The sequence below is a fragment of the Mus pahari genome, chromosome 18, assembly GCF_900095145.1.
Source record: "Mus pahari chromosome 18, PAHARI_EIJ_v1.1, whole genome shotgun sequence".
NCBI lineage: Eukaryota > Metazoa > Chordata > Mammalia > Rodentia > Muridae > Mus > Mus pahari.
The window spans coordinates 16286588-16358676 of record NC_034607.1 but is presented as its reverse complement, the minus strand read 5'-3'; positions in this window follow the sequence as shown (position 1 = coordinate 16358676).

Genomic DNA, 72089 nt, shown 5'->3' with positions numbered 1-72089 from the left:
TGTCCTCTGCGGTAAGGTGGGATAGAAAGCCTCAAGGTTCATGTCAAGTGTGGCAGTAGGGATTTAAGCTCAAAGATATGGAGCTTTAGCCTGTGTGGTGAGAGAGACAGAGACTGCCTCCTTCCCAAGTTATTGTGGCGGCGGCGGCGGCGGCGGCAGCGGCGGCGGCGGCGATACTACAGATTGTATCTTTCTTAATCTGTCTCCACCTTATTTTGTGGAACCAGGTCTCTCACTGAACAGATTCAGCTAGGATAGCTGAACAATGAGATCCCGACAGCGCTCTGCCTGGGGATTACAGATACCTCACCATACCTAGATTTACATGGGTGGTAGATATCCAAACCCAGGTCCCAATGCTTGCATGCCAAACATTTACTGAGTAAACCATCTCCCCAGCCTCCCAAGTTAGTCTTTTAGAGGGTCATTCTCTTGAGTTCTCCTCCCAGAAGCATCAAGGGCTGGTGGGCAAACTGGATAATTCATAGGACGTTTGTAATGGTCTAGGCAGTCCTTCCTTCATATTCCTTGTAGCATATGGGTAAGCCCAAGGAAACGGAAGGAGAGGTGAAATGCTGTCTTCATTTTACTTTTATTTCATATTAAGGAGACTGAGGCTCAGGGCGATAAATGACTTGACCTCAGGCTTATGTTCCTTAAAAAGTGAAGTTGAGAGAAAGGACCCAGGCATCTAGATTCCAAGACAGTGTCGTCCATAACATCTCACTGGGCCCTCCCAGGTGGGACACACATGACACTCAAGCTGTGTTCAGTGTCCAGCCACTCCCTCAAACACACCCCACCTACAAGTGTCAGGGATCCTTGGTCCTGTTGGTATCACTCTGGTCCATACACTGGCTCAAGTGTGCTTGCTCCAGGAATGGACATCTGCCCCACCCCCCACGAGGTGCCCTGCACTGTTTCTCTCATGTCCTTCACAGAATGCGCACAGAAAGGAGTGTGCTGAAATGACTCTCAGCAGAATCCTAGTCCTAGCAACAGTGGTTGATATGTATGGGCTCTTACTCCGTGACAGGCCCTGGACTCAGCAACTCTCTGAGCTCATTTTATCCTCCCAGAAACCCCATTAGCAGGGTGTCATTATCTTTGCTGTCGGGGTGCATAATGGGGAGCTCAGGCATACAGAGGTTAAGTAATTTTTCCACGGTTACATAGAGAGGAAGCTGCCAGGATGTGAGCATGACCACTGGGCTCTGAGCCCTCGCTCCTCGGCCCTACATGACACAGCCAGGCTTTTGGGTTTGTAAGGATTTAGCCTGCTGTGAATCAAAACTCCTAGGGGAAAGAGTCATGTCTGCACCGAACATGCATAGGCTTTTTCTTCATTATTCCCTAAATGGTCTGGGATGGCAGCAATTTGCAAAGCACTTACCTAGTATTAGGTGTTGTAGATATCAGATAATGTTGCAATGACTTAAAGTATTTGGGAATATGTGCATGAGCATCATGCAAATGCCACCATTGTGATTATTAGACTTAAGCACAAGAGGCTTACTGTTATCAATGGGGTTCCTAGAATCAGTCTCCTGGGGGTACAGCATATGAACCATAACTATACCCTTCTATCTAGACATCCACCTATTCATTCATTCATCCCCTGTGTGTGGGTGTGGGTGCATATCCATGGGTATGCGCACACAGGCATGCAGAAGCACGTGGAGGCCAGAGGTTTTGCAGTGTCTTCCTTAATTGCTTTCCACATTATTTTCTGAGACAGAGTCTCTCACTGAGCTGCGAGCTCACCAAGGAAGGCTGTGTTGGCTGCCTTCCTTAAGGTTTCTGTTGCTGTAACACAATGCCATGACCAAAAAGCAAGTTGGGAAGGAAAGGGTTTATGTCACCTTATACTTCCACATCACTGTTCATCATCAAAGGAAGTCAGGAAAGGTTCTCAAGCGAGGCAGAAGCTAATGCAGAGGCATAGAGGAGTACTGCCTATTGGCTTGCTCCTCCAGCTTGCTCAGCCTGCTTTGTTATAGAGCCCAGGACCACCAGTCCAAGGATGGCATAACCCACAATGGACTGGATGTTTTAATCACTAATTTAAAAAAATGCCTTACAGCTGGATCTTAAGGAGGCATTTTCTTAATTGAGGTTCCCTCAACTCCAGTTTGTGTGTCAAGGTGACTTAAGAGTAGCACACTGGCTAACTGGCAAACTCCATAGATCTACCCGTTTCTGCCTCCCAAGCGCTGGGATGACGGCTGCACACCACCACACCTAGCTTTTTATATAGGTGCTGGAATTAAACTTAAGTCCTCATGACTGTGTGACAAACGCCCTACAGACAGAGCAATCTCTTCCACTCAATCACTCTCAGGTTTTATAGTTCACACTGGAACGCCACTGTCTCCGTCTCTTTCCCTGGTGAGATGATAAAACACTCAAGAGAGGACAGGTTTATTTGGTTCACAGGTCCAGGCTACAGTCCATGGTAGTGGGAAAGTCAAGGCAGCAGGGACTTGCAGCAGCTGGTTAGAGCAGAGAATAATGGATAAACACGTGTCTGCTGGCTTGTACTCAGCTCACTCTTACACAAGTTCACCTTGCTAGGGAATGGTGCCTCCCAAAGTAGGTGAGTCTTTCCACATCACTGAACAAAGGCAATCCCCCACCAACAAGCCCACAGGCCAAACTAACTAGACAGTTCCATATTGAAACTCCCTTCTTAGGCGATTCTAGACTGTGTTAAGTTGACAGTTAAAACTAACCCCCCACACCAACTATGACTGGTGAACGAGTACCCAAGTGTGGAATTCTCCCACCTATTCAATCCCGACTTTTATTAAGCAAACTCAGATCAGCTTTGAGCACGAAGCAAAGTGATAACAGGAGCTGCTTACAGTAGATGTGGTGGTATTAGTGATGATGTTTGCCACCGATGGAGCCTTGGAAGGCAACTGGGTTATAAATGCTCTGACTTTGTCAATAGGTTAAGCCATAGTTAGACTTCCCGCACGGGCTTCAGTTTCTCCCTCTACGTTATGATAGGAACGAGTGTCTAATGACTAAGAACTCCAAATCCTGGGTGTCTTTACAGGTCCCAGGGGAGGAGCCAGAAACAGTTTATTTATATTCTTAGAGGACATCGTCCCTGAGTGTGCCATGATATGCCTGGCCTGGGTATGTGGTTGTTAGGGAATCAGGAGTTTAGATCCCATGTGATTATTTTTTTTGTCATTTGGACTGGAAACTAACATAGCCCACATAACACCATGGGCTCTAGGCAACCTACCTGTTCCTGCCTTCCCAGAACCTCATCTTTGTAGAACCGAGTGGCTGTGTCCCTGGTCCAGGGAAGCAGGGGACCCACAGATGCTCAGAGTCCTCCAGATGTTTAGAATTTTCACAAGGTTGTGAAGAGCCCAGTTTAATGTGATGTGGAGGCTTTAAGGGCCCACCTCCTTTGGGTTTTCTCTCCCTCCTCCCTCTCCCCAACCCCAGCCTGTTGCTTTAGAGAAACTGGACACCTGCCTTTTTATCTCTACCTCGAGTATTCCAAACTCTAATTAAGTTCATTTCAGCTTTCTGATTTGAGAGGCCTTATCAGGAACACTTAACCTATCTAAACAATATACTAAGTTGGCTAGTACTGGTCCTGCATGCTAATTGAACTTCATTCAAGGTCTCAGGCAGAGAGACTGGCAGTTCACCATGGTGTTCTCCAAAGGAAGGAGCAAGAATTCGAGAGGAACTTCTTGGGCCTTTCCTGATCCAAAGTTCCCGGTCACCTAGCAAGTGCAATGCTGAGCAGGTGAAGTTACAGAAGCAGGAGCTGTTTCAAAGACCGGTTCTGACCCCAGATATGTGACATTACCCTCTGGATCAGTGCATCTTTATGGCCTGCTCCGTGGACCCTTGGGGCCTGCCTGGTGCACAGGAGAGAAGACTCAGCCAAGAAGGACCAAAGCAGACAACCTTTCCTAAGAGATAAGCAAGAAGGAATGCTAAATTCTAGCCCTTCCTCTGCCAACCCAACTGAGTTACCTCCCTTAGTGGTATCAGTATTTACCAGCACCAGACCCAGCCAGAACTGTAACTCTATAACACAAGGACCCTTGATTCTTATGTATCAGGAATGTCAGATGTCAGGCAAAGTACTAATTCCCACTTTCCAAGAATGCTGCCATTGATGGTTAGTTGTTCGAATCCATGTAAAGATTTCACTTGTGAGAAACAGGATTCTGAAGGGTTGGAGATGTAGCTCAGTTGGTAGAGTGCTCATGTAACATACATGAAGCCTTGGCTTTTATCCCTAGCCAAGAACACATCGATACATGGCTCACATCCCACCACTTAGAAGGTAGAAGCAGGATGATGGAGGTCAGTCTTCCACTACATATCAAGTTGAAGGCCAGCCTGGGCTACAGATGAACAGGTTTTGTTTTTAATCCATAGCTAAAAATTGATACAAGGGTTGTGTGATATTTATACTTTTCCAATTCTAACAACTTTAGCTTCTAAATTCCTAAAAATGAAGCTAGAGAGATGGCTCAGGGTTAAGATTGCATCCGAGATGGGCAGATCACAACACCCTGTAACTCCAGTTCCTGGTGATCTTAGTACCTATGGCCTACACAGGTAACTATACTCATGTGTACAGACATGCACAGTCTAAAAATTAATAAAAATAAATCTTTTTAAAAATCATGTAAATAAGACCCTGGTTCAATGAACTCTCTTGGTCCCCAGAATCAGGAACTTATAAATATATTACATTTTACTTCTCTGGCTTGTTCCTGAATTCAGGGAAGATGATTCTATGGAGTAGTAGGTGTTCTCACTGGCCATGTGCATCTTCCACAGATGCTGGGACAGCCGGGATAGCTGTGTGTGGGGAGCTGCGGGAGGACAGTCTAATGAGTCTTTTCCTGAGGGGAAGTGATCACAGCCCAGGAGGCCTAAGACCCACACTTAAAATCCAGACCCAGGAACAATTTGAGCCTGTAACGAACATGGTCCTGTGGGACAGAAAGGAGGACATGGCAAGGGTGGACTTCCTGGAAGAGAAAGCCAAGCCTGAGAAATCAGGAGTGAGCTGCGGCAACATCCTTAAATGACAGAATCTAGGATTCTAGACTCCTCCGAGCAAGGCGAACCTGGTACAAAAGAGGAAGAATTCCGATATTTCATTTTCAAAGGTGCCTCAAAGCAGCTTAGAGCCAGCTACTGTCAAACAGAAGACAGCAGAGTGCTGCTAATGCTAGCTAGGCAATTCTTCCCTCCCTCCCCCAAACCGGGACACTGATCACCTAAGCTAAAAGCTTAGCACCGAAAATTACTAACAGCTAAACTTGCCTATGAAGTCATGTGCCCAGTAAACTTTAAAATAAGCAGTATGTGAAACAGCGAGATGGATCCACACATGTTTTGTTGAGGGGAAAAAAAAAAAAAAAAGCAAGTAACAAAAGGAAAAGATAACACCTGGAGAGTGGGCAAGATTGTCCCGCCTGATTCCTCAATAGACAGAGAGAAAGGGGGCCACTTACATTCGAGTTTAAAATCTGTTCTCTGCACTAAGTTAGCATGCCTGCCATTCTAGGCTGATACCCAGCCTTGCAAAGTTATAAAGTAACTCTCAGTTTTTGCTAGCATCTCTGGCGCTCTTATTATGAAATGAAGATCTCTCTTTGCCATCCTGGCACACCTGAGAGGAGTAGATTCTTCCCCATCTTTAAGCAGGTGGTCTCACCCACCTTCGAAATCTGAAGCAGGCTCTACCCTTTGGGATTCAGCATGGCCTTTGTCTCCATAGGAATCAGAACAAGGAGGAAAACCTGTCTAAACCAGGCTTACTCTGCCAAACTGGTTCTCCTCTACCAAGAACCTATGGGATGAGAGAAGCTGTGAAGATGGAAGGAAAGAGGAGACTTAGCTGGCCTGGCTGAGAAGGTTGAAAAGAGAAGGCCTAGGCAGTCAGGAAAGACTGGGGCCCAAGCTTGATTGGCATCGCAACTCTTCCAATGTAAAACCGGACCACGGCCATGAGAAAGCAAGAGAAGCAGACTGTGGGGTGAGAATGTCATCTACTGGACCCTCCATCGCTGCCTCTTGCTGCCAGTATAATCCAACAGGACCTCTATACTCCCCAACGCAGTGTTCCCCTGGCTTCTGGGGGAGCTAATGCTTCAGGGAGCAGGATAAGGCTGTAAAATGCTTCTAATTTGAGGCTCAAAGGAGATACCAAAGCAGACTGTCCTTTTGGGATAAGAGAATTTTTTTAAAAGGGCCATCAACACCTTTTGGGTAACAAAACTTTTCCTGGGGAGGTACGACACCCATGTTGACTCACCCCAAAGAGGGAACACACAACAGACCAAAGTGTGAACATCACCAGAGTTTGACTTGGCGAAGCAATGAGTTTTATTGTGGTTACTTATAGGAGTACGGGCGAGGGGTTACTTATAGGAGCAAACGACTCAGAAACCGCTGCATCACCAAAGCCTGTCTGGGACCCTGGAGCACATTGCAGGTGGTTCAACAGGTTGGAGACTCTCCTTTCCAGGTGCCTCAGCTGATGCTAATCTTTTTGAGGTAGCTTGGCCTGTCTCTACTTCCAGGCAGTTTGTCTGGTCTGAGAGTCTTCCTTGTAGCTCAGCTTGTCTGAGAGTCTTTGAAGCTTAGTTCTGCTCTTCTGAGAGAGACACTGGTGGGAAGAGGCCTTGTGAATCTGGTCGGTTTCAGGGACTTCCTGAAGCTATTTTGATTTATTTACCTCTGTGCCTAAAGAACTTCCTTGCAGGATAGAATGTTTCAGTCTTGGAGGAAACTGCTACAAAACAGTGCCAGGTAGACAAACAGGCAGGCTGTAGCATGGTAGGGTCTCTGAGGAGAGATCAGGCCCGTGTGGCACAGTGAGAGACCCTTCTTAAAGGTCTCAGAGGAATGGGGTTGGTTCCCCACCTTGTCACTGATGGCTAGTCCTTAACACTTGCTTGTAGTCAGGCTGTCGCTGAATCATCTCTGAGGATGGGGAAGGCAAGAATGTCCAAAACCAAGTCACTAATTTAGTTCTAGAAACCAAATGGCAAGCTAAAGACTATCACAGTACAACAAAATGGCAGAACTTTACAGAGTTGTGTGGCCTTGGCTAACAAAGTGGGCCCTCCCACCCTTGGGGATCTTCTCTGGGGAGGCTCTCTCAAGCTTCCCTAGACAATCCCCTCCTTGGCTTTTCACGCCCAAGTGTAGGAATGGCTCTGAATACAGAATCATCTTCTACAATTTCTCTGCTTTCCCCTTTTAGTGGGCTTTTTTTTTTTTTTTTTTTTTTTTTTTTTTTTTTTTTTTTTTATAAAACTCTAACCAATTCCCCACTTTGTATGTGGAGTGTGTCTTGTGACCCATGATTTGAGCAGTCTGTGCTTCAGCCCCCGGGCTGACAGTACCTGGGGCACCATGTCCAGTCACATCCTTGTCCTGGTTCCACCCCGAGTTGATGTGCCTTTCCATCTCTCCCAGGCATTATTTTCCCCAATCCAGATGCTATTCTTTGAAGCGCGATCCCCGGCAGTGAGTCTTTGTGTACCTGTCCCTCTCATTGCAGGCACGAACCCAGTTGGCTCACATTAATGAACAAACACAATGCGAGCGCTTAAGTCTGACAACACAGCTTTTATCCTGAATTTCTTAGGTGCCTGGATGTTTTGAGCAGAACCAAGTTGATCAAGGAATTAAGGAAGGATTAAGCAAGCTGGAAGGCGCCTGCTAATCCGGCAATCAGACAAACCTGCGAGAATCCATCCCACCTCCTTTCTTAAGCTGTGATCATAAAATAATGGAGTGACTGGCTCTTTTGTTAATTAGAAGATCAGCAAAAAGCAGGTCAGTCGGGTTTCCCATCAGGGTGGAGGGAGGGGAAAAGAAGGAGGTAGATAGTCCATAGAGGTAGATCCATTCCCGGGGGAACCAAGTGTCTCAAAGCTTGTCAGGATAACCTTTCAACATTAGGACATTGTACATGCATGTATATCAATATGTATATGTACATGTATATGTATATGTATGATGTGTATATATGCATAGTATATATATATTATATATGTGTATGATATATGTATATATGCATATGTAATACATACGTAATTATGTTTATACTTTTATTTATTTGTGTATAGAAATTTGGAAAGGGTGGGTTCGTTCATGACATGGTGTAGGTGCGGAGGTCAGAGGACAGCTACAGGAAGGAGTCCGTTCCCTCCTTCTGCTGTGTGAGTCCCTGTGATAGAATTCAGGTCACGATGCTTGGCAACAAGTTACCTGCGGAGCCATCTCGTCGGCCCTCAGCATCTAAATCTAGTCTTACCCGCAAGCCTTCCTGGCAGCCTGAATATCAAGCTGTTCCCACAGCTGTTCTCTTTGGTAATTGGGAAGTCAGTGTCGAAGGCCAGTGTTATCCTCTTCTCCCAAACCCAATGCATGCCTCTTAGCATACACGAAAATATGGTGGTGCTGGGGAGGTGGCTCAGCTGTTAAAAGCACTTGCTACTCTTGCACGGGACCTGGGTGTGGTTCCTGGCACCTACAGGGCTGCTTATAACCATCACCCTCTCCAGTTTCAGGGAATCCAGTGCCCTCTTCTGGCCTTTGAGGGCACGATGTATGTATACAATGCACTTACATACATGCAAGCAAAATACCCATGCACATAAAAACAAAAAAACAAAAACAACCCCCCCCCCAAAGAAAAAAAACCCAGCTAGGGGGTTGGGGAGAGAGAGAGATCTCAGGAGCTGGGGAGTTGAAGCAAGGGAAGGACTCTCAGTTTTCCACTGAATGATGAAGGAGCTCAATTAAGCCACCCTTTCTTTTTGTATGTGTGTATACATGTTTGTGTGTGGCCATGTACACACGTGTGTGGAGGCTGAAGGTTGGGACTGGGTGTCTCCCTGTGCTGTACTCTATCATTCAAACAGGAGCCTGACCCTCTGTGACAGGGGTGCCCCTAAGGAGCCAGATTCCGCAGCCTGAAGTTATCACTCCAATCCTCAGGCTGCTGTCTCCTTGGGACATAGAGTTAGGACTGGTGTGGATTTATAATCTTAACCAGTACCTGACTGACTCCTCCACATTCTTTGTCATCCATGCTGTGTTGAACTAAATCATGTCACATGGAACATACCACCAGCATCTCAAAAGGTATAGAAACATTAGCGTGTCTGCTGATGTCACATACGTTAGCATGTCTGCTGATGTTGCATACGTTAGCGTGTCTGCTGATGTCATATACATCAGCGTGTCTGCTGATGTCACATACGTTAGCATGTCTGCTGATGTCACATACGTTAGCTTGTCTGCTGATCTTGCATAGTCAGCGTGTCTGCTGATCTTGCAAACGTTAGCATGTCTGCTGATGTCATATACATTAGCGTGTCTGCTGATGTCANGATCTTGCATAGTCAGCGTGTCTGCTGATCTTGCAAACGTTAGCATGTCTGCTGATGTCATATACATTAGCGTGTCTGCTGATGTCACATACGTTAGCGTGTTTGCTGATGTCACATACGTTAGCGTGTCTGCTGATCTTGCATACGTTAGCATGTCTGCTGATGTCACATACGTTAGCATGTCTGCTGATGTCGCATACGTTAGCGTGTCTGCTGATGTCACATACGTTAGCATGTCTGCTGATGTCGCATACGTTAGCGTGTCTGCTGATGTTGCATAGGGTTCAAGTCATAAACGATCCGAGTCTTCCTCTGCTGGCTAACTCCTTCCTTTTGTTAACCCTGATCCTTCTTTCTCCATGGCCACACAGGTAATGGCATTCCTGAGACTAGATTTTTCCCTATCCAGGCAATTGTACTAGCTTCTGCATGAGGTGTCCCCTTCTGACCCTCCTTGGTCACACTGCTTCAGCTGTTTCCTGGTAACAGAATCCTCCCAATCCTCCCATGCTCTCTTTAGGGGAGCACTCCCTAGATCCATATGTCCCCACAGCCAGCCCGAGACCCAGAAAGAGTTTACTCCCTTCTCGGAGGTCACTCCACAGCAACCGTCAGCCATGTCCCCAGAAACATGTCCTAGAAACAGGAAGCCTAGACAAAGATTGAAGTCCCCAGCATACAAATTCAAGTCTCACCAGAGCCTTCTCTGTTTCTATGAGTTCCCTACCCAGCAATTTCTGTCATGCCCTGTGCCTTAGCTTCTGAGATTCCAAGCAGAAGTCTCTTGCTCGGCATGATACTTAAGTTTAACTGTTACTCTACATAATCTGCTACATGGCAAGAGAGTTTTAATAAGAAATTATCTAGACTGAGCTGGTCAGTGATCTTTTCTGTGAGGAATCCAGCACACCGCAGGTGACACCATTCCCTAGGCTAGGTTCTGACCAGTATAAGCAAGTGAGAGTCTTGTGTGTTTCTTTTCTCTCCACTCTTGACTGTGACTATGATACTTTAGGTTCTTGCCTTGACTTCCCTACAGTAACAGACTCATACCTGAAATTCTGAGCTAAATGACCCTTTCTTTCCCTAATTTTATTCTCTGTCATAGAGTCTACCATAGCAACAGAAACAAAATGACAGCTCTTGATGTCCTAGTTAGTGTCTCTGCTGCTGTTAAATAGCACAGACTGACCAAACGCTACTTAACCAAAGTGTGGGATTGGGAGGAGTATTTCAAGGGACACCAGAGCAAGAACTCAAGGTAGGAACCTGGAGGATAAAATGAAGGAAAAGCTGAAGGAACACAGCATACTGGCTTGCTCCCTACCCCTTGCTCAGCCTACTTCTTCTATACATACCACAGGACCACTTAACCAAGGATGACAACACCCATAGTGAGCTGGGCCCTGCCACCTCAAACACTAAACAACAAAATATCCCCACAGACTTTTCCTCAAGCCAATCTGACAGATGCAATTCCTTCATGGAGGCTTCCTTCTTTCCTGGTGACCCTAGTTTGGGTCAAGTTGACAAAAAGCTATGCACGCGTGTGCTACAACACTCTGACTCACATCCATCTTTCATGTTTCCAAAAAGGTGGAGTCTACCATCTCTGACCCAACTGGCATCATAAAGTGCCCAAGCCCTGCCTCTGTGCTCAAGAGAAATAGCAGGTTGTCCTTTGGGTCTTCCCGCCTCTGGGCCTGGGCCATTTGACTGTCCAGCTTCCTTCTGCCCATACTTCCGACTGCTTCTGGCCTTGGGGTCCCACTTCTGTCTCCATCTGCTAAAACACTTCTTAGACTTTGCAGCTCGTTTGGGGAACCCCGATGAAGCCTTCCCCGACCCAAGTGCACTCTTGGAAGGGACTTTCCAACAGGTTATGATTGGTCATTGGTTAACGTCACTGTTGTATTGACCTGACTCCTTCAGCCAACTGGAAGCTTAACGAGGACCAGAACCACGACCACAGCCCACTTCCCTTTCTGTGTCACCTCTGCTTGGAACTGTGCTTAGCAATGCTCGGTGAAGGAATGAGAAATTGGATTTTCTTCATTCACAAAACTCCCCTTTCTGGATGCCTTCCGGTCCCAGTCCCCACCCAAGACTATAGTGCCTTCTTGAGTCACTTACCCTACCAAATCCATTCTTTTTGCTTTCTTACAACCACTTGCTCAGAAACCTCCCATCACTCACTGCAGTTACTTCTACGGTCTCTGGCCATCCCTGCTGCTTGCCATCCCCACGAAAAAGCCCTTCGCCACCTTCAAGCCACCCCACTGCCTCTCCTGCTTGGAGGCTCTTCCAACCTTCACAGGCGCCCATCCCACCCCAGCTACAAATCTCTGAGCAGAACCCCTATCTCTGGCCAGCTTCCCTCATTAAACTCCCTGGGCAGCAAGGTCCCTGTTTCAGTTCTTCTAGGAACCCACTGACTGTATTTAAGCTCAGACCTTGCTTCCAGACACTCCATAATCACTCCAACTCCTCACAGGTCACCAAACCCTTTCATATGCGTTATTTGATTTGATCCTAAAATCCTTTCAGGGAAGCCTGGGCAAAATCTTTAGCAAATACCCACACTGCAGAGGGAGCTTCGGAAGAAGGGAGCTAGCCTAAGGACACTGGCAAAAAGTGTATCTCCCAGGCTCACAGTGGGCTGGTCTCGAACTCAGAAATCCGCCTGCCTCTGCCTCCCGAGTGCTGGGATTAATGGCGTGCGCCACCACGCCCAGCATGATCTCTCTTCTCTCTATCTCTGCTTCTTGTCTCCTCTCTGCAGATTGGCTTCCCCTGCATCGACTTAACTGAGTCCCTGTGGTGCCACTTCTGACCCAATCTGACTGAGCTTCACACTCCAGGTCCACACTGACTTGATTCTCAAAGTCTCGCCTCTCTGTTCCAGTTTTCAAGAGAAACTCTGATTGGTTGCTAGGCAGCCAGGCCAGGGACTGCTCTGATTGGTTGCTCTGAGTCAGGCGCTTACAGCTGATACAGACAGCTGAAGGAAAAAAAATAGTCACCCTGTCCACTTCCTATTCAGGAAGACAGAGGACTGTGAACTGGACAAACAAGGGTTCAGTGTGTCATGGATACAAAGGCCAGTGTTTGAGTGCAGTCTGTACGTAAATGTGGGGTATGGTGATTATTAACCACAACCTAGAAACCAGAAACCAGTTCTCTGGGCTTCAGTTTCCTCTTGTTGATGATAAGGATAACAGGTACACTGGCTCTTCAGGGTTGTGTGGCCATGCGATGATGTCCCTGTAAATCGCAGGGCACAAAGCCGGTCACGTGGTAAGGGCTCCGTCGGATTGGCCACTTAACGTTTGCTGTAAGACGTACCTTGTAAGTTTCCATTGTGATCGAAGTCACTAGGCTCCACCAGAAACCCAGGGCTGGTACACAGGAATTCATATTTGGAAACCATTCCCTCAGGGGATTCTACATGCCTGGTCCAATTCAACTCCCCCACTTTCAGGTAAGAAGCAGAGGCTTCGATCAGCCTGCGCCATAGGATGACTCCCCAAGGCAGGAGCTGAGGATGTGGTTTCCAGGGGTGGCCATGTACCCTCAGCCTCATTGCAGATGTGCTTCTGGTGAGGCCTCTGGGTTCAGTGTGTCCCAACTTCGACTTCTTAGCTATGTGGCATCTGGGGAGTCAAGCCTTACGTTTCAGCTCCTTGTGCAGAACACTGGGCTGGTACCCCACTCACCAACTGGCTAAAAAGATCAAGGGATGTTGAGAGATGAAGTCTTTAGAATAGCGCTTGCCACAAATTTGTGACTATCAGCTTTTTTTTTTTTATTAGTAAATATATACTTTCCTATCTCACTTTGACCATTAACTGCTAGAGAGACAGGAATTAAAAAAAAAAAAAAAGTCCTCTTGACACAGCATAAAATCACCAATACGAAAGACATAGTAAACACGGAAGACAAGTTTGTGATCCAGCCTCCACACAAAGAGTCTAGTGAGACGGTGACTAACTGTGTCCACTCGGATGGCCGCCTTTCACCAAAAATAGCCGAAACCCTAAAAACCTCTGAATTTAGAGACAATCACAAATACCCATTCATTTCACAAGGAACCGTCTCTAGACTTGGGCAGGCCTCCTTTCAAGCTGGGGATCCCTAAGGACAAACTGTATCTTCTTTCAGACTGGGGAATCCCTGAGAACTAGCCATATCTCCTTCAGACTATGGCTTCCAGACGACAGGTTTGTCTTCTTCTTAGATCTGAAGACCCCAGTGGCAGATCACTTTTCCTCACCAAACTTAGAAGCCTCTAGACGCTCACTTCCCAACCACTCCTGGTGTCAATGGCCAGGGCAAGGCCCCATCTGGCAAACTGGCCTCTTTCCAGTCTCAATCAGTACAAGTGGCAGAGCTTCTGCACGCCACTTCCTGCAGCTTGGATTGCTCCACACTACATCTTCACGTCTTAATCAGCATTTTAAATTTTACAAGAGCATCTCAAGGCACCCTGGCAACAATCCCACCTTTGGGACTTGCAATAAATAAATAAATTCTTCCAAGGACGATGGCAACCAACAACTTTGAGATAAGTGGTGTAAACTCATCATTCTGCCCACCCTTCTGTCACCCAAGGGGGGGACACTTGTTCCTACAGCAAATCTTGCCTCTGGAGGTGCCCCACCCTTCTCAGAGTGGCAGCCATGATGTTCATGGTGTTGTCCCCCACCTTTTCCCCCTAGGCTGGCCTCAACTTTGTGATCCTTCTGTCCCAACCTCTCTGGTGCTGGCAAGATGTGGCACTGCCACCACACCTTGCTCCCCCTCCCCATCCCCACTCCCCAGGTACTTCATCATCCCCATGCTCTGGACGTACTGTGCCTTCAAATGTGTGCAAAGCAGTGTCCTTATGACCAGAAACGTATGCAAATGAAGAGCCCTGCCTTCTGCAGTCTGGGTGGGATCATGGCATTACTATTGTTTTGTTGCTTCCCGGGTGTTCTTATTTGGAAGCCAGATGAAGAATCACTTCTGTAGGAGCTCAGAGCCTAGTCAGTAATACTCGTGAGTTCTGCCGTGGCTCAGACATGGGACTCTGGGTTCTATAGGTACAGTGATCCCATCTGTCCCACTCAGCATTCTAAGAAAGCAGTGCATCCTGCCACATGCACCCTAGGTGCCTTGGTAAACATTAGGTATCCAGAGAGTGAACCTGAGCCAACCCCTTTTTGTAGAAGCCCTGGATGTCCCACAATTCCACCGTAGCTCATTCTACTCATTAGCAGTGGTTCTGAGCACGTCAGCTCATCTCCTGCATCTTTAACAGGAAGACAAAGTCTGTACCTCCCTGAGCAGCTGTGTGGATTAAGAGATGTGATGATGGTGGGACTAGAGATACGGGCTCAACAGTGAAAAGACTTGAACTCAGCTCCCAGCATCTTCTTCAAGGTACATTCACAGCTCCCAGTAACTCAGCTCTGAGAGACAGCTGCTGTCTTCAGGACTTTTTTTTTCCCATCTGAAGGAGTGCATACACATGTGTGTATATACAACATACACGCACACGCACACACACACACACACACACACACACACACACACAGACACACACCTCATGCAGACTCAATCTTAGAGAAATGCGATGGTTTGGACTAGGGATCTGGCTCAGTGGGTAAAGTGCTTCCTGCACAGGCTTGAAGATCTGGGTTCAGATCCCCAGCTCCTCCATAAGAGCTGTTTGTGAGAACTGTGTGCCTCCGATGCTAATGCTGGAGTGGAGATGAGGGGATTCCCCGGGTCTTGCCTGCCAGTCAGTTATAACCCAAGCAGTAACCTTCAGGTTCGGTGACAGACCCTGTTTGAAAGCAGATAACGTCTGGTGAGATGGCTCAGCAGGTAAAGGACCTCTGACATCCACATGTATATAGTGGCATGTCCCTCAATAAATAAATAAATTTAATTTTAAAAAGCATTTTAAAATGATAAGGCACAGAACACTGTCAACCTGTGGCCTCCGGCACACCATCTTCTACGTCCCCCTTTCTTGCCAATGCATATACCAAACAAAAATATTTTAATGGGGGTGTGATTGTTAATCTTGACCCAATTCAGAATCGCCCAGGAAGCAACCCTCTGGTGGTGTTTGAGGATGAGAAAGGTTTAACGCGATGGAAGATGCACCTAGAATGTGGGCAGCATCTGCCTGTGGGTTTGGGACCACAGACTAAATACAAAGGGAAAAGTTAAATCAAGCCAAGCACAGGCGCTCACTCCCCTTTGCTTCCTGATCCTGGGTACCATGTGACCAGTTTCTTATCACCACCCTGCCCCTGCTGTGATGGGCTGTAACCTCCAAGTGTGAGCCAAACTAGAAACCCTTCTCCCTTAAGTTGCTTTGTGGTGTATTTGACATGGTAGCATGAAAAGGTCAATACCTTTAATGTGTGTCAAAATTCATCCTTCACAGTGTTCATTAGCAGTCTGTCTGCGGTACCAGTCACAGGGCTTCCTCTGCTCACAGACATCTTTCTGGGGCTCAGCGGGTCCTCTGAGAAACAGAAAGACGCACTACGATCCCCAGAATGCCATTTGAGTTTGTACTTTTCAGCTCAATTACTCTGTGACTTTAAACATGCCTCTTGACCTCTCTGAGCCTCTGACCTTAGCTGCCCTCCCATGCGACCATGGCTCTCCCCATCAGGTTGCTTGCTGACCACAGTAGCTGCCCTAAACTTCCAAGCAGGGTTTGGCCAGCAGGGGCCAGCCCCCGCAGAAAATCCTGTTCTACCAGACACAAGCTCTGTCCCCAGACAATGTGGTGTGAGTCAGACCCTGGCCTGTCTCTACCATCTTAGAACTCTAGGCGGGGCGAGGAGACCTGTCTGTCAATCACCCGCGAGGGGAACGCCTGACGGAATGGAACTGGGCGGAGCCTTGGACTGTCTGTAGCCCAGATCTGCGGGTACTCAGTGTACCTGAGACTGACTGCTTTCACCACCAGGGCTGTGTGACTTCATAAGGCTAGCCCAGGGGTCACCGCCAGAGAGGACAAAAAAAAAAAAAATCCTGATTACAAAACCATTTATTTACTTATTTATTCTATATTATTTACTTACCTTTGTGGGCATGTGTATCAGGGAGCATATGTGGAGGTCAGGGCAATTTATGAGAGCCAGCTCTCTCCTGCCATGTGGGTTCATGGGATCAAATCAAGTCCTCAGACGTGGCAAGACACTGAGCTATCTCACCGATACCACTTTTGCTCCTGTTTAGAAAATTTTAGTTTAGCCATGCCTCTACTTCCTCACCTAACAGGGGACAAAAGTACCCAGTCCACAGGAGCACTGACAGTGTGAAATTATGTCGCCTGGAGTGTACTCGCTATAGTGCACGGCCCCCTGGATGTGCACGAAAAGGTGATGATGATGGTGGAGGTGACGAAGATGGTGATGGTAATGGTCATGATGGTGGTGATGGTGGATGTGGTGGTGAAGATGATGGTGATGGCAGAGGTGGTGAAGAAGATGATGGTGATGTTGGTGGTGATGAGATGATGATGGTGGTGGTGGTAGTGATAATGATGGTAGAGGTGGAGGTAAAGGTGATGGTGGATGTGGTGGTGGTGATGATGATGGTGATGGTGGTGGTGGTGATGATAGAGGTGGAGGTAATGGTGATGGTGATGATGATGATGGTGATGGCAGAGGTGATGAAGAAGATGATGGTGATGGTGGTGATGATAATGATGGTGGAGGTAATAGTGATGGTGGATGTGGTGATGACGATGATGATGGTGATGGTAGTGGTGATGATGATGGTGGAGGTAATGGTGATGGTGATGGTGATGGTGGTGGTGGAGGTGACAGCAATGGTGGTGATAATAGTATCAGCATCTATAGTAACACAACTTCAAGAAGGTAGGAGTAAGTCATAGCTCATTAAATCTCTTCAGCTCCCAGCTGACAGACTGCCACATCAATGAGAACATTGGGGCTGAAGAGAACATTTAGGGAGTTAAGCGGGAGGGACCCTGGCACACAGGATACATATCTTTTCAACACTATCCTTGTAGATTTATTCTCAAGTATACCATAATTAACCGACTGCCTCCTCTGCCCCGGGCCCCAAGCGACTCTGTACAGGGAAGCTGCACATCTGCTGTCTGTGAGGAAAGCAACAGCCGAGTCAGTAGTGGCAGGGGAGCCCAGGTCTGCAGGCTGTGGGCTGTTACCTTGGCAGACACGGGCAATAATTAATCCACACCGCTTTCCCTTCATTAAGCCTTCACATTTATACCTGATTTAACTGCTCAGAGTGAGTTACAGCATGTGGGAGGCTCTGTCTGCTGCAGGGGACAAGCGTGTCTGGGATGGAATGGTTGGTAGAAGGTGGGAGCCACTCTGACCCTCACCCAGGAACTGCAGGATCCCCAAGCTCACGTGTGTACTGAGGACCTATGCTCGAGGCAGAACCTGAGTGTGGTGCCCAGACTTTCGTGGGCCACTGTCTCCCAAGCCCTAAACTCTTTCACGGGGATGAACGTACACGATGAGCTCCTATGAGATAGTCAGTCAGATACGAGCCGAGCTGGCTTGGAGGTGATTAGAAGCCCCTCCCCCACCACTCCTCAGGCTGTGAAACCAGAAACTAAAATGGAAGGACTCTGGCCAGGTGTAGGATCTGAGTGAATCTCCAGCCCTAGGTGGCGACATGGCACTCGGAACTGCTCAAAACTCCTTAAGTTTACAATCTAATTAGACAAAACATACTGTCACCCCCTCCCTAAAGAATTAATCCAATCAGCTGGGTAGAAAAATTGCCCATGCCAGGAATCTGAGGAAATCTGAAGAAATAGCACAAAGCCCACCTAAAATGCAGGTTGACTCAATGGTCTGATGGAAGTGGTCTCCTCCATGGTGAGCCGCCATTGTCCACTCCTCAAGAGAGAGCTCTCCCCTCTATGGGACACGTGCCCACTGCCCAGGCTCACCCTTGCCTCTTTCAATCTCTAATAAACTATCTATTATCCATAGCAGGCTCTATGTGTCCTCTGCGTTCATCGAGCTGAGACCCTGGGTACCACGGAGGTAAAGGGAGGTCAGACCAAGATCACAGCAACCCTTTGGTGTCCCAGGACCCGCTGTGGGAAGCCTGAGCCATCTTCGGGCAGAGGCAGAAGAGGCTCCTGTAATCCTGTCTCTTGACTTTAGTATGGGCGAGCCTATGATTTGCTGATCCAAGGCTTTCCACTCCAGTTTAATCAGCAAACATGTGCCAAGCAGAAAGTGCTAGGAATGAGTGGAAGAAATCCTCTCCTACAGGAGGATTTTAGTCTTCTAGGATTGAGAGACACAAATGCCAATGTAAATTACACATACAATCACACACACACACACACACACACACATCTTATTAGAATGGCTTACAGGCTTGTGGTTCAGCTAGTTCAACAATGGCAGTCTATGAATGAAAGGTCCAGGAATCCAGTAGTTGTTCAGGCCACGAGGGCTGGATGACTCAAGTGGCCTTGAGAATCTTCCAGAATAACGAAGAAGTAGGCTCCAGTGCCAAGGAAGGAATGGACTTTCAGGCAAGGTGCGAGCAGGCAGAGAGAGAGAGAGAGAGAGAGAGAGAGAGAGAGAAAACCTTTTTATTCTGTGTTTATTATACAGGCTTCCAGCAGAAGGTGTGTCCCAGATTACAGGTGTATCTTCCCACCTCATAAGATCTAGAATAAAAAATGGGTCTCCCCACGTCAAGTGACAATTAAGAAATAATTCCTCAAGATCCAGCAACACCTCTCCTGGGCATATATCCAGAAGATGCTCCACTAATGTAATAAGGACACATGCTCCACTATGTTCATAGCGGCCTTATTTATAATTGCCAGAAGCTGGAAAGAACCCAGATGTCCTCCACAGAGGAATGGATACAGAAAATGTGATACATTTACACAATGGAGTACTACTCAGCTATTAAAAAACAATGAATTTATGAAATTCTTAGGCAAATGGATGCATCTGGAGGATATCATCCTGAGTGAGGTAACCCAATCACAAAAGAATACACATGATATGCACTCACTGATAAGTGGATATTAGTCCAGAAACTTAGACTACCCAAGATACAATTTGCAAAACACATGAAACTCAAGAAGAAGGAAGACCAAAGTGTGGATACTTCGTTCCTTCTTAGAATGGGGAACAAAATACTTATGGAAGGAATTACAGAGACAAAGTTCCGAGCTGTGACAGAAGAAAGGACTGTCCAGAGACTGCCCCACCCGGGGATCCATCCCATGTACAACCATCAAACCCAGACACTATTGCATATGCCAGCAAGATTTTGCTGACAGGACCCTGATATAGCTATCTCTTGTGAGGCTATGCCAGTGCCTGGCAAATACAGAACTGGATGCTCACAGTCATCGATTGGATGGAACACAGGGCCCCTAATGAAGGAGCTAGAGAAAGTACCCAAGGAGCTGAAGGGGGCTGCAACCCTGTAGGAGGAACAAAATATGAACTAACCAGTACCCCCCCCCCCGAGCTGTGTCTCTAGTTGCATATGTAGCAGAGGATGGCCTAGTCGGGAGGAGAGGCCATCAATGGAGGAGAGGCCCTTGGTCTTGCGAAGATCATATGTCCCAGTATAGGGGAACGCCAGAGTCAGGAACCGGGAGTGGGTGGAACAGGGCAGGGTGGGGGTAAAGGGGACTTTCAGGATAGCATTTAAAATGTAAATGAAGAAAATATCTAATTAAAAAAAAACATATTTAAAAAAAAAAAGAAAGAAAGAAAGAAAGAAAGAAAGAAAGAAAGAAAGAAAGAAAGAATTCCTCACCGAGGTACCCAGCTGCCAGGGTTTAGTTAATTCCATATGTAGTCAAGTTGACAACCAAGCATAACCATTACAACGATCATGAAAGGATAGACTGTGCGGACCCTCGCTACAATGGGACATCGGCCCAGCAGGAAAGAACAAGTCAGCTGAGAACATGGAAATTTCACAGACATGGAACAACGCAGTTTGCGCTTGAAATTATGGCAGGCCCAGGGTGTTGGAACAAATCTCAGAGAGGGTGGTAGGAAAGGATGGTAGGGCCCCGGATCTTCTATGTTCTGCATCGCGAGGGCACAGTAGTACTTCATGCTGTAGAACGGAACCTGAATGCACGCTATAAAGAGGCACGTGCATGCTGCTTGCAGATGGTCTCGTTGTTCTGAGTTCATTCTTAGCCGAGATATAACTTGCACTGTGAGGAAGCCAAGACTCGGTGGTCATGGGCACACACAGTCCTGGCAGGGAAGTGCGAACCGCCATAAGCAAAGAACACAAGCACCATACATGTCAGGCTGACTCCCTGACAGAGGGACCAGACTCTGGAAACGGTTTACTCCTTGGTTCAGGCTCTGTGTTAAATGTGCTGGTGGGAGATGGGGCAGGGAAAGCAGATGTTCTGGGAGGCTGCCCTCTGAAACCCCATACTTCTGTCGCTCTAAATAAGTCATAGTTTCAGAGTCACTTCCTGCTCTCTGCCTAGGGCGTTTGTGCAGGCAGGCATCAGGGACTCTAGCGTTCCAGTTACAGCGAGGCTGGTGTAGCGAGCAAGGCCGAGGCTGGGGGAGCCTTCCTGGCAGAAGGGCTTGGGTTCTCATTCCCTTAGAAGGACCAAAAGGCTTTCTGGTTCATTTTCTGAAACATCACTCTAGCTACACGTCATGGTTTTCACTGACGGAGATTGAAAAAAACGAGAGTGGTGAGCCCACCGCTAGATTTTTACCCTAGATGTGGTGAGAACCCAGATCAAGACATTGGCTAATGACAGACATGGGGTCGATAAACTCTAAAGGGACCAGGGACTGGGGAGAAGTCTCCGGGGTTAGAAGAACAAACTGTTCCTGCAGAAGACCCCACGTAGGTGGTAGGTGGCTTACAACCAACCACCTGTATATAACTCCAGCTCCAAGGGATCCAGTACCTCTGACGTCCATAGACACCTGAACTTATACACACACACACACACACACACACACACGCACACACGCACACACGCACACACGCACACACGCACACGCACATGCACACGCACATGGAGTTAAAAAACAAACAAAGGAACAAGATGGTGGAAAGCTTTGAAGGGAGCGGACCGGTGGGGCTGTGTGGGAGGTTTTCCTTCATCTAAGCTTGGGATGTAGGTGAAGATACAGGTCATCGAGAGCAGATTAGGGCTCAGGTCATTCGGAGACTTGTATTTTTGATGCCCAGTGACTTCCAGGAAGATGTTCCTGATAGGTACTGCCATGATTGGGACACTGTCGACAGCTTAGGGACACATGAGCTATGTGAGAATTCATCAAAGACAGAGAAGGTTAGAGGTGGTTAGCTACAGAGTGGTCCAGTCTAGAAAATCTGTTCAGAGGCATTCTAAGGTGACGTGATTGGAAGCGTTGGGTAGAGCGGGGCTGTGCAGGCAGTCGGACAGCAATTCAGTGTCAAGGTTCCCCACAATAATTGCAGCTGGGCTTACACAGTCAGTAACAACCTGGCCTTGAGGGAGTGGTGGTCTTCCCACATCAAAACTGCTAGGCACTACCGCCCATTCTAAACTGACATCTCTGTTGAGCAGCCAGGCCTGGTTATTGCTAAGTCCTTCTGGTGAGAGAGACAACGGGTCCCCCTTGGAGGCAGCTTCATGTCAGAAGCAACTCCCCTGCTATCAAACAACCAGTGCAGGCAGCCCTGTCTTGGATGGCTTAAATCCATCCAGTGCCCGATTGGAAAGGATAGCCTGTCTCTCCCGACTTCCCCACCCCGACCCCTGCCACAGGGGATGAGGTGAGAACCGGCCGACCTACATGCGTGTCATTTGAGTCAAGTGGGCTTAGCCCTGGGGCTTAGTGTGCACGGCAATCTGCCCATCTCTCAGCTCTCTCCCCGCAAGTAGCATCCCCCAAGAGGGATGCGAGTCCTAAGAGGGCCGGTTTGGGCTTCCGTGCAGAGCCTACATACATGTGAGGGGAGTCAGTCCTAAGAGGGCCTGTCCATTGCAGAAAGGCTGGTGGATGGAGGGAAGAAATCAAAGCAATCTCATGCCCCCCCCCACTGTCATTAATCCCTTGGGAGATGGATATTCTGGAACATTGGAGGGCCCTCCTGAGAATGTGCCTAGCCTGTTCCATCAAAGCCAGGGTTTGTTAAGTGGGGTGTCAACACGTGCTCGGGCTAAGGCAGTGCAGGGCGTTTTGATGAGTACATGCATGGGAGGTTCTGCATTTCTACCCAGAACTTCAACGAGTTGGGAGGCTGTGTGTGTGTGTGTGTGTGTGTGTGTGTGTGTGTCCCTGTGCCTGCGGGACTGGCAGGAGCATTAGCTGAGTTGCTAATTCTGATGGTTTGGGCTTCCGCGCAGAGCCTACATACATGTGAGGGGAGCCAGTTTAACTATGCAAGGCCTTTCTTTGTCACATGGAGGCTGTATCAGTCCCTGCAAGCTCCAGAGACACCAACTCTCTGCAGCAAGCCTTAGTCACTGCGTCACAATTAAGGGACTCATTTTCCAGGTGCCTTTCCAATTGATAGTATTGGCAAAGTGTTGAAATTTACTTATTTTAGTGACACATAAAGCTTTTTCCTTTTAGTACATTAGAGTTTAATTCCAATAATATTTCCATTAAGAACCTGTAATTAAAGCAGTTAATGAAGATCAGTAATTCACTTATCTAGATTTGAGGGTTGTTTTTTTTTTTTTAAAAAAAGGAACAGAAAAGAGAAAAAAATGCATTTGTGGAACTCAGCTCAAATTCCAGTCTAGTGTTAAATGAACATTATGATTTTTTTCTGGGTATCTTAATTGAACCTCATTTTTTAACAGGAATATTAAGCGAAAATTAAATTAAGCAGGTAATTTCCCTTTTAGAATGAAGAGGAAAAAAAAAAAAAAACAGACTTGGAACACCCATTACCAGGATAAGGTTGAGTCAGGCTGAGGACAAACATGCCATGCTGCTTAAGTATGGAGGAGAGAAGATTCCACCCACACGGAGAGTTCAGGACACAGTCTTGGGAGACTTCCCTGTTCTTGATCTCATCCAGGGCAGGCTGAGACTGGTGAACTCAAATGAAGACAGTAGAGCCAGCTCCAATGTCCGGTGAGGACCAAGCTACGTTGGACCCAGAAGAATCCGAGACTCAGGAAGCTCACATTTGCATCTCAGGTCCTCCCATGGCCTTCTGGGTAGGGATTATTTCCTCTGCATCACTGCTGGGGGAGATATCACTCCGAGGAATCCCAGTATGGCACCAGGTCAGCTCAAAGGCAGAAGTGGTCACCTGGGTCTTTCAAGAAGTCCCCAGAGATCAGACAGGTGGTCCCTGGGATCCCCAAGACTCAACACCACACCATAAATGGCAGCAGGCTGGGGTGGCCTGAGCCTTGGGTGAAAGAGAACAGGAATAAAAGCTATCTGCGTGTCTTGAACAGCAGCCAGGACCTTGCAGACAAAGTGGCCGAGTAGAGGGACTCTCTGGGGGCGGACTTGTCTCAGCAGCATTATACAATCATGCTTGCTGGCAGCAAATGATAGCTGGGGTTGCAGGACACTCATGTGACCCTGTCCCCAAAGACACAAACTCTGAGACCCAGGGAGGGTGTTTCTGCAGATGTTGTGTGTCACCTTAGGCCCTGGGTGGTGACAATGCACGGCAAGGACAAAGCTGGTGACAAATAGGGGGGTTGAAATTAAGTGATTTCAGACAAGCCAGAGTTGGCAACGGACAGGTGGAGCAAGTCGAAGTCAGGGACCCAGATGCTGTGGGTCGGGGGAGGGGAAACTGCCAGCCCCAGCCTGGGGCTTCTCTCCTTACTGCAGCCTCCCGCCTCTCTCTGATGCTTGATTCAAGGCCGAGGGACACGGAATAATGGTGTCAGAGAACCCACTCCTGAAAGCTTCCCTCGTGGGGTCATCATGGTCTCCACTTAGGGCCACTTCTGATTTAGTGGTGAAAATGTAGCCCCACCCTTCGTAGAATGGGTCCAGGAAGAAACCAACCCTTTACACTACAAACGTTGACCCCTGGTTCTTATCCTGACAAAACAGACTGACTTCATCTTCTCCTGCGGGACAGTGACTAAAACTAATAGGAGAACAAGAATTTCTACAGTGTATTTGAAGCTGACAAGAACTGTGGGAAAAGAGAATACAGAGTAGGTTGGAGAAGTTGGGGTTCAAAGAGAAAGTAACAATTTTATTTTATTTTAAATTTTATTTTATTATAAATTTTTATTTTTATTTTATTTTAAATTTTTATTTTATTTTATTTTAAATTTTTATTTTATTTTATTTTAAATTTTTATTTTATTTTATTTTAAATTTTTATTTTATTTTATTTTAAATTTTTATTTTATTTTATTTTAAATTTATTTTTATGAAGATAGGTGTTTTGCCAGCACGTATGTCTGTGCACCGTGTGCAGATAGTGCCCACAGAGGCCAGAAGAGGATATTAGATCCCCTGAAACTGGAGTTACAGACGGCTGTGAGCCACAGTTTGGGTGCTGAAAACTGAACTCACGTCCTCTTCACCAGCAACTAGTGCTCTTAACCATGGAGCCACCATCTGCCCAGCCCTGGCAATTTCATTTTATATTGGCGGAGTCAACCCCATGGTGATAAGGAACTAGCTCTGCTGTGGTCACTTCAGAGGAGCGGTTCAGCAGAGGGAAAGGCTGCTTTATGCCCTGGAAGCTATGACACCCAGAAGGACCAAGATTGGCTTGAAGCACAGAGGTGTGTGAAGGGGACTGTGCCAGAGGAGGGGTCAGGCAGTAACACGGATGCTACAGGATGCAGGCCTAGCCGCCCTTCCTCATGGCAAGGTTCTTGGTGGAAAAGATAAATCTTTTAAGAGGCGGGATCTGGCTGTACCTTCTGAATGAACTGGTAGGGAACTCAGTGAGGGACCAAGAAGCCCAACCAACCAGGGACTGTACAGAGCGCTTAGAGCCCCCAGCTATGCTCGGATTCCAGAAGTGCTGGCAACCTTGCTCCCACTGCTCTCTACAGTGGCTTCAGGGGTGGGGAGGCAAGAGGCGGGGGACTGGGGGCGGCATTTCTTTTGCATGCCAGGTCGTCAGATACATAGCTGCTTAACCTGCTGCCAGATTCCCCCATTTGAAAAAAATCTGTTGATAACTGGTAGGCTCTTGTATAACCTAGAGTGCAGTTTTGTTTGTATGGTTGGTTGGTTGGTTCTGTTGTTGTTTTGTTTTTGTTGCTGTTTATGGAGCCTTCTGAGTGCGGGCTTACAGGTGAGAGCCTTCATACTGGGACTCACATCCTTGAAGCCTGCTGGCCATGATCCCCCTGTGACACGCCCCCCTCAGGAGAAGGCCCTGGCTCCTTACTGCCCTCCCCAGTAGGTACAATGAGTGGGAGGGCAGTCTATGACCCAGGGTACTTGGCACACTAGTCACAGGACACTCAACATTCCATGAGGGACCAGGGTGTGTGACACTTTCAGTTCTCAGGCAAATGCTTGAGTGGTGTGACAGGGTAGGAAAGCCGGGCCACATCTGCCGGCACAGGAGAAGCTTCTTGTGCTTGTCCCCAGCCACCTGCCTGAGCCATTTATTACGGGGTCCTTCCTCCTGGGTGTGGTATAGTGAATGACAGGAGGTCCACTGCTTAGTGCTGCAGCGGAGAGAAATGAGGAGGGAACCCAGTCTGGTGGCTTGGAGGATTTGCTGACAGAACAGTTGTGGCCAGGTGAGTGGAAGGAGGTGTCACCATGAGTGGACGACACCACTCATAGTTAACTGAGCCCTCTGCCCGAGTCCTCCATGCCCATGAACACACATGCACACACTCATGCAGCTATGCACACACCTGTGTAAAATATTACAATTAAACTCCCCTCCCCAAACCCCAGGTCTAGCTTCAAATGAATGACACTCAAACTATTATATTTCTTTATTAGGCTTTACGCAATTACTGGGGGATTATCCCTAATGTAAATCTTTAATGCTATTCTGGCTACTAACCCACCTGTGCTCCCCGAATACTTGCTGTTTGAATTTCTGCTCCAGCAGTCTGGCGTCCTGGGGAAGCATTTCACTCTGGCACAGGTTGCTGGTCCATCATGAGGGACAGAGACTTCTTGTTCGCTCCATCTTCTCCTCCGTGAATATTCCCTCCTCCTCCTCCTTCTCTCTCTCTCTCTCCTCCTCATGGTCCCTACCTGCGACAGACCCCCAGTCCAGTAAGTCAAACTCCACCTCTCTCTAGTCCCCCCAGTAACTGGCTGTCGCCAGTTTTATTTAACCAATAGTTTTAAATTGGGGAGCAAGATTTACACAACAAAGGCCAGTAGACACAAAGATCCCGCTGCTCTTCTTGGAGCTACCACATCTTGTGGCCCAGAACAAGCAGCAGGAGACTAACCTCCTACACACATGTATGTTCATACATAGACACATACACAGATGCATGTAGGCGCACATGCGCATGTGCTCGCACACAGAGTTTCTGACATTATACTCTGTAGTTAACATTTGCCTCAATCTCCACCTGCCTTCATCCTAGGAGGCACATCTTTGGGGGATGGCATTCCACCCCAGGTTCCACATGCATGGCTTCCTTGTCAGGCCAACACTGCCACCGAGTGTGAATAGTCTGAGAGAGCCCAGGACCTCAGCTGAGCCACAGCAGCCCCATCATCTCACACCGACTTCAGAGCCGATGATCACGGCTTTATCACAGACCCATAAAGTCCCACACGGCCATGAATCACAAACACTGTGCCAGCCGGCGCCCGAAGGCCTGCCAACTCTGGAGGACTGCTGCCCGAGAGGCAGCTGCTGCTGTAGTTCTTCTGAGGTCACCTTTTCCGCTGCAGGGGCCTGCCTGCTCCTCCTGGAAGCTGGGGAGCTCTTCCATTCCCACCTCTGAGGAAGAGTGAGGAGCTGTCGGTCTCTTGGTGATAGATTAAAGTGCCCCCACCCCAGCAAACAGCAGGCAGAGTGGCCTCCAGATCACTCTGTGGTGGAACATGACTTTGAATTCCTAATCCCCCTGACTCTCCCCCCCCCATGGTGCTCAGATTATAGACATGCACCACCAGACCCAGTTTATGCCATGTTAGGGACACAACCCAAAGCTTCATGCCTGCCAGGCAAATTCTCTACCAGCTGAGCTACACCCCGATCCCCGAGCCGGGGTTCCGAATCTAAAGACTCTTGAGCCTATTGTTTACCAGTTGTGTGGCCTGAGATGAGCCATGGAAGGTGTTCTAACCTCCACTCCCTCATCTGTAAAACCAGTGTTGAAGAAGTTACATGAGATAGTATCTACAACATACCCTCTCATGGCATATTTAAATTAGAACTGTTGTTAAGCCAAGAGCCAGACAACGATGGTCCCAGAGAAGCATCCCTAGGCTATAGTGATGGGAGAGGAGTTAAGCTGCCAGTCAGGACACTGGAGAAAACCTAATTCTGCAAAAGGCAAGAACTATACACACCTGCAGCCCAGGCGGGCTGCTTAGCATGGAAGGGGGCACTTAGCATGGAAGGGGGCGTGCTTCCTTTGCAGGGTAAGGCCTGGGAGCCTGTAGCCCTCTGTGCCTTTGTCTTTCCCTCCATCCAGCAATTAATCAAGGAGGGAGGCTTGCAAAGTTTCCTCCAGCTGTTGGCACAGCTGTTCTTCAGAGCCTAGGGTACCTGGTAAGGGAGGGATACCCAGCTGAGTAGACTCCCCCTTTAAGGAGTCATTGAGCAGTTCAAGGGGAAGGGAGGCTCACTCACGTTTCCACTGAGGTCCATTTCCATCTCTATGCAAGTAACCAAACAGTGGAGTGTTGTATCTCCTGAGCTGATCCCGGGCTGTCCCACACAATTGCCGAAGCCTGGAGGGTCTTATCTCACTAGATTGGATTGGAGCAGAGTGGGAATATTTGGTTTCTACACAAGAAGTAGCCACTTGGTCACAGAGCCTTGATTGAGAACCTCAGCCTTGGATTCTTTGATCTTTCAACCCGCTCCTAAGCTCTGCCCTCCCCAGCCACACACCTTCTTCTTGGCCTTCCCAGCTCCCAGCTGTGCCCCACAGGCACAAGACCCTTACATCTCATTGGCTGGAGTTGGATCCCATAGTTAATTCTGGCTGCTGTGTGGGCTAAAAGACCCGGACAAGGCATTTTCCTTGCTTTACTTAGGGAAGGAGTGGGTGTGGCTGCCTCCCCATCCGGCCTGAGTAAAGCTTTGTAAACAGCAGTCAAGTCAGAAGTGGGAGGTTTGCCTGCAGAACCCTGACCATGGCAGCCCTAAGCAAGAGCCTAATTACTAATTGTAATTTATCCCTGAGTTGGTGATTTGGGGAGAGACGCTGGGGATTCATCGCTGCCTGTGAGCAGCAAGAGGCAAAGGCAAGATCATTTATTTCTTCTTTCAAAAGATCCTTATGAGGCATGTCTTTTATGGCCGCACACTCATTATTTTTCAAATGCATTCAAGTATCCTTGATGTATTGCGAGGAGTCTGGGTTTTTTTTTCCATTGAAGCACTTAGAGGAAAAAATACTTACAGGTACAACCCGGGGAGCCTATGAAGGGGGCTTTGCTGTTTTGCAGGGAACACTGTTGTAGGAAGCTGCCACTCAGAGACGGGATGTCACCTGTCTTTGGTATCTGGACCCAGGTAGGCCAGGCCATCTCTCTGGTCCAGGGGACGGTGGCCTGTGTGGTGGGGAAGAGCTGCAGGACCTGTCATACCCAGGAAAATCTCCCTAACCTCAAATGACTAGCTCCCCATGATGTCATCCCTCAGCCAAAGTGACATTCCTGCTTCCTCCTGAGTGCCAGGCTTATAGGCGTGTATCACCACTGGATGTATGTGATGCTGTGGATAGAATCCAGAGTTTTTATCAAGCACTCAATCAACTGAACTACATCCCTAGCCTGTCAGCTGACTGTTGAAACGTTGGAACAATGTACCCTGCGGTTTCTAAACAAACCAACTGCCTCTGGTTCCCTTGGGGTTTTCTCCTGCTGCTGTCCCGACCTCTCGAATGAGTCCTCTCCATTCCTAGCAAATAAATGGTTAATCTGTGGTGTCACAGACAGCAGGGGGTGGGGGGGACATGTGTGTCTCTAGGCTCTTGTTCCTCTTCTGCTCCCACTAGCTATTAAACGCTTGGCCTCAGTTCTTTCCGGTTGTAGTCCATGGAAGAGAGAAAGGAAAGGATGGAAACAGAGTCAAGAGTGCATCCCATGGCATCGTTTAGCCATATTTGTATCTGCACAAGAGCAACATGTTAAAATAGCATCTGCCAATAAAAACCGAACTCCAACAAATGCACAGCGATCACCTGCCGCTTTGGTCCATGGAACACACTACACTGCAAGGTTCCTCCCCGGCACCTTGTGTGCACAGCATCCAGTCTGAGAATTAAGGCTCCAAAGTGCCATTGGCAGAACATCCCTGCCCAGTTGGGCATGTGGCAGTTGGAAAGTCAAACCCATCCCCACCATACCCTTGTGTAGGTTTGGAAAATGCCCAGCCCATACTTCCTGCCAGTTACTCGGCTTCCTAGCCACACTGCCCCAGCCCAACAGGGCTCTTTTTCCATCATTCAAATCTGTTCATGACATCTCATAGCTTGGCCACTGTGTGTGCTGCTTCTGTCAGTGGGGCTGCTGTGTCACTCATGGGCAACTGAGTCAAGTTCAAAGCTACAATGTCCCCTTCAGAGCAAACTGAGAGCTGTTATCTGTTCTTGTCTCTTGTTTTGCACTGCCTTGGGCCTCATGTCCCTTTCTATCTAGTATTGCAACTCTTTATATGCATAGTGTGTGTTCTCTCTATAGATAGATAGATAGATAGATAGATAGATAGATAGATAGATAGATAGATAGATGTGTGTGTGTTCATGTCTGTGTATATATATGTGTGTTAATGTCTGTGTATATATGTGTGTGTATATGCATGTGTATTCATTTCTCTCTATATGTGTGTGCATATACATGTGTGTGTATATATATTTGTATGTGTACATATAAGTGTGTGTTCATGTGTGTATATGTGTGCATGCCTATTCTACATTGCTTTCTGTTTCTATGATAAAACATTCTGACTAAAAACAACTGAGGGGAAGAAAAGGTTCCCTCCTTACTATTCTAGGTCACAGCCCACTACTGGAGGAAGGGCTTGAAGGCAAGTGGCCTGGTATTCCGCATGGCATTATCTCTGACCAAGGACTCGGTTAATAGCCAAAAGAAGTTCAACAGAACCCATGGAAGGTGTTGCTTAATAGTTGGCTTACAGGCTGGATATATTCAGTAAGCTTTCTCATACAGTTCAGGAACCCAAGCCTAGGGGTAGTGCCACCCACTGTGGGCTGGACCCTTCTACATCAGTTAGCAATCGAACCAATCTCCCACAGACCAGTCCAATAGATGGATCTTCTCAAGTGAGGCTTCCTCTTCAAAATTCAAACGAGCACGGCAGGCTAGCTCTCCCACCAAGCTAACCTCTGCTGCCTTCATGGTATGGAGACTCTGGCCACCCACTGGCATTCTTTTCCATTCCAGACACCCTGGGTGTCAGCATCCGGATATCTTATATTCTGAGAACCCATGCTGTGCTTCTAGAAGCCAGGTTTATGTGGTGAGTCCATAGGCTATTTTTGAGGTTAAGAGAGAGAGAGGGAGAGGGAGAGAGAAAAGGAGAGACAGAAAAAGGAACACATGTATGTCTCAAAGCCTGTTATCATCTCTGTTTTTTTTGTTTGTTTGTTTGTTGTTTGTTTTTTAGCCTGTAAACCTATGGTCCCTTTGCTTTCATTATCATAGCTGCTATTGGTTAAACAATTGTAGATTAACTTGATGTAGTCAGTGTTCAAATGAAAGAAATGAAGAGAAGAGAAGGAAGGGGCAAAGGTGGGAAGAAGCAACGGTGCCATTTTAGCTAGACAAATCTGGTAGCCATGGTTTTGTAGATAGGATTGTCTCTCGGACTTTAGTACCTATTCAGTTGGAAGACATCAGTTTGGGTGTAGTGGAATTTTGAATAGGGAAAGGTGGTCTTAGCACGTGTATAGGAACAGCAGGTCCTCAGTGAGGTATCCTGGATAAAAATGGAGTAGAAAGGGCAGGAACAAGCAAGGGGCAGACTCAACACGAGAGGAGAAACATCTACACACTATGTCCACAGAGGAAAGGGGGAAAGAGGAAAGAATGAGCCATGGTGACTGTCTTCCATCTTTGCCTGGTCTAGCCATCGCTTTGGTCATGAAAGTGAAACAGAGGCCACACCCCCAGCCTTTCAGATGGCATACAGAGGTCAGAGGTCAGCTCAGGTATCATGTTCAGGAACTATCCCCTTTGTTTTCTTAAAGACAGTGTCTCTCACTGACCTGGATCTCAGCACAAAGACTAGGCTGGCAATCCTGTCTTTATCTCCCTCAAACTGCGATGACAAGACACATGACACCATGGAGACGGGGTCTCATGCCTCAGGCTGGTCTTGAACTCATGTAGCTGTGGAGAACCTTGAGTCCTGATCCTCCTGCCTCAGTTTTCCAGATGCTAGATCCATAGATGTGTGTCACCACGGCCAGCTGAAAACAGCTTTCTTAAGAAGAGACAGGCAGACACTGAGGCTTCGAGATGACTTAGCAGTTAAGTTTCCCTACTCCTCTAGAAAGAGCTGCATTCAGCCCCCAGCTTCCATCTCAGGTGGACCACTCGGCCTATAAGTCCTCAACTCCAGAGGAATCCGACACTCTTTTCTGGACTCCATGGATACATGCATATACGTGACATTCACACACATGCACATACAAATTCTAAAAATAGATTTTTTAGAAAAGGTGGTCACTGGAATAAATAGTTTAACGTTCTCCTCAGCTTCAGCTACTACCACTCCACTTCATAAAGTAACTCGGTGCTCTATGGTCCAGACAGATGAGAATCCATCAAGGAACCAGAGAGCTGGGAAGGCCCTAAAGAACATGCAGTCCCACATGTTCTTTTGACAGACAAGAAAACGAAGACTCCAAGAAGAAAGAATAACAGCTCACCTAGATCACACAGCAAATTGTTTTTAATTGATTAACTGGTCTTAGTTGTCAATTTAGCACAATATAGAGTCACCTTGGAGGGGGGGTCCTGGGGGGAGATTGGTTAGGCCAGGCTTACTTATGATTGTCTTGCTTGTTAATTGATTTGTGAAGACCCAGCCTACTGTGGGAGGCACCATTCCCTAGGCATGACATCCTGGACTGTATATGTGGCAAACCAGCTGTGTACTAGCAAGCAAGCACGCATTCATTTTTCTCTGATCTCGACTGTGGTTGTGATATTTCAAGTTTCCATTGCGAATTCCTCACAATAATAGACTGCAGCCGGGAACTGTGAGCTAATATCAGCCTTTTCCCCCCTCTTAAGTTGGTTTTCATCAAGATATTTACCACAGTAACAGCAATGAAACTGGGTCATCGCTAGGCCTCCATTGTCAACACCCTCCAGGCGCTAGATTCTGTTAAAGGGTGACAAAGCTCTCTCGAGGGTCAGGTTGGTGTTTCTGCCTGTGGTTTGGGATCTGTGATTTGTGAGGATCCTGATTCCTGCATTCCCACCCACTTGTCACTGTCTGAGGACAAGATCCTGAGTGTCTTCTTCAGCTCAGTTGATGCTTTGAAGCTCCAAGAAGCAGAAGCGCTCATTTCACTTGGCTCTAAGCAGTAAGGTTAAAGGCCACCAGTAGTGTCTGGGGCAGGATGCCTGGAGTATCGGCATCACCACGGCTGGACCAACCCATGACTCAGAACCCAACTCGCTCTCCTGACTTTTCACTCTGCCCTACCTACCCTATTGGCTCAGTTCCCTCCTGCTCCAAAGATGGCTGTTACATTCAAGGAACTACTCATACACCCAATGACCTCATACCATGGGCATCAAGCTATGATGGAATTTTCTATGTCCATGCACACTCTGGGTGGTGCCTTACTTGTCCCTAGCTGTGTGTCCTTGAGCAGGCTGCTTTGCCTTTCTGTGGTTTGGATTCTTTGGGGTGGGAGTGGGGGGAAACAAAACAAACTTGACCTCTTGTACTACAAAGATAATATATTAGTATACATAAAATATACAAATAACATCAACATGGAGGAGACTTATTCCCAGTTAATGTCAGATAGCAGTAGTTGTTATTACTTACTACTGAATTCTCTCCCTATTTTGCAGATGTAAACACACACACACACACACACACACACACACACACACACACACACACACATACACACAAACCCACTAGACCTGACACCACTGCTTCATCTACTTCATGGTTATTCTAGAACTGACCCTCAATTCTCAAGCCTTGGAGCTTCACAAACCAAGCAGCAGCCCTCCCACTTATGAAGATGAACATTCACACCATCCTCCTGCCGACATTTACCAGCCTGCTAGACACCACTCCTCTGGAAACATACCCTGATGGCTCCAAGCTGCCACCAACCCTCCTCACTCCACCCTCTGTTCCCAACCCCTCAGGGACTCCCAGGCTCCCACGAGTTATTGGTATCCCTTCCTAGACTCCAGAGAAGGAACCTTCTCTTGACATGGTCATTGAACTCTTCTTAAGAAACAAGACAATACCTGCCTGCATTAGGCAAGTGTTTTCTAGAGGAGCAGAAGCAACAGGATGGAGAGAGATGGAGAGAGACAGAGAGAGATGGAGAGAGGCAGAGAGAGAGACAGAGACAGATAGACAGAGAAAGACAAAGAGAGAATGCATGGACAATTGAAGAGATTTCATTTAATGGAATGGCTTGTAACCAGTATGGGCTGGGGAATCCAACAATGGCCATCAGCATGCTGGAGAAGCTAAAAGCCCAATAGCTATCCAGCCCAGAATACCTCAGCAGTCCCAGTCTGGGGCTGAAGGCCTAGAGGATTCCTGAAGAGTCTCTGGACTTTGGTCCATGTTGGAATTCAAAGAAGCTATAGTCTGATATTGGTGAAGGATGCAACAGCAGCAGCAGCAGCAGCAGTAGCAGCAGCAGCAGCAGAGGTAAATGCACTCACCACCAGGACATGAAGGCAAGCAAGAAAAAGCATACTGAGCTGGGCCAGTCACCAGAGGGCACCACTCATCTTAGAAGAGGGTCTTGCCTTCCTATAAATGCCTTCATGGATCCACTCAGAGGCATGTCTCTTATTGATCCCAGACCTACTCAGGTCGATGACCAAGATTAACATTATGGAACTTCCATTGAACATTGCCTGTTTATTGAGCCACATAGAATTGGATCTAAATACATCGCGTCTACCCACAAGGACTTTACAGAACAATGCTCCCATGTCTAAGATACTTGGCCATCAAATACCCCACGGCAAACAGGCTCCCAGCTTCACATGGTTACCCACTCCAACCATTCTTTACTTACTAAAACACCATGCACTCATCTGCGTGCCTGGTATTCCTGGTGCCCCTTGGGAGCCAGAGCCACGCCTTTAGGCAGCAGCATCCCAAGCCCACTGCAGAGCTTGGCAAGTCTGGAGTCTCAGACACTACAGTGTACTTGTGCTGACTGAAGGAGCAAGCAAGCTCGTGGGCAGCCTAAGAGTGCTGCAGAGGATTTGGGTGAACTCTGCTTTGGTCCTTTCTCGGAACAACACCCCGCAGTCCTTGGTGACAACATGATGACAGACTGAGCCCTCCATAGGCCATCCAGGCTGGGAAGCTGAGAGTAGAAGCCACACTTGGTTGGAGACGCCAAGCACGCTGGCCCAGAAGATAAACCTGTAATTAGGATCATCCTGTCCGGCACTTGTCCCTGGAAGGGAGTCTGCCTCGAGGAAGGATGCGGCAGAGGAGAGATTACATGTGCCTCTGGGTCAAGCAGCTTGACTGAGATGCCAGGAGGGAGCTTTCTTCTGAAGAGCATCCTAATCAGACATCCGTAGCAGGGCTGATGCCTGCCACGTTGCGCGGCACCTGTTGCCGCTGGCTTTCCACGGTGATGGCACATGCCGACGTTTCCTGAGTGTCCTCAGGGTCTCACGTGCTGCTTCAGCCAAGCCTGAGGTCCACGGGGTACGGAGCCTCCTGCCCGATCACAGAAAGGGAAACTTAACTCTCAGGGAGGTCAAAGGCCCTTCAGGGGCTCCTGCCTGTAATCGCAAAACTCAGGAGGGAGGCTAAGTCAGGAGGACCAACGTGAGTTTGAGGCCAACCTGGACTACGGAGGGAGACCTTGTTTCAAAACCAAAACAAAATAAAAACCACGCGGTTCGTAGCGTGGAAGGCCAGAGTTCTTGCTCAGAGCTCAGAGCTTCCGAGAGCCACTTTGGCAGGGAAGAAAATTGAAGAATCCTGGAGATTTCCTGACTTTCTGTTTTCTGGTGACGTTTGTCACCAGCAACCATGATCTCAGTTTTTCCATCTGTTTTTATGGAGGCTGTACTGAGAGTGTCCATGTGTGCATGTGTGTCTGTGTGTTTTGTATGTGTCTATGTAAATATGTCAGTGTGGTGTGTGTATGTTTATGCCGATATCTGCTTCTGTTCTTTATGTGGATGTGTGTGTGTGTGTATTCACTTGTAGTAATCCGGTGCCTTCAAAACCTAGAAAAGTACATCAGACCCCCTGGATCTGGAGTTACAGGCAATTGTGAGCCACCCAGCATGAGGGGTTGGAACCGAACTCAGGTCTTCTGCAAGAGCAGCCAGCACTCTTAACCACTGAGTCATCTTCCCAACCTTGGTCTCTGTCTTCATGTGAGTAAGGACTGTGGATAAGAATGTGTGTGCACCTATGTGTCCTATGTATGTTTTCATGTGTGTGCTCTGTGGGACTGTGAATGTGTGTGCTTATCTGTGTGTGCGCACATGGGATCATGCATCCTGTAGCTCTGGGAAGAGTCAGAGCATCCCTTGTGCCACAAGAGTGATCCGTGGACAACGATAGATCCCTCGGGTGACCATTAGTGCCATGATGCCTCCTAAATGATAATCAGGTACCCTGGCATTTGTAAAAGTCACACTCTGCACATTTCCTCAAGAATATAAAGGGAGAGGCTGACACATTGTGCTGAGCAATCTTGTCATCTTTTCACCAGGCTTGTCTACCCTACTGAAAATGGAAGAGTCCTCCTTGGTCACCCAGGGAGCGGTCACACACAGGTCTGCTATGCACGTCTGTCACTTTTCTCCTCCCTTTTCTTGTTCAGAGGAGTGCCTGGTAGTCCTGGGCACAGAAGCCCACCTCAGTGTCCCCCACTCTTTGTGAGTTGACTCCGAGGACAGTATATGGTTTCAGAATGGCCTCCCTTAGTCCCTTGATCTGGAGCAAGTTCCTAGTGGTGAGACCTAGGGTGTGGTTACTTGTAAAACCAGGAACACAACATCCACGGAGAAGATGCAACATTGTTAAAATTGTTTCACGGAGCCAGGCCTGCCCACAGCAGTCATACTCCTGAGAGCTCTTGGTGCCCAGGAGCAAGAGGCCCACTGCCCCCATCTCCCTGCCTTTCTGCAGATGGGCGGCTCCTCCAACTCATCACACTTTCTGCTGCTTTAGCGGGCCTTCGCTGACTGTACTTACACGTCCTCTCAAGCCATATACTCCAGCCCTTCCTCAGCTGAAAGGCTCTGTCTCGTTGCTTTGTTGCAGCAAGGGTCTTGTTTAACACACATGGTTGTCTGCAACACCACAGGTTTTTGTTTGTTTGTTTTTCTGATGGCAGAGGTGCTGTTAGAGGTGTGTGTGTGTGTGTGTGTGTGTGTGTGTGTGTGTGTGTGCATATGTGGGAGTATGTGCAGAATGTAAGGGGTTCTGGGATAGGTATAATGTGTATGTGTGTGGATATTATGATATTATGATATCATATGGGTATTATGATAAGAAAATAGAAACCCCTCTAAAGTTTTCTATCTATAGAGGACCTCCCCACAATTTCTTGAGGCACTGGTGTGGATTAGATTGTTTAGAGTTCAGGGATGAGTGTTCTAAATCTTTACTACCCAAAAGTCTTACCTTGAGGTCAAACGCAGACTCCCCTTGGACATTTCTTAGAAATGAAGCCTTGGCCTCTACTGATCAGGTTACATACGAACAAAGATGACCAGATACCCACTCCTTTGTAACTATCATCTCTGACACAGCCAAACGGGGAAAGGGTTTCCTACAGTGTTTGAAGATGTCAGCTGTCACGAATGAGAGAATCAGGAAAGCATTACGAGACAGGGGTGAGCATCAGTTGCAACCAGGAAGAGAGGGGAACATTGGCTACAAAATCCCTACACATGAGGCTAGCCGATTCCACTTCCTCTACACACTCCCGGAGCTGTGGTGTTCTGTCTTACCATGCATGGGACCGAACTACAGGCAGAATGCTCTGAAACTATGAACCAAGGTAAATCTATGAACCAGACAGAACGTTAAATCAATTCCTATTGACTACATTGCTCCAGAGTTCTGTCTTCTTAGCCTATCACCCAGTCCTCCCAGGCTACAAATGGGACAAGGGAGATTTTACCATTCCGGGGCCAATCCTGTGTCAGTGTGAGAGAAACACACAGTTATCTCCTGAAGAGAGGGAAGAGAGTCACGTTTTCCCCCTCTTTAAATATTTAGATTTATGGAAAGAATTAATGGTACTTCATTGGCCAAGGTGATGAAAATCCAGCACCAGCATACATTGTTAATACAAGTATAAATTGGGTCAACTTTATAGAGTACAATTCAGCGAGATCCAAAGATCTATTCAATTGTTAAATGTGCAAATCCTGTAATCTGAACATTCTCCTTCTAAGAATGTACCCTGCAGATTATTAGCACAGGGCCATGCTATGTATGTGGAAGGAATTTCAGTCCAGCGTGTTTTCCCTAGGAAGAGAAATTGGCAGTGCTTATCAATAAGTGATTGGCTGGATGATTTGTGGCATGTTCACACAGGAATACTATTCAGTCGCTGAAAAAAAATGAGGTTCATTTATATCCAGTGGCATTTCTATGTCGTCTCTATGATGCACTGTGAAGGAACAAAAGCAAGTCACAGGGTACCACATGCAGTATATCACTTTTGTTAAAAGTAATTACATATTTATATGTTAAAATATGCATAGAAAAAGTGAAAATAATATAAACCAAATTTTCAGCAAACAGTTATTTCTTGAGTTATAGGAAACCTTCCATTTTATATATACTTCCACATTAAGTCATATGATGGGAACTTTTTTATTATGCATTTCTGTATTGTTAGAAAAATTTACTGCCCACATTTGTTAATTTTATAATCAAACAAAACAATAAATATGTTCTTTAAAAATCAGATTAAACACCCCTCCATCCTTCACGGGAGAGCTGAAATCCACCTACCAAACTCTGCGAGCACAGTCTAAGGCTTGCCACAGACCTGCGGTGTAGCAATCAGCCAAGTCAGGATACTCCAAAAGGTCACACGGAGCTCAGATAAGTCTGCCCTTCTGGGGCGATTTCTAGGCACGTGGGATGGCATGCCTGGTGGTTCTCTCTTCCTTTGCCCAGGCACTGTGACCAACACACAGCTCAGTGCTATGATTTCTGAGGGGTGAGATTAATCGTGTGGTACCAGTTCTGCATGCAGACGAGCTGGAGACTCAAGCTCGGCCACCTAGGCAGGTATGGTGGAGCCCCTGAAAACTCAGGGTGCCAAAGGCTCAAAGGAGTCTTCTCCATTGGCAATGCCTCATTTGTGTTGTCAAGCGCTGATGAGACCAAGTGGCGCTGTCATGATCATGGAGTGCTCGTCTCTGCTCCAACTGAACCTCTGCTCAGACTATCCTTGCACCAGACAGTGCCGCTTCCATTTCCTTTTTTTTTTTTTCCATTTTGGAGCAAAATTGGAGTTTATTAAGAAATAGTGTTAGGGATGGGGGAGATGGCTGAGCTGGTAAAAGTGCTTGCTGCAGAAGCCAGAGAACCCGAGTTCAGTCCCCAGAACCTACGTTTAAAAGATGCACTTGCAATCCCAGCGTGAGGGAGGCAGAGGCAGGCAGATCTCAGGAACTCACTGGCCTAATCCGGAGTTGTGACTCAGTAAAGGACACTGTCTCGAAGCCTGAGGTGCACAGTTCCTGAGAGACAGAATTTGAAGTTAACCTCTGCCCTCCACACACATGTGCGTGCAAACCATCCTCCCCCCCCCCCATACACACACACACACAAAGAAACAGTTTTAACACAGGTTAAAGCTCAGGCAAAGGGCAAGAAGGAAAGGACGTTAGGAGTTCAGGACATACTCAAGTCCTGGGTGCAGGATGCTCAACCGAGATCCAAGGAGACCATGCCTAGGGTATGAGGCATGCATCATGCAAGGTTTAAAGGGATGCCCACTTTCAGGGCCAGTACTGTGCTTCCATGGCCTGGGCAACAGCATTTATCTTCTTTGTTGTCAGGGCCAGCTTGCTTCAACCTTGTCCAGGCCCAGTCCCCAGCCAGATCAGCCTTCCCTCCCCTCCCCTCCCCTCCTCTCCCCTCCCCTCCTCTCCCCTCCCCTCCTCCCCTCTCCCCTCCCCTCCCCTCCCCTCCCATCTCCTCCCCCCCTCCCCTCTCCTCCCCTCTCCTGCCCTTCCTCTCCCTGTTGATCTGTGGATCTTCCACTGCAGTCACATTTTTGTGTTTTCAAAAGGAGTCCAACCACAATGACACTCTCCAAGTCTTCAGTGAGTACCACATGTTATTCCCCTGTCTACAGCATGGCTGCACCTTCACTCAACCCATGGCTTATGAGGGCCTCGAAGGTCCAGCTCACACAGCGCCCCGCAGGGAAGTCCTTCATCATCTCCTGTAGTAAAGCAGGCACCTTATCTCTCCCTCTCCCTCAGCATCTACCCATCCTCCATAACACAGAGTATAATTACAACTATTTGTGTAATTATTGGACCATTGACGCTGGGTTAGATGTTCTACAAAGCTAATGACCCACTTTCTCTTCTAGGCTGAGGGGCACGAAGAGAGCCTGGCTGCTGACATCTCAAGAATGCTGGGTCTCTCCTAGGGCGTCTGGGAGTCATGTCCTTGGGCAGGTGACTGTAGACACCAGCAGCCTCCACACCAGCAAGGAGAAAACCGGGGAACTCAATATCCCAGGCTCTACCTCCTCTCCTCTCCCATCTCTTGCCTCTGTTTTGGTAGGCTAAACATAACTGATTGCAGATGATTCAATTCTCACAGGCCAACCTGCAGAGAAGGGCGACTGAAGCAAGATGAGAGAGCCTGGCGGATTGGTTAAGGTGGGGTTGTCTTCTCTCCACACGTCACTCCTGAGCCCCATGCCTGCCCTCTCCTAAAGTCATGTTGAAATTTAACTGTGATTATTGTAATATTAAGAGGTGTTTTGGTCAGGAGTGCAGTGTCCTGCAAAGGAGATGTGTGTATTAATCGCAGGATGCTGGCTGCATCTCCTTCTGGTCCTGTACTCTGTCATGTAAGATTCAGCAAGGCCCTTGTTTTTGGTCTCAGAAAGACAAACACCATGGTTCTGGTTTTGGTTGGGTTGGTTTGTTTTTGTTTGTTTGTTTGTTTGTTTGTTTGTTTGTGTTTGTTGTTGTTGTTGGTGGTGTTGGTATTGGTGGTGTTTTTTGTTGTGTTGTTTTGTTTTGTTTTGTTTTGTGGAGCCTGAACCTTATTGCTCCAATTCATACTGGTGATATGAATTTCTGAGGCAACAAAGAAGACCAGTGGGAGGGAGGAGAGGAAGGGGAGAAAGGAGAAAGAGTAGAACAAGCTCCAAATACGTTATATACACGCATGCCCAGGCGTGGTGGTATATACATGCATACCCAGGCGTGGTAGTATATACACGCATGCCCAGGCATTCCAAATACATTATATACATGCATGCCCAGGCGTGGTGGTATATACACGCATGCCCAGGCATTCCAAATACATTATATACACACATGCCCAGGCATGGTGGCATATACATGCATGCCCAGGCATTCCAAATACATTATATACATGCATGCCCAGGCGTGGTGGCATATACATGCATGCCCAGGTATGGTGGTATATACACGCATGCCCAGGCATTCCAAATACATTATATACATGCATGCTCAGGCATGGTGGCATATACATGCATGCCCAAGCATTCCAAATACATTATATACACACATGCCCAGGCATGGTGGTATATACACGCATGCCCAGGCATTCCAAATACATTATATACACGTATGTCCAGGCATGGTGGTATATACACGCATGCCCAGGCATGGCGGTAGACACCTTTGTTGTCAACACTCTGGAGGTAGAGGCAGGCAGATCGCTGTTTGAGGTTAACCTGGTCTACCCAAAAAGTTCCTGGCAACCAAGACTGCACAGAAAGACCTTGTCTCAGAAAACAGCACCAACAAGCTATATGTTTACATTTAAATGGCCTTATATAACCCTGAAAGAGAAGATTGCTAGATATGGACCCACGACTTCCGACCTCCAGACACCAGTCAAATAAACTCTTATTGCTTATAATTTAGCCAGCCTGTGTCATTCAGTTGCCCTGGAGGAAGCAGACTCAGACAATCCCCTCATGCCCAAGGTTGCTGTGAGAAAGGATGGCCTCAGACAGATGAAAGCCTTCTGTGACTAGAAAGCTTTGTATAGGGAGGAAGGGGGAGTTCTCACCCTCCCCCATTCTTCTTTCTGGAAGACAGCTTTGCCCTGTATGAAGAGTGGAGACCCAGGGGCTGCCTGGAACTTCTTGACTGTCCTGAGGACCAATGACCCCAGAGTTCTGCTCACCCAAGAGCCTAACAGGGCGATTTCCTGATAGGACTAGCTGGTCTCCAAATAGGAAGAATTCTTGACTAGAGCACACATAAACCACAAAGACACTAGCCCCTTATTGTGTTAAAAATAAAATAATGACATTCTTCTCGTAGCAAAATGTGTTCTGTTATACCTGGGGGTAAAAGGTTTATTGGAACTTTATTAAACTATATGAGATAAATTAAGGAGCTGGGATCTCCTGGCAGCTAGAGGAGCTACCATGTTCCCTGTAGATGTTTTGGTTTTGTATTAAGAAAGTTGTCACGAGTCATTTGGACCAGAGAATGTATTTATAGACTGCCAAATGTTGATTAATTAAGCTGATGTTTGGATTAGTTCTGCCTGATAGTTTCATTAGGGAAAATGACTGAAAAATGTGGAATAAAGTAACAGAGGGAAGTAGAAAACATCACAGAAAGAGACTCGAGACTAGGAGGACTACACCATGCTCAGAGCAGGTATAGGTATGTTTGGGCATCCACGCAGTAGAAGAGTCCCTGACCATGAAGGTTAATCGTGGTCTTATAGTTTAATTGTCAACTTGATAGGGTCTAGAATCACATGGAAGGGAATCTCAGTGACCTATTGTCAAGATTATGTTAGCCTATGGGCAAGCCTTTGGGGTAGGAGTATTGCATTAATTGATGTTGGAAGACCTGTCCTCTGTGGGTGGCAACATTCCCTAGGCAAGGGATTCTGAACTATGTGCATGGAAAAAGAAAGCTGAACACAAGCATACATGTTCTCTGTTTCTTACTATATATATGACATGACTGACACCTTGGAGCACCCACAGCCATGACCTCCTTGCTGTGATAGACTGGAACCTGAAACCCTGGTCAAAAATAAAACATTTTTCTCTGTATTAATTACTCTTCTGCTGCACTTACAGTTCCAGAAGAATGAGGCCACTGTGCTGTGGGGTTGGGGGAGGGGAATGGCAGCTAGCAACAGCAGCAGGAACCTGAGTGCTCACATCCTCAAATGCAACCATGAAGCAGAGATAGCAAACTGGAAAACTCGCAGTCAGCCCAACAAGGCTCTATGTCCCAAAGGTTCCAGAACCTCACCAAACAGTGTCTCCAAGAGGAACCAAATGCTCAGACGATTCTCATGTAAACCGTAACAGGGATATTCTCATTCACACTCCTACATACCATTCCCTGCCTCCAAGGCTCATGGCCATATCATGATGCAAAAATGCATAGAATCCAACTTTGAAAGTACCCATGGTCTTTCTTCGGCTCAAGACTTTTGAAGCAGAAAGTCCAACATTTCTTTAGAGACTCACGGTTACCTCTTAACTGTAAGATAAATGGCAAATTATGTAATTCTAACATATAACAACAACACAGAATATATATTACTCTTCTAAATGAGATGGAAGCGGACATAGTAAGGAAATATGGACTAGGGCAAGACTGAAACCCAGCAGGGCAAATACCAAATCCTCCAGGTCTGATGTCAGAAGGTTAGACAGTTTGCCCCTCCAGCTCTGTTGCCTACAGCGCCCCACCCCCACAGCTGCTTTTATAACAATATTTTATCACAGCAGTGGCAAACAAGATTAAGACAGGTAGATGTGAACTCCCATTCTGGTGTTGATCCCTTTTCTGACCCCATCCTTGGGCTTGGCATGATGGATTCTCCAAGTCAAATTCCCAAGCTTTCAGAGTGTTCAGGAGGTCCTCCAGTCACCCTGGGGTGACTATTCACGGGTGTCAACAATAGCTAGGTGACAGCTAGAGGGGAAATCAGAGGACTGGGGACAACTGACCATCTTAGAACCTATTAGAAATTCAAGGAAAGGACAAGATTCTCAGAGTGGCCGGGGAAAAGCTTGCCCCAAACACAGGAGAGCCAGCGAGAACAAACATTTAAATCTGCCTTAAATGCCAAGTGGTTTTAAAATGTTATCTTTGGGCTGGGGTGATGGCTCAATGGGGAGCATTTGTTAGGCAAGTGTGAGGTGCAGAGTTCAAATCCCCAGCCACTTGTAAATACCTAGTAGGTGTGCTAGCCCAACCTCAGTCTTGGTGGGTGAGAGACCTAGACTGTGTGAGGGGATATGGTGCTTGAGTATGCTTGGCCCATAGGGAGGGCCACTTTTAGAAGGTGTTAGTAGGCGTGACCTTGTTGGAGGAAATGTGTCACTATGGGCATAGGCTTTAAGATCCTCTGCTTGGAAGCCACTCATCGCCTTGTTTGCCTTCAGAACAAGATGTAAAACTCTCAACTCCTCCTACACTATGCCATGCTCCTGTCTTGATGATAATGGACTGAACCTCTGAACCTATAAGCCAACCCCAATTAAATGTTGTCTTTTATAAGTTGACTTGGTCATGGTGTCTGTTCAGAGTAGTAAAACCCTACGACAGAAGCCCTACCTGGAACAAGCCCTACCTTAGCCAAGTTTTTGAGGTCTGGATTCAAGTGAGAGACCTTGACTCAATATATAAGATGGATAGCATGTGGAAGATACTCAATATCAACCTCTGGTCTCATGTATATGTGTACATGCATCTACACACATGTACTTGTGCCCACATATGCAAATGTGTATACACATGTGTACACACACACACACACACACACACACATACACACAAACACACACTGGAACCTACTAAAAGAAATTGTGTTTTTCTATCCCCTAGCTCAATAATAAAAGGCTTGATCATATTTAGGGGCTTCTGTAAACATGTGTCATTAACTCATGAAAGGGACAAAAATTTGGTTCTTTCTCTTAAGAGATCTAGAATTAGCATGGGAAGCTGCACTCCTTGCACAGTGTCTCGCTGTCCCTGTCTTAATATACACTGTGTATGGGACCACATTGAATTTTTCTTCAGCTCCTCCAGTACTTCATACTCTTCCTACATTGCCATACTTTCCCCTAGTCTGTTTCCAGGGAGTGGAATATTCCCTCTCAACCCTACCATCCTATTCCCAAGTCACATGGGTAAGTCCCACTTACCCATGTGTTATCCAGGGTTGCCTTCTGAAACCACTACCATCTTCATTAGAGCAGCCGTGACCACCTCCAAGAGATCCTCAGCAGCAGGTCTACTGACATGCCATCATAGGAGGCTATGGGCGGGGTCAGCGGACCCTCACGTTTGGTCCCAGCCTTCCTTTCTTGTCCCTGACAGCCAGCAGCATCTAATTCTGATCCAGCTCCATGTGGCCCTGGAAGATGCGAAAGCGTGAGGATGAAAAGTTAGGTGAAGAGTGCTCCAGGGCATGGGAGACCTTCATCTCTGCAGCACTGGGGAAATGATCATCCAAACCAAGAGGGGATGGATTTTCTGGTGGTGTGGTGGCTTTGATGACACCTGTGCTGCTGTAAGTAACCACTTCACCCGCCCTCTTTAACTGAACTTGATAAACACACTGGTTCATCCAGTTAAACTCAAATGGAGTCACTAGTTTAGACTGTGATTGGTGCCTTAGCTTGAGTGAGGAGCCATTTGTTGACATTTCCCCAGAGAGAGCTCACGCAGCATCTTCAGGTTTCAGCTTAGCTTAAATGTCACTACTCCTGGCAAACCTCCTTTCATCAATCACAGACAGAAGATGATGCACATAGGCCTCCTTCTCTTGCCCAGGGTGAGCCACGCCCTGCAATCATAGTATTCATCACTCCAAGTGCACCTGTTTATAAAGATGTCTCTCTTCCCCTCCATACCATGAGCACAGGGAAGAGAAGAGCTATCTCAGGTCTGCAATATCCTCAGAGGCCTAAAAGATGGAGGGAACAGACTAGAAAGATGAGCTAAGAGTTTGGACACCTTCTGCCAAGTAATAGTAATCTAATGCATAGCTTTTCATTTCCTTATCTAGCATCCCTTGAATGATCAGTGTGTCCTCACCTCCCCACTGCTCCAGGTGAGATGGCATAGTATAGCATAGAGAATGGTGTCCCAAGGAGAAGATTCTTGTGTGTCTGCCAGGGTGCATAAGAGGGATGTAGTGTGGAAACTGGTGTATAGGTGTAGACCAGAGGTCAACTTCAGGTGTCATCTCTGCAGGAGTCATCCATCTTGGATTTTTCAAGACCAAGTCACTCATTGTAGCCTGAGACTGGCTGAAGAGTCTGGGCTGGTTTCCCAGGGAGCACCAAGGATCCATCTGTCTGTCTCCAAGACACTGGGATTCCAGGGTGTTGTATTACCCCAAGCTTTTTACCTAGGTTCTGGAAGTTGAATTCAGATCTTCAGGCAAACTCTTTACCAGCTGGTCAAATTATCCAGTCCTCCATGAAGTCAGTGAAGACAAGTGAGTTATAAAGCCAGCCCTGTCTACACTTTAGAGCTTTGTGGGACCCAATGGGGAGAGCCTCTGTCCACTGCCAATCCAGAAAAGCATTGCTGTTAGTCAGAGAGCCGATGCATATGTGTGTCGGGGCCTCGTGCTGACTGGGAGCCAGGTGAGTAAGTCCAGGATGACCTGTAGGGAATCTTCAACAGTCTATGAGATGATGGGGGTGGAGGTGGAGCAAGAGAGACGGTACAGGCTGAGAGGGTTGAACTGAGGGACCTGAGTTCACTCTATGTGTAAAACTTGGACATGTGTCAGGCTGTCTCTCCCATTCTCCAGCTATTTTTATTATTTTCCCATCCCAGAGGACTCCAGTGACCACTCCACAGAGCCTTCATATCTGTGGAAACAAGATCTTAGACCTGGAAATCGGGCTTCTTCCCACCTCTCAGGTTCCTACTTTCATTCTGAGCCACGCGAGTTTTCATGAAGATTCAGATAAAAGGCCTGTTGTCTCTTTAATCTCCTAGTATTGTCCAGCTCACTGGCTTGGCTCCTAATCCCAAGCCTGACTTTCCAGCTAAGTCTAACTTGGTAGATGCACGAGTAAGAGGTTACTTAGATTTCTAAGTTTTATGAGCCTCCCTCTAGCCTCTAAGAGGGAATGTTTAGATTCAGAAGAAATGGGTACTCAATAGTATGGTACAGTTACTGGAAAGATGTACTTCAAAATGTGACATGGTTTCTGGTTGTTCTAGGACAACATAACAGATTCACAGAGATATAAGGCATCTTTGACTACTGACATGTCTTTTGGCCCTCGATTAGGTGTGTGAGCTCTGGTGAACTGGCTTCAGACTCTGACTCCCTTACATTACCATGTGACTGCTTCCACTGAATCCCTTAGAAACAGAACTTGACCCAAAGATTGGAGTACAACATGAAGATGTTACCAGGGAGACTCCAGGGTGGAATGGGAATGAGAGATTAGGAAGGGAGGAGCCAATACCAAGTACAGAAAGGAGCTAGTTATCACTGAGATTACTAGCCCAACCCTGGGAGACCCTGGGTGACACCTCCCTCAAAGCTGTCTCCATTGGTAAGAACATCAGGACACTTCCCTGCCAACCTGTCTTCACTGCAGAAGACTACCCCATGCATGCTCCCTGAGCTGAGGTCCAAAAAGATTTCCAGTAAAGTGGTTTGGTAGAAAGACATTCACGTTCAAGTGAGAGGCAAGATTTCATCTGAGCTACCTGTGCCTAGTTTAGTAGTTCCACTGCCTCTACAAACATTAGGAAGAACAACATCACAGATATCCCAAACTAGAACGGAAGTTTAATATAATGAATGTAACAGGGCAAAGCTTCCTCTATCCTGTTTCAGCTGGAACCATCTTTGATTTAAACTGAGCTCCCAATAACACTCCCACCATGAAAACTCCTGTGTAAAAGTAACTTACCCCTACTCTGGAAACCTGGGTTTGAAATGGCACAGCTAACTGCATGTATTTGGCTTCTGTTAACCTGCTTGCTTGCTTGCTTACTTACTTGCTTACTTGCTTGCTTACTTGCTTGCTTGCTTGCTTGCTTGCTTGCTTGCTTTACTTCCCCTGAAACTGCTAACCAAGATGTAGTTTTTCTGTGTTCAATGTCTTTAAAAGCTCCCTATAAAACGCATTTGAGGCTGCTCTGAGAGAAATGAGAGCAGTCACCTGTGGCTTAATACAGATTCTGTGGGGGAAGGGGCTATATTTGAGCATCTCTAGGTCTTCTCAAGGATTAAGGTTAGGCTTTGGGTTAGAACTAGGAAGTTGTCCAGCTCACTGGCTCCCTCCTATGCCCGAATCTGACTTTCTAGCTAAGTCTGGTTTGGTGGATGAGTGAGGGGGTTACATGAATATTTAAGCACCCTGAGTTTGCTAAGGAGTTACCTCAGGGGTCCCAACACACACATTCAATGTCCAGGTGACATCCTTAGCATTACTCTTTCCCAGAGATCCTGTGTGCCTTGACGTAGGGGTGGCAGGGACCCAGGAAGAACTGGACTTGGACCTACCAGTTGATACACCAAGCACATAGCCTCAGGGATACAGATACCATCCCAAGCATTGCTTCTGGACTTCTCAGAAGTGTGTGGAGGGATGGGTTGAACATTTAATCAAGCTCAGGGCCAGACTGGTGAAGATCTGTCTGCCTCCCCTCTATGGCCCTTGAGATCAGGCCTCCAGGGCCTGGAACACCTTCAATCTTCATACTTAATACTGACAACCTCTAAGACACAGAAATCCTAGCTCTGAACCCCGACAAAAGTCAAGAGCCATTGCTAACGTTGGGAATTAGGACATGGTCTTAGGGACTGTGAATAGCATGGCTATCGGGATGTTCGTGAGAGCCTTGAGTATCCCGCTATGCTTTGTCACGTATTCTGGTATCTTGGTTGTATCCTGTCAAGACTGAAATACCATTTCACTGGCTTTGGTGCTGTGGTTCTGGTTTCTCAGCAAGAACCTATCGGTGATTCAAGACTGAAACTCTGAGAGAGGATCCCCCCCCCCACCTAGTGTGCATATGCATGTTCGTGTGTAGGTGCGTTTGTTTGTGATTATGGAGTTCAAACATGAACCTCAGATGCACTCAGCAGGAAACATCCATCTTTATCTGGGTGTCAAGTCTTTAACTTTTATTTGTTTCTCGCCATTTATCCTAGGCCGGCTGGTCACTGACCCCAGGGGTCTGCCTGTTTCTCCCTCCCCAGCACTGAGGTTGTGTCTGTGAGCCTCCATGTCTGCATTTTTCACATAGGTTCTGGGGCATTGAGCCCAGTCCCCAAGCTCAAGTGTGGACAGATTGAGTCATCTCCCTAGCCCAGACTTTACACACACACACACACACACACACACACACACACACACACCATGGATGCATCTCCCAGTGAGCAAGTGCTCAGAAGTGTGAGCCACACTGCACAGAAGAGGGAAGCAGCAGATGGTATGGGAGGCCAGCAAGGGGCTGGTGAGGGAGTTTGTCATCCCAGGCCACCTTGTGCTTGCTTCTCCCAAGGTAAAAACCCAATCCGTATTGACTAGATGGCAATGAAGCCCATCCCCTTCCTAAGAGGGTAAGTCACTAGTGGGACGGTAAATGCACACTCTGCCCCCGCCCCACCCACTTGTCTTCACCTCCCATCATCCCGCAAAGCCAGTCAGTGATGAAAAGGTGCTGAGGGTCCCAGCTGTGCTTAGGCTAAGAGCCAGCCTTCCCACATGGGGGCGCCACTCTCTTTCTTTCTCTTGGTTGAAGTTGGTTGTGCTCAGACCTTCACTTCTCACTAGATTGAAGGTACCCAAGGGCATGCCGGATCTATTATTTAGAGACGTGTGGCCACAGTGCTCAGCACAGGTGCTTGATACGCATTTGTTAAATAAATGGGCTGTGTGGTGGCATCCATCATGAGGTCCCAGCACACAGAAGTGGCTGGCAGGTGTCACACCAGCAACACGCTGAACTTACCCTCCCCTCTCCCCCATCCTTACTCCCTTCATCTCTTCCTCCCCTTCTCCTTCCTCCCACCCCTTCCTCCATCCAGCCATTCTTTCCTCCTTACCCACCGTTCCCTGCCCCATCTCTTCCTCCCTCCCTCCTTCTTTCCCTCACTCCCTCTCTCCCTCCCTCCATCTCTTCCTTTTCTCTTTCTTCTGCCTCTTCTCTCTCTCCTCCTTGAATTCCTTCCTCCATCCGTCCCTCCCTTCCTTCATACATTAAATGACATCTGTGGAGCTGAAGGAGACACTTGCCCATGGTCCCTTTCATATTTTGTATCCATCTTGGGACTTGGGGGGGGGGTTGAGATTGGGGAGTTGAGTGAGTGAGTTCAGGGACAGAGTAAGGAGTGGGTGGGCACCTGTCTGTATGTGCTGGGCAGTAAGCTTCCATTGCCGAGGGATGCTGGAGTAGACACACCTGACTGGCTGTTTCCAGTCTCCCTTTAAAAGGAACAGAGGGGAGAGAAGAAGGAGAGCAGAAAGTAGGGGAGAAAAATAAAGGGGGGAGAGAGAAGGAAAGCTGTAAGAAAAAGGAATGGAAGAAGAGGGGAGAGAAAGGGAGAGAAGGAAGAGAGTAAGGAAAGAGATGAAGGCATCTGCAGTGACCTTCCGGGCATCTCAGATGCTTGGCATTTCCCTCTCTAAGCATCTCTTCCCAGATCACCTCTCTCTGGCCCAGCCAGCTCCCAGGCCACACAGGGGACTTCCAAGGCCTTCAGAGCTGGCAGAGGGCTGCCCCGGGCTCAGCATGACCTCGCACCGTCTCACAGAGTGGATACACCTCAGGATAGGGTGGCAACTCCACACAAGCTCTGCCCTCCAAGATTTCGCCCTTGAAAAGTTTCTTCAGTCAGCCTGGAGGACGAGGGCAATAGGCAAGTGGCTGCCACCTGGTGTCCCAAGCAGCCTGGGTCTCCCTCATACAGCCCTCCTGATGGGTTCTTTATCCATACCTAGCTGTTCATGAGTGCTTCCTTTCCTGTGTTTGAGATACTTTGCCCTAAGCATCCTCTGTCTCTCCCTACCTGGCCCCTCTACTATCTCTCCGTAACGACCCCATCCAGGCTAGCTCTTCAACTGACAACCAGCCCTCTCCATCCTATGATTCCTGCCAGCGCAGGCCCTGGCATCTGAGGAAACAGACTCTGTCATTAACCTCCTGGGACCACAAACATGACACTGATCTTCTCACGCTCTCATCTCATGTCACCATAACTAGCTCCTGAAGGTCTTTAAGAGCAAAATTTTCTGGTCCACAAGCAACCTACTTAGAACTGAGATTTGGCACTAGGGACAAGCCTGTGGTTAGCTCAAAGATGTCCACAATAGTACGAGCATCCTGACTTCCGCCACCCAGGGTTCTGTCACCCTATGCAGCAGGCAGAATTCTGTAGGCTCCATTCAATTAAAGGTCTTTATGGGTGATCCCTGGGTTGTCTGTTGAATCCCATGCATCATGAGTGCCTGTGTCAGAGCAAGATGAAGTCAGAATGACAGAATCATGACGGGGAAGGCAGAGGCTTGAGATGAAGGCAGAGGCTGGGAGGTGCCAAGCAAGGAAGAGGCCTTAATTTAAGGCATTTACTCTCTGAGGAGTATAACAGATTCAAGCTATTTTTAATTAAATCCATTTATCCATTGTGGGTCCACATATGCCACAATGCAGGTGTGGAAGTCGGAAGCCAGTTTGCAGAGGACTCTCCTTCCACTGCCTAGGTTCCAGGGATCAAACTCAGGTCATGGGGTTTGGCTGCGCGAGCCTGTACCTGCTGAGCCATCATCACCCCCGCCCCTCCCCCCAGCCCGGATTCAAGCTATTTTAAGTCAGCAACCGTAGTGATTCATTTTGACTGTCAGCTTGATTGGATTGAGGAAAGCCTGGGAGATTAGTGAAGCTGAGCCCTGGGTTTCTGTGACTGCATCCTGAGAGACCGCAGGTCTTTGGGGCCCTGACCTGGTCGATAGCTTAATCTCATGGTGGATCCATAATATGGTGGTGTGACTGGGAGCAGGGTTTACTGAGAGGAAGTGGGTTGGTGAGGATATGTCCTAGGTGGCTATATCCTGCCCTGGTCCCTTCTTCTATTTTCCTTAGCCTGCATCTTTTCCACCATGAAGAATGCCTGCTGCTATGTTGGTCTGCCTCACAAGTTTGGGAACAAGGGACCCCAATGACCAGGGACTGAACCCTCTACAACCGTGAGCCAAAATTATTAAACCTGCCAGGTCATGGGGCTAAGGAAACCTATGGGAATACGTCTGCAATAACAGCCCAGTTAGGAAATAAATGCTTTTCTCATTCCTGGGTTTCACTGTGTCACTACTGCTAGACTGAAGTGCGGAGGCTCACAGCTCCCTGAAGTGGTCACACTAGCAGCCATGACACGGCTTCCAGAACAATCCACCAGAAATGCCTAAGGGAATGAACAAGGTGTGAGACTCCATAGTAGATACCTTAGGTTCTACCACAAGGGAGCTAGCTGCTCACTTAAACACTCAATGTGATGTTTGTTTGTTTGTTTGTTTGTTTGTTTGTTTGTTTGTTTTATGAATGTGCTTCTGTATGTGCGAGTCCCTTTGGAGGCCAAGAAAAGTATGTTGCATCCCTTGCAGCTAGAGTTACAGATGTTTATGAAGCACCCATTGCAGATGATGAGAACCAAATTCAGGTCTTCTGCAAGAGCCACACGTATTCTTAGCCGCTGAGCAGTCTACCTACAAATTACTTAAGCACCTTTTCTTGAAACATGGTTTTTCTATTAGTGCTGGCTGCCCTGGAATATGCTCTGTAGGCTAGGCTGGCTTTACGTTTGTCAACCCTCCTGCCTCTGCCTCCCAAGTGCCGAGGTTACAGATGCATGTTACATGCTGGATCCCAATGTGTCTATCAATAAAATGAAGATAGTATCTAACAGACACACAGATGAAACTGGCTGGTGTATGGTTCCCCAAGGTGAGTGGTGTTGGGATCCATGTTCCTTCCAACTTTGAATACAGTCAGTGCATTCAGTTGTCTCTGGATGAAGTCACTTCTCCCAGGAAATCGGCACAAATAGGAAATTGCAGCACTTTGTCCAAATGGCTGATTGGAGACCAGACCTTCACCTGACACCCTGGACTGTAGCCACTGATTTGCAATGCAAGCTGACAAGTTGGAATGGCCTCTAAAAAGCCTCTCTACCCCCTGCTCCCTTGTCCAGTACGTGTTGAAGTCTTACAAGGCACCAAGCTGCCCCTGTGCTCAGAGGCAAAAAATCTCCAGCGAAAGGCAAGACCCTGTGCAGTGCTCTGGGGTTTGAGAAGTTTCTAAGTACACCAGATGTACAGTGTCCGCTAGTCATGGATATTCCACAAAGGAATAAATCTGCAAGGCTCTCAGGGATAGCACCTAATGGCAGGTAGGGTAGGGAGAGAGAACCCCACCCTCAGGTCTCTGTGCTAAGAAGGTACAGACTTTCCTCCTCTGCAGACTCTATGACAGGGTTCCTGGAGGCCAAAGGATTATTTTCTAAGGACAGACTTCTGGGTAATTCCCTAAACTACATTATTCTACACACAGACACACACACACACACACACACACACACACACACACACACACACGGCCGTGTCCATCCGTCCATCTGTCTGTCCATCCATCCATCCATCTGTCTGTCTGTTTCACCCAGGCTGGTCACTAACTCTTAGTCCTTCCTGCCTCAGCCTCCTGAGAACTGGGATTGCAAGTGTGCACCACCCTGAGACCAGCATCTCTTGATGTGGAAGCCCCCTTAGCTGAGCAAACATCAATCCTCTTCAGAAATCTAACTTCTAGTTTTCTGGAGGCGGGAGATGGTTTTAGAAAGCCATAAAAATGAAGGGATGAATTGGGGTTTGGGGATGCAAGTGGCACCGATGACCCAGGCTTGATCTCCAACACAGAGGAAGGACAGACAGGCAGGCAGGCAGGCAGGCAGACACACACAAAGGAAACAAGGAGGAGGGGGTAGCTATATAATTTGGAGTATGTTCCAGAATTCTGTCCTTGGGGATTAATGCCTTGAGCCACCAAGAATCCTGTCACTGCACGTCTGCCAAGAAGGGACATTGTTACCTTCTTCAGACACATGAGGTGAGGTCACAGACCCCTCCTAGGCGTTGGGCATATTCCGGTGTCCAACTGAGGTATCAAGGTTAGAATCAGATGTCGTTATCTTGTCTTCGAACCGATGACCTCCAGCCCCTCATGCTCTCTGGGCTTGGGCTCTGGAGTCCAGGGAGTCTGAAGCTGTGTCACAGTTCCTGATAATAGTCACACTAGCAGCCCTGGTTCACAAAGAAAATGGCCCAGGCTCTCAGGTGGCAGGGGCAGGAGAAAGTTCTCAGGACGGAGGCAGAAGCAGACAGCAGCAGGGTCACCTCTGCACCTGCTTGTGACGGTGGTGACAGTTGCTGCTGAGAATGGAGGGACTCACAGCATACTCATTCTCTGTGCGTGGTAAGTGACACTTCAAGACCTCACGAATCAGCCTCTAGGAGTCTGAATCTCAACCAGCCAGAAGCTATGTCCCTCTCTGCACTCTGTGGTGACCCTGCGTGCGTCCTAGACTCTGTGCTAGGTACAGCAAGCAGATGGTAAGAGGTGGTCTCCTTTCTTCTTCAAGGTCAAGAGGAAGAGTGAAGGTGTAAGGACAGGAGTGCCCATCCCTGTGTGCCCATGAGCAGTGGGTAGGAGGGGACTTTGTGAATGTCTGTTGAGGGAGTGAGTGATGAGGGATATATCAGTGAACACAGTATGTTTGCCCAAATGCTTCCCAGGGTCCTCAAGAGGACTGGGAGTGACAGGAGCCTTATGGTCACTGTCACCACTTGGAAAAAAAACGGCAGCTCTCCAGTTCTCACTAGAGAGCCAGAGAAACCATTAAGCATGGATAAAAAGAATAACCACTATTTCTGTTTCCCTCCCTGTCTGACCACTCGCCCACCTAAGCACTTGGCTATCTTAGCGTCTGTTTTCCTTACGAAGCCCCTTCTTAAGGATGGGCGTCCTCATTAGCTGCAGTTGGAGCTCAGAACTGCACGCCCGCTCAGCCGGGAAGGGCTAAGGTTGGGATTTCAACCCACACAGCCTGACTCCAGAGCCCCAACTCATCACTGCGCATACTAGAGAGGTTTGTTTTGTTTTATTTTGTTTTTTTTGATCATTATTATTATCTCCCTTCCTCTGTGTTGTAAGTGGTTTCTGGAGATTCTTGGGGAAGATTATTCAAATTTGCAACCAATGCTATCTAGAAAAAGCATGTGTTTCCCAGAGCAGGGGGGGGGGGCTGTAAGACCCTGTCCTGATGTCATGCAAGGCTTCGCCCTGCCCCCTTCACACACACCCTGCCCCCAGCCTCAGGACGGCCGCCCTCCACATTGACAGTGACCTGATGCACCAGGCAGAGCTGCAGGGTGGGAGGTGACCACCACCAGATCCAGACCCTGCCAGGTCATTGCACTGAGGGAGCTGCAGGCACAGAGGGCAGCCTGTCGTTCCGGCTGCAGTGGGAGACACAGGGACCAGGTATGTTGGGCGATGGGCTCCAGGGCAGGCTCCGGAGGAAAGATTCATGGCCTTCTCTGCATCCTCTGAATGTAGAGATGTTCAGAGCATTAAATAAATTCCCATCTAGCTTTGCAAGCTCCCATTGTCTGCTCATGCTCCCAACTGGAAGGTGAATCAAGTAGGCAGGGGTTCTCCTGGTATTGGGCAGGGGTGTCTTTGCGGGTCTTCCGCACCCCTGCCCTACATCTGGTTTCACTGTGCCTACTGTCCTCGCTTCCCTCTTCCCTTTAAGCCTAGGGCTGTGTCTCACGGCTCCTGGTATCAGTCACAGTATCCAACTTCACTCCAGCTGCCTTTGCTGTCCCTAGCTGTCTACAAGCACTACAAGACTCTCTGCAACTCCGTGCCCTGAGATTCTGAGTTCTTAGTCTTTCTGTGTGGGTCTGGCCATTCTCTGACTAATGGAGGAACCTCTGGTCCCCCTTCCACAGTGTTCCTTAGGATGTTAGAGCCTTCCCCACTGCACCTCACAGGCCTCTGATCAGCTCCCACTTCTGAGAGTGTGCTGGGTGCGCCCTGTCTCCTGCAGGAGCTGCATCCTCTGTTCGCTGCAGTACATATACTCTCTGCTCTGTAGATACATAGGGACAGTGGCTAATGTGGGTATGGCACGTTCTCCAGTTTCCTCTGATCTCAACTCCACAGCAGTCTCCATTCCTACACTCTCAAAAGGGAAGCATCAGAAAGCACAATAATACATCCAGCACAGGCAGGAGAGCAGTGCGGGCAGGAGAGCAGCACAGGCAGGAGAGCAGTGCAGGCAGGAGAACAGTGCAGGCAGGAGAGCAGTGCAGGCAGGAGAGCAGTGCAGGCAGGAGAGCAGTGCAGGCAGGAGAGCAGTGCAGGCAGGAGAACAGTGCAGGCAGGAGAGCAGTGTGTCACGCCCACTCTAGTAGTGACTCAAAACAGGTCTGAAAACCTGAGTCCCGAGAAAAAGATTCTCAAGGAGACTCAGCCTCTTGGAGTCCTGGCATTTCCAAAAATCTATATACACAAACCCTATCCGCATGTTAGATGGTGTAAAGATTGAATTTTTACCATGGGTGAAGTTTTCCACCAGTGTTCCAAAGTCCTAAAAAATTCCTTAAAGCCAGGAGCTCAGAATTCAGTGAAGTTACCTATTCATTAACATTCTAATTCACTTCTAGTAAAGACTGGTGAAACCGATTAAGCATCACAAAGAACAGAGCCAAGCTCAGGGCAAAGCTTACCAAGGCCTAGGAAATAGGGGGGTTGTGGTATTGCATTAGCAGAACCCACCAAAACAGGTTTTTCTGCTAGGCCCAAAGAAACAGCATAATGGAGGATTTGCTGGGGGCCCCTGACAGTGGGGTTTGACTATCCAGTAGCCTTGCACCTGGCTTCTTCCTCAAGCTGCCTGGTCCCACCCCCTGGTCTTTTGTTGTATTCAATTCTTCGTTTTTGTGTCATTGTATCTGCGGATGTATCCTGCCCCGCTTTTCTTGTTAATTCTGTATTAAAGATGTGATGCTCATTTTGATGTATACATTCAGTTTCTCTCTCTCTCTCTCTCTCTCTCTCTCTCTCTCTCTCTCTCTCTCTCTCTCTCTCTCATGTCAAACTGTCTGTCACTCATCTGCGGAATCCTCACTCGCCTGCAAATTCCTCACAGATCAGGGACCCACGTGAGGTCCGTCTGTGGCAATAGTGCAGGTAGGAGAGCAACACAGGCAGGAGAGCAACACAGGCAGGAGAGCAGTGCAGGCAAGAGAGCAGTGCAGGCAGGAGAACAGTGCAGGCAGGAGAGCAGTGCAGGCAGGAGAGCAGTGCAGGTAGGAGAGCAACTCAGGCAGGAGAGCAACACAGGCAGGAGAGCAGTGCAGGCAGGAGAACAGTGCAGGCAGGAGAGCAACTCAGGCAGGAGAGCAACACAGGCATGAGAGCAACACAGGCATGAGAGCAACTCAGGCAGGAGAGCAACACAGGCAGGAGAGCAGTGCAGGCAGGAGAGCAGTGCAGGCAGGAGAGCAGTGCAGGCAGGAGAACAGTGCAGGCACGAGAGCAGTGCAGGCACGAGAGCAGTGCAGGCACGAGAGCAGTGCAGGCATGAGAGTGACCAAGGAAACACAGATACATGCTTTAAAAAGAACAGGGAACCCAAACAGCCATGAGATCCTGACCCTAACAGGCACAGGACTTAATATCTCTCCTCTTCCACTGGGTGTCTTCTCTGGGGTCGCTACCCAAGAAAGGGTCTGAGCGTGTTCTTCCTGGAAGCTTGTTTTACCCAGGAGTCACTCTGTACTATATAGGTGTGTAAGATGAAGGACTGGAGGGCTGGAAAGAAGACTCAGGAGTTAAAAGCACATACTGCTCTTGAAGAGGACCCGAGATCAGGTCCTTGCACGCCTGTAGGTTGGCTCACAAGCACCTTTAACTTCAGCTACGAGAGATCAGAGCTCCTCTTCTGGCCTCCTCAACTGCTCTCATTTGTACAGTCCCATTCACACATATGCATAACCACAAAATAAACCTTTGAGAATAGGCAAGAATATGTGCAGAGTTTTCAGTACCTCTGAAGTTGAAAAAAATCACCAGAGAAGTAACGGTGGGGGAAGTTCTTAAGCTAGCTTGAGCTAACCAAAGTAGAGTCAATCCCCACCAACTTTGTGGGAGCCCTGAGCTGGCCCAGTTGGAGTCAGTCGCCCCTGAATTAGTTCCTTTTCTGAGGCTGGGAACAAAATGTCAAATCCCAAAGCGACTTACAGAAGGGAGAGTTCATTGGGTTCAGGGTTCCAGAGAGGAATTTCATAATGGCACGTGTGGGAAGAGAAGAAGCCCACTGGTCACATTTTATCTGCGGAGAGGATGTCAAACTCTTAAAGCCCACCTCCAAGTGGCCCTAAAAGCATACTTCCTTCAGCAAGCTGTATGTCTTAAGAGTCCTATAACCACCTCAAACAGGACTACTCACTGGGGGCCAAGTGCTCAAGGACATGAGTCTCTGGGGGACATTTGTCATTAAACCTCCATGATTCCCAACTATCGTTTTTATATCCTGTGTTTGTGGGAGCTCTCTGGTCAGTCCCTCCCAGAGCTAACATCCTGTTTAACATTATTTTCTATCTACTTTAGTAACATGGAATCTCCTCATGAGTAGGAACACTTCTTTTTTTTTTTTTTTTTTTTTTTTTNGTTTTTCGAGACAGGGTTTCTCTGTNTAGCCCTGGCTGTCCTGGAACTCACTTTGTAGACCAGGCTGGCCTCGAACTCAGAAATCTGCCTGTCTCTGCCTCCCGAGTGCTGGGATTAAAGGCGTGTGCCACCACACCCGGCTGAGTAGGAACACTTCTACAGCAGTACCCAAAGCAATGTCTCTCATACAGGAGTCCACTGGTTGTTGAGTGAATACCTAAAAGACAAACAAAAGTATACATGATCCCAGGGAATCCAGACAGGTGTTAACAGCTGTCTAGAGCTTCCAGCCTATGGAGACCAGTGTGTGAATCAGCATGTTCCCATGGGATCCAGGTGGCCTCATTTTGATTTTGGGGCAAGTCCTCCTGTGCCTGTATTCCTCACCTACATAGCAGAGTGAGTGGATGGTCATAGAATGTTACTCAGATTCACACATGTAAGGGTCTGTGGCACCTGTCATCCTCTGGCCACCAGGGTGATCTGGCTGTGGCACCTGTCACCCTATGGTCACCAGGGTAGTCTGACTGTGATAACTGTCACCCTGTAGTCACCAGGATAGTCTGGCTATGATACCTGTCACCCCCTGGTCACCAGGGTGATCTGGTTGTGATGCCTGTCACCCCATGGTCACCAAGGTGGAAACAACTGATCTGGCTACCTAGTATGATGTTCCTTTCTCCCCTTTGATCCATGTGTGTCCCTCCCAATGCTACACACTCTGTCCAAGAAGACAACATCCCCAGGTAGAAAGGAAATATTCTTCAGACAAAGGTCCATGAGTATTTGGACTCCCCTCTTAGACCCCCCCGCTCAAACAAGTCCTGAAATAAATGACTCTGGTTCATGAGGTGGCAATGTACCCACCGCGGTGCCCTGTTGTGGCCTCTGTGCTTAAAATCTATAAGCAGACTCACCTATACAGAAAGTGAGGCTCACTCCCAGTGGGAGCAACCATAACGCAGTGTGGGGATCAGATAGGCAGGAGTTGTAGCAGGCTTTGAACTCTGGAAGGGACTTCCTATCACAGGGATGGTGGGATGGGTGGCACTGGCCTTGCAGGGCCCTGGAGAAGATGTTCCAGTCTCAATAAGAGAGATTGGCAGGCTAAGGCAACAGAGCTGGGATTCCCAGGAACAGAGGTCTGGGAGAGAGATGGGGATGGAAAAAGTGGATTTGAGAATGAACCAAAGTAGGGGAGAGGGAACAAGGGGTGACAGAAGCAGGCAGGGCTGTGGCATAGCTGTGGCAGGTGTAAAGATATGGTCCAGGCAAGGTGAGGATAAGACAAGGCTGCTCTGGGCCACAACAAGTTCCAGAAGTGACACCAGGAACCATGAGGGTAAGATGTCTGAGACATGTGGTGCTGGACACAGTGGCCCTTGTGTTCCTCATCTGTCAACCTCAGCCTCTAGGCTCCCTCCCTTGCTCTGGCTAGCATCATTCCAGCCTTCCCCTTCTACCTCTCCTACCCCAAACTACCTATGCTGGCCTTCTCTCCCTCTTAGACCTGTTCTCCATGAGGTGACAGCAGCTGCCTAGCCAAGGAAACCCCAGGAACATGTTGAGGTTGCTAGGGTGATGGGTTTTTATTGTAGGAGGTAATGGGGACCCCAGTGAACCCAGAGTTAGCAAGGGGCCTGCTCTGCATGTGTGTCAGCTGCCACCGCTCTTCCTGACGCTGTGGAGTGGCAAGATACATATACCAGCTATTGAGGCTGGAGGGTAAGACTTACAGGAGAGGAGGCAGGAGGCAGAGCAGTGGCAGAGCCTGCTCTCTGTTGAGAGGGAGTGGGCCCTCTCCAGAGTTGGGCCTACAGGAGGCAGAGAGAAGAGGTCTGTGAGCTCTGGAGTGCTGGGGGAGTGGCTACAGTTGAGGAACAGCACCAGAGACCAATAAGGATGCATGGATGGCAGGTCAATAGCTGGCCTCCAGGAGGGAGAGAGTGGTCTCAGAGGCAGCGGGCGTCCCGGGTACATTTGCTCAAGAAATCAATAAGTAATTTTAACCAGATTGTGTGTCCTCAATCCTCCCGTCCTTTGGAAAACTGAAGAGGAGAAACAGAAACTCTTCCAGGAGTCTGAGGTGAAAGGTCAGGATTGCTGCTGAGGGCACTTCCGGGGAGAGGGAAGCCAGGAGTGAGGGTGGGTAGGCAGCGGGACCTGAGCCCAGGGAAATGGCAAGCAGGTGACAAGCAGACCCCTGGCCCTGAGCACCCTGTGTGGAGACTGGTTAGAACCAATCTTGTCATGGTTGATGTGAGGGACCCAGGAAGGGGTTTTCCATGGTCAATGACTGATGGCTTAGCATGAAGGCTTTCTCAGAAAAGTGAGTCTGAAGATAAGATCAATGTACACCCCATGGGTGTGTGGGGGGATTAATCTGGAACTGACTGACTTTTTGGGAAGGCAGCAGGAGGCTTGGTGGGAAGCAGAGAGGTGTGGAGTTGAGAAGACATTAGGAATAGCCAGGCGCTTCAGTGGTCTATTCATGGGCCAGCCACTACTACAGAAAAGAAATAAGACACTATCTAATCTCGGGGCCTTTCCACCTGGGGGGGGGGGTGCTAAGGATCCAGGGCTATGCCTTCAGGCCCACCAGGAGAATGACTGTGGAGAGAGAAGCTCTGAGAAGATGGAAGCCATGGGCAGCTAACGGGAGGGAGACCAGGCAGGTTTCAGGAAGAAGACCTTTGACCTGGGTCCTCAGGAGTGTGTAGCTTGGAGTGTAAACATTGGTTGGACTTGAGTTGTGTAAGGAAAATAAGGCAGGTGAGGAGGGAGAAAGGTTGGGGGTGCTGGTGTCTGGGGTCACTGGAGTACCTGTCTGACCACATGATACCCGTGACCCGTGACACACACACACACTCTCACACTCACACAAGGGGGTAAGAAATAGATAGCTTCAAAGTATATGGGAGAAGGATGTTCCCAAAGGAGGGAATTATCAGAAGGTAGGCTGTGCTGGCAGGGTACAGAGTGAGCGCTGTGGTGCTGAAGCACTGAACCTCCCGGTCTCCTCCCTCCCTCCCATGCCACTGCCTCTGCCTGTGCTGTGGACATCACCACACTTGGAAAATGGAAAGAGGCAAATGGCTAGAGATGCTAAGGGTGGCAGTCCATACCTATAATTCCAACAATTGGGAGGCAGAGGCAGGGGGATGCCGAGTTCAAAGCTGGTCTGAGCTGTATGAGGCTGGAGAAGGAGGAGGAGAAACAGGAGGGGGGAGGGGAGAAAGAAGAAGAGATGGGAAAGGCTAAACAGCCACAACGAATAAAAGCATCTCCTCCAGCTTCCAAAGTCCCCAAGGGTATCTAGGGCCTGAAGAAAGGAAAATGACATTGCCAGCCACCAAGATGCAGTATGGTTATAAATGAAAAGGAAACATGGCCACTGTCCTCTGGTGGCATGTATCAGGTCAATCTCTATCCTAGATGCATTGAAGCACTCAGGAAAGGTCTGGGGGGGGGGGGAAGAGGAGGAGGGAAAGAGGAAGGGAGGGAGAGAGAGAGGGAAGGAGAAGAAGAGGGTGATGGAGAAAGAAGAGGAGAAAAACAAAATGAAACTGAACTGGTTCCGGCACCAGATAAATGAAAAAAAAAAGTATATAAAAAAGAAAGGCCATAATTGCTCTAGGTCTAATGGAGGAGAAAGTTTATTGTAGATATGTGTGGAAGAGCATAGTCAGAGGCAGGGACATCTGGGAGAGTCCAGAGTAGACGTGACCAGACTGAGAGGTGCCTCATAAGAAGGGGGAGGGTCAGGGAAAGGGGAGAACAGGGAACCAGCTGCAGCAGGTAGAAGGCCCAAAGGCACCAAAAGAGCAGGAAACCAAATGTCTGGGTTCTATAAGGAAGAACCTCCAGGGGAAGGGTAACCCTGCAGCTTGACTGGAGAAGTTCAGGGTAGGGAGCAAGGTACTCCAGCCAGGAGGACACTGTAACAGGGACCGGGGGATGCTGGGAGAACCTGGTGTCCATCATCCACGTTGATATGGTAAATAAACACTTCAGTCATTTGTCCCAGGTTTGAAACCTCATAGCTCAGAACTGAACTGCCAGGCTAGAAGAAAAGCTAGTTACAGAAGTATGGACAGGATAGGGTGCTATGCCAGGGGCTGGCAACCACAGGCAGTATTCCACCGCCTTCAGGAGGTAGGAGACTGGAGATGTGGCCAGAACCGGGAAAGCGAATCTCTGAAGACCAGCTGCCATGGAAGGAGAGCAGCAGTAGAAGGGAGAAAGGCCTCTGTTAAGGAGGCCCTCATGCTTGCCCGGCTGTCCTTCCCTCTGACCTATGCTGGGGCTTCCTACACACTGGAGCCCCGAAGGTCAGTGGTAGTTTGATGTAGTCATAGGTACCCTCCTGTCAGACAGCAGGCAGAGGGGATAGACGGGCCCTGACTCTGAAAGAGTCAAGGAACAAGGTTCTGCACAGTAAGAGAGAGAGGGTGAGGCTGGAGATGGGTGGAGAGAAAGGTACAGAGAGAATTGGTACCTTTAAACCCCCTAAATGCATACGCACACCTGGTGGGCACAAGCATCTGGGGCGTCTTTGGCTTACAGTCAGTTTTGGTGAGTGAGGAGGGAATCGGACAGCCTCCGTTTCTAAAAGTTTCTGGGATGACTGAGATGGAGTAGCCTTTAACCACAGGCTGAATGATGAATTTCCTGAGGAGACTGAAAAGAATCCTCAAGCCTGAAGACAGGAGTTGGGGTCACTACAGGCAGCTGGCCATAGGGGTCAGAATGAAGTCTTGCTCCCCCTGTCCATGGACCCAAAATGCAGCTGAGTCACTTCCTTAGAGCCTGTGTCATGCTGATAGCTACCTCTGAAACTCATGCTGGTGTTTAATTCCCATTATGAGTTAGTAAGTAACAAGGGTGGGACTTTACATTTTTGCTTGTTTGGGAGTTTTTAGCTTAGTTTTGTTTTGTCCTGTCTTTTAATGGTTGTTACTGTTACTATTTGAGACAGAAGTTCACTTTGTAGCTCTGGCTAGCCTTGCATTTATTTACTATGTAGCCCACGCTGGCCTTAACTTTGCAGCAAGCCCCAGCCTTCTGAGCTTCTATAGGCCTGAGCTACGGTGCCAAGCTAAGCAGGTAGAACTCAATTCAATTCTACTAATCAGAGGTGGGGACCTCTGTAAGGTGGATTGAGATCGGATTTGGATGTCAGTGTGCCCATTCTGCCGACGACAAAATCCTGGAGGTTACACTGAACCTCGCTCTTGGGCTCACAGCCATGAAGGCGGGGGGGGGGGAATAGGCGTTCTCCCTTCCTACCTGGAGGAGCCCCAAACAGAACCTACCCTCCCCCCCAGAACTGTCATTTATTTCACGAGAGACCACAGGTCCCCAGAACAACCTAGAAAACAATGCCTCCAGGTGTGATTTGACCACCTAGAGACAATCCAGAGACACACAAAGGCTTGCAGAAATGACTGGCTTTAAGTTTGGGGAACCAGATGACCATTCACCTTCAGAGTACTTGGTCCATGGAAAGTAGCCCTTGTGGGCACCTGCTAGAATTTGGCCACTTGCTGATAAGGTTGCGGGGCAGGGGGGATGAAGTAAGGACATGAGAGAAAGGAGCCTGCATCTCAGCCTGGTAAAGTAACCTCCCTGGGATTCTTTCTTGATGTTATGTGACACTATACTTCACGTGATGTGATGTGGCATTATGCTTCATGTGACGTGATGTGACACTATGCTTCAGAAGATCTGAACAAATGTTCATCCACTCCAGGTATAGATACTGTCCTGCTTAGCTCTATCACCTTGACACAGCCTAGGATAATATGAACAGAAAGCCTAGACCAGGGAATTGCCTAAATCAGATTGGTCTGTGGGCATGTCAGTGGAGGGCTGTCTTGTTACTGTGGACGGTACCATTCCATAGGCAGGTTGACTTAGGTTTAAGAAAGTTAGCTAAGCATGAGCCAGACAGCAGTGTTCTTCCATGGTGTCTGCTCCAACTTTGTGACCCAACGTCCCCCAAAGTTGCCTACAAGCAGAAGAAAATCCACTCTTCCTGTAAATTGCTTTTTGGTCAGTGTTTTATCACAGAAATAGAATCAAACTAGAACAGGAACTGATAACAGACAAAAGTAATAAAGCTGCCAAAGTCCAGCCCAGTGAACAGATGGGTTTATTGGGTTACTTGCAAGAGCACAGAGCACAGGAAGGTAGCTGCTCACCTAAAGCCTACCTCAGCATCAGTGGTAATGGCTCATGCAAAATGACTTGACTTGCAGGCAGAACAACAGGTCAGAGAGCCTCCTCTCCTCAGTAGCCCTTATTGCTTATACAACCTCACTGAAAGGAGGATTATATGAATCTAGTAAGTTTCAGAGACTTCCTGAAACTTCTGAGTTGCTTATCTCCTGAATCTTACTGAGCCAAAACTTTCTGAACTTTAATTCCTTTTCCTCCAGGATAGAAATTTTCCAACTAGGAGGAAATTACTGCACCACACTTGGGTCTAGTAGATTTTGACATCCTGATGTTATATCGCCTTAATTATCATTTGTCCCTTCCTGTGAGAGATACACCATGTGACCCAGAACTAGTAACATAGCTTCTAAACTACAAACCTAAAGGATAAGAAATCAGTGTGCCATTGCAGTGTCCAGTGCAGTGGTATGACTGAGGAGTGGGGCCAGGTAGCCAATACTCTTCCACGAATCCAAAGGCTGCAATGCCCAAGACCCTGGTGGTTCTGGAGCTACTGGAAAAGAGATCAGGTTTGGGGAACCACTATACACTAAAAAGAGAGATGACATACCCTCGTCTTTGGTAATGTGGATGTAGCTTTTGGGGGGTGGCTGAAAGCTCTTAGGGAAACATGGAATCCTTTGTCCGACACTACTGGGGTGTCCCTGAGACCCAGACCAGAGTCAAACAAGTGCTATAAAGCTGTCAAATGAACCCTGACAACTCAGACTAAACTCCAGGGGCTTTGGAGATGGCTCTGTGGGATGAGGGCTTGCTGTACAAACGTGAAGAGCTAAGTTTGAATTCCCAACACTCCCAAAAGAGAGCAGGACATGGACCGCGTTATGCACCTGTAACCTCATCGCCGAAGGTGAGGCGACATGGGTCACGGAGCTTGCTAGTCGCCAGCCTAGCTCCATGTTCAGTGAGAGACACTGTCTTGAAGGAATAAGGTCAAGAAGATAGAGCAGGACATCAGATCTTGTACTTGCACGCACGCATGCACATATGCCACACAGACACACATACCAGGCATCTAACCAACTATCACTCCCCCCCCAAAAAAAAATCAAAGCCTAAAACAATAATAAAGCAAGACTGTGTTCCAATGGCTTCTGTGGTTGAAGAAGGGTCATTGGTGTGAACCACTTGACTGGGGACGAGAGAAACTAGTCTCACAGTACACTTCAGAGGCCAAGGACATGGGGGGCGGGAACTCCCTTCTTACTACATTTGGGGACTTGCAAAGCCCTCAGACACCTCTTCAGAGTATGAACCTATGCAGGGGAGAGGCAAGGTAGCATAGACAACTGGAAACCCAGGCTGTGATGCTGTCATGTAGACGCTAGCCCATAACACATCCCCAAACCAAACAGGCAATGCCAAGGTTGGCCTTTAAGGACTCACACAGCTGCTCTTGGTGCCACAGGCTGCTTGTTAAGGTGGCTGAAGCATCCGTGTGACCCTGGGGAAACACAGTCAACTACAGCCTCTAGGGAAAAATCAAGTCTATCTTGATCGTGTCTATCACCACGGTTGAAGTTTGGGCAGTTGATGCTGACCCAGAAAAGTGAGATCCAATCACATTTTCTTGAAGGGGGGGGGGGGAAGCAGATCTAGGAATCCAGGAAGTTCTAGGCGTCTCCAAGGCACGGTAAGACCTTCCCTGTAAGGGCTGTTTGGGTGGCTCTGGTGGTCCAGGCCATCTGCCAAGGACTGAGTCACCAGTGCAACCCAGGGCAGAGGAGACCATGAGAGAAACGTGGGTTCCGGCCCATAGGATTAACAAGATGCCAGGGGAAATTTGAGTTTTAGATAACACAATGAATAGCATTTGGCAAACCTGCCCTATGCTGTGACTTGTTGTTTATATAAAATTTAAATTTACTCCAACCTCCTTTGTCTTTTATTAGCTAAGTCTAGCATTCCAGGGTCCAAGGAGGCAGTGTCTTCTAAGGGTCTGGACCCCATGGGCATCATGCTTATATGTGATGCTCTCAGAGGTGAAGATTGAACATCTAATGTGCCACAATTATGTAAGCGAAAATGTCAAGAAGACAGAGGGAAGCCCCTGCCTGTGTGAGGTGTGGTAATTTTATATTCTATAAGTAGCTAGGTTTAAAAGGCAATAGGAAGCAGGTGGGATCAGTTTGAGTAATAGAATTTACTTAATACACACCAAACATTACATTTGCAACCCACAACCACGGCGAACACAGTGAGACATTTTACGGTGCTTTCAGACTGCCAAATCTGGTGAGTGACTCTCCGCCTCTTCTCCAGTCAGATGCACTTCAAGTGTTCAGTGTTTCTGACCTGACAGCACAGCTCCTGCAGCTTCCAGGGCTGCTGAAGGAATCCCAGCTCCTTCCAGGCAGTCTCAGGTTTGATGGGTGGCTTCCAGTGGTGTTAGAAGATGCAGGGTGAATGGGAGCCAAGTAGCAAATCAGCCCCAAGACAATGTGAAAACTCCTTCCCCATTGGTGTGAACCACTTGACTGGGGACGAAAGAAACTAGTCTCACAGTACACTTCAGAGGCCAAGGACATGGGGGGCGGGAACTCCCTTCTTACTACATTTGGGGACTTGCAAAGCCCTCAGACACCTCTTCAGAGTATGAACCTATGCAGGGGAGAGGCAAGGTAGCANAGACAACTGGAAACCCAGGCTGTGGCGTTGTCATGTAGACGCTAGCCCATAACACATCCCCAAACCAAACAGGCAATGCCAAGGTTGGCCTTTAAGGACTCACACAGCTGCTCTCGGTGCCAGCCCATAACACATCCCCAAACCAAACAGGCAATGCCAAGGTTGGCCTTTAAGGCAATGCCAAGGTTGGACCTTCCCCAGAGGTTCAGGCCATTGGTAATGATCTGAAACTTAGAGATGAAGGACGCTAGATTGTCAGTACTTCCTAAGAAGCAAGGCAAGATTTGATTCCTCTCTAGTGGGTTTTAGTGCAGCAGGCTCAAGACTATTATTGTCTAGGGTCTGAAATAATAGGGCAGGACAGAGGGGCAAGCAGGCAATCTAAGCTAAGGTGACAAAGCTTAAATTACTCTTGGATGCTTTTCACGGCTGGCCAAGACACCATGTCTCCGGTGTGACAGCCACCACATGATGCCACCATCACAGAACCAGGTGATATAGTGAGTCTGAGTTGTCCCCTCTCTGAAGCACTGTCATGGCTTGTGGGATCTCAGGAAAGAAGGTGACCTGAATATCTAAATGTCCTGAGGAGTGAACATAAGACAGGTTCTGTAAGTGGAGTCGGTTTTATGCCGCCTCAGTCGCACCTTCTAGAACCACCAGATGCCCTCTTCTCACCTACGCTTTTTCATCTCCTGTCTTCAGCTCATGGTAACTGGACACACAGCTTGCCTGTCCTCCAGGAGGGGGGTCACGCGGGGACAGCCGAGACAGGAAGGGTAGCACATCTCTCAGTTTGTCACTTCCTGCGGTTCCCAGCTTTGTAACTGCTAATTCCTGCTCAGGTACAACATTCAGAGGTTCTGTTACAGGTCAGGTTCTTTCTAGGCTCAGGCCTGGGTGGCTGCCGTGAGGGAGGAATGGAGGGGGGAGTGAGGGGGCTGCACAGTTGCAACACTCTCTAGTGCTTCAGACGACGCCTACTCTCTAGTCTCTGAGACTGTCATAGTTTCCTGCCATACCCTCATATGTGATATGGCCTCTTCTCTGGTTGGTGATGTGAGCCACAGAGAGCAGCCACCTAAGGACTCATAGGAACCCTTAAGCAGAAGGTGGAGGAAGAGGTGGGGCAGGGGTCCTCTCATTTGTTGCCAGGAGGTGGCTGGAGTAGAGCAGGCAGAATGTTCTCTCTCCCTGGTCAGGGGACATGACGGGTAACTCGGGGAGGGAGATACCAAAGATCTTTAATTGAAGGAATGGTACAAGCTAAAAACTTAAGTGGATGTTTTGATGTGATTTGCAGAAATAATAAGGCCAGTCCCAATGTGCCTGCACCGCCTCAGAGACTGGTGAAGTCATTCGTGGCTTTGGGGGGAAGTCAGCTCAGCTCATGTCATCATCACTGTGTCTCAGGGTGAACATGATGAAGAAAGATTCTGCCACGCTAGATTCAGGGGTGGGGGGTGTCGGGTCCACGTTTCACAAGTTAGCTAGGTAGTCCACCCGGTTCTTTGACGAATTTCACTTGCTCAGTGAAGTCGTATAATGGGGTCCCTTTCATCAGTGGCCGACTGTGCAGTTCCAGTAGTGACTAACTCACTCTCTTCCAAGTGCAGGGCACACACCATTCCATCCCACAGGCTCTCTGATCTGGATTCTTGATGTCCAGGGGGAAGATCTTACCTCCTCAGTGCGCTGCAGTCTTTCAGGGTGTTCCCTTTCCTCATGAGATTGGAGGAGAAAGTATTTGGCAAAGCCCTTCAGCGCCACACCATCCTGGTTGAAGTAGAAGGTCATGGAGAGATAGACACAGGAGACATCCAGGTCAATATGGTGGTTGACGGGCACCTCAGAGCAAGATGCAGGTGGCACTGGAGTGGCCAGATGACGTGGTGGCTGAGGAGGCTGGCTTGGAGAGGTCAGCTGGGGTCAGAGAGGTCAAACTCCTGATTCTTTCCAGCATCGTGGAAGCAGGAGGTTGTGGCAACTCTGGGCAGAGTGCGTCTGGCTCTGAATGATTCTGTTATGAGGCTCTATCTGGAGCACCCAGCCGGTGTGAGTTTATGAGCGCGCATTAGCCATAGCACACCAGACAAGAGAAGTCTACCCCCATTTCTCTGTCTCTTATGCTTTTTCTGTCCCGTCTCTTGATGGGGAGGGGACAGAACAGTTGGAGGAGGTGTTTGGATGTCCCACTCAGGGCTGAGTTTTCAGCAGTCACTTTCCCTCAGTGCACTGACTGGGTATGAGAAGGGCTGAAGTGTCAGGTGCCAGCCTGAAGACAGACGGCATTCAGAGAACATCAAACAAGAGGGCTGGGCTATAGTGCAGCGTTGGAGGACTTGCCCAGTGTATACTTCAACACCATAAAAAAAAAGCCTTGTGAGGAGATGGTGAGAAGGCTGAGCAGGTAAGAGCTCTGACTGCTCTTTCAGAGGTCCTGAGTTCAAATCCCAGCAACCACATGGTGGCTCACAACCTCACAACCATCCATAATGAGACCTAAAGACAGCTACAGTGTACTTACATATAATAATAAATAAATCTTTTTTTTAAAAAAAAATGCCTTGTGGTGTCCAGTAAGGGAGTCCTCAGGAAGGTTGGTAGCTCTCAGTTAGATTTCTGGTTTGGCCCATAAGAGACTGAACGTCCACAAGATGAGAGTTGTGTCAACTGTGGGCCATGTATAAGGACAGTACCGGCTTCCTAGAACTGGAAGCAGACTTAGAGAAGGGTGGGATGGCTGGCACTCCAACAAGAGTGAAGGAGCTGCTGGGGCTTGAAGGCTGTGGAGGAAAGAGAATTCTAGTCTAAGAGAAGCTGGAGGGCTGGCATGGTGGAGGGGATGGTGTCCTGTCAGGGACTGACTGAATTTAAGATTTGCTGTGGTGAAGAGACAGTGAGGAGATGTGGTTTCCTAACGCAGGGCACTAGGAAGGTGGTTGACAAGGATTCTGGTGGGATGAGTTGTATGCCCAAGTGGGATGGAGAGAATCCAGGGCAGGGTCCCACCTTAGGAAAGCCGGGCATGTCTTCTGAGCTACGCAGGTAGCAGTGTAGAGCTGCAACCATGCAACAAGAACCATCATATGTTTTAGGCTCCTTGACTGGGAGGGACCCATTTTTCTGCTCTGCTTGAAGCGGGTGGGTGGGAAGGCCACTTCACAGTTATATGAAGTAGTGAAGAATTCGAACCAGAAAAGCATCAATGAACAGGGTCAACCATGATCAAGAAAGCCTATGGGAGGGCCGGTGTCTCACTGCACAGGGCTTGCTATTCAAACCCACACTGGCTTACCCATCATGTTAGAAGTCTTAATCCAAGACAGGCACCTTCTTGTGATGAAAAGGGGGAAGATGGAGGCTTACATTTTCACTGAGTAAACGTGGCAAAGCTGGAAGTTTAAGAGGAGGATGAATTACACTCTGTAGGCACACTACTTTAATTTGTGCCGAATCTGGTGCCCCCTTGTGCGTCTCTGAGCTTGGTAGAGAACACCCTGTGCTTTCAGGCTGCTGTGGCTGTATCTTCTCTTGAGCTCCTTTGGAACTCTGGAGTCTTGATTGATGCGTAAATTGCTACAAGGGAAGGCTACCCAGGCCTCTCCCACTTCTAACCAGGAGCGTGTTGGAGAGGGTTTCACTTGCGTGTCTGTGCACCACATGTACCTCTGGTAACCAAGAAGGCCAGAAAAGGATTTCACATCCCATGTCTCCATAATTACAGACTTCTGTGAGCTACCACGTGGGAGCTGGGAACCGAAGCAAGGTCCCGAAGAGTAGCCGGTGTTCTTAACTGAGCCCTCTCTTTAGTCCTTACACATGCCCATGGTCTTGCACAATGGCTTCTTTCCTAATAAGACCCAACTGAGAACAGGGCCCCAGAAGCAGCTCCTAAGCTGCTCATTCTCCCACTAGGATGCTCCACCATCCCCTTAGAACCTATCCGTGGTTGGCGCACGAGCTTGAGCACGTTTTACTTATGATTTATTATTTTAGGTTATAACATCATTACAGCTTCTCAGACAACGTAGGGTCTTCCATGTGTGTGCATGCATGTGGGTGTATACATGTATATGTGTGTGTGTACATATCAAAGTCAGAGGACAGTCTTGAGTGTCATTCCTTTGGAACCGTCCATCTTGTTTCTTGACTGAGACCCCTACTCTTTACCCCTGAGTGGCGGTGACTGGCTAGTGAGCCCAAGTCCGCTGCCTTGTCCACGCTGCAATTGTGCATGTTATCACACCTGGCTTTCTCACTTGGCTTCTGGAGATGGCACTCAGGTCCTCATACTTGTAGGGCAAGCTCTTTGCCAACTGAGCCATCTCCCCAGCCTCATGAAAACTTTCTACACCCAGCAGACCACAGGACTGCTGGTGTGCACTCGCAGGAAAGGGGTTTCCATGTCAGCTCTGCATCGTACAGCCGTTATAAAAGGTTCCCGGGATATTCTCAGCTCAAAGTCTCCAACATTCTGAGT